The sequence below is a fragment of the Arachis hypogaea genome, chromosome 14 (assembly GCF_003086295.3).
Source record: "Arachis hypogaea cultivar Tifrunner chromosome 14, arahy.Tifrunner.gnm2.J5K5, whole genome shotgun sequence".
Classification (NCBI taxonomy): Eukaryota; Viridiplantae; Streptophyta; class Magnoliopsida; order Fabales; family Fabaceae; genus Arachis; species Arachis hypogaea.
This window is the reverse complement of record NC_092049.1, coordinates 114632799-114704887: the sequence shown is the minus strand read 5'-3', so window position 1 is coordinate 114704887 and position 72089 is coordinate 114632799. Positions and strand designations below refer to the sequence as shown.

The following is a 72089-nucleotide window of genomic DNA, read 5'->3' as shown; positions in this document are numbered from 1 at the left end:
CTGACGCTGGAAGCTGCAGGAACAGAAACAGAGGCTGCGACATTTGTCACGGAGGAGGAGAGGTGGCTCGCAACTGAAAAGATTGCTGCTAGAATTGTTAGAAAATCAAAAGATTAGTGGTGAGAGATAGAGGATGGGGTTAGTGGTGGTGGTGGTGGTGATAAAGTGATGAGCAGATAGGGATGATGGAGTGGTTAGTGGGGAGAAAAAAGATGATGCGGATGATAATAAGGATATTTTGGGGTTTCATGTGATTTTTTATTGTTTGAATAATTTTGTTGTATGGAACTCATATTTTGTGGGTACAAATGGTAATTTTTTTATGGATAGATCTGTCAGCGTTTTCAAGTTTCATGGGTAGAAATGGAAGTTTACTCTTTATTTTAATATAAAAATGGTTAAAATACACATAGTTAACACTAACTTATTTTTAATCAAAATTAATTTTATAAACTTTTATTAATTTTATATAAACTTATGTTTATAAATTTTAATCCAAACACACAATAAAAAACGAGAGTGATAGACGAGATGAGTATGGTTGAGTTTGGAATTCAAGTAAGATTCAACTTGTTCCTTTGTCACTCCCATATCAGACGCTCAACAATTTCCCTTCCCCATTTTCGGTTTTTTATATGCGGAGTATGCGTCAAATTCACGCATTTTCATTTTGCGTTATTCACATGTAGATAACATGACCAGTAAATGCCAAACTAGTCTCCAGACTTTGCTCAAGAGATGTACATAAAAATAGTAGACGGATCCAAGTTCAGATAAGTAAAAGTGTCAGTGAACCATCTATTTTTTTGCAGTCGACACGAGATGCCCTACACAATGCTCTGTACAAGTACGTCAGGCATGCCGATTCTCAACTAAATTGTATGATTTCAAGGAAGTTACGAAACAACGGCAGAAATTTCTAGTGCACCATTGTCCCATACTTGTCTTCAAACAAAATGGTCTCATATAATAACATTATGTGGCACTTTGCGTACCTCTGAATGTGAATATCATCACTTAAGACTATACGATCTTTCTGTCCCTGAAACCACGTCCACTTTATGAAGCTCCCTCTGCAATCTGTCTTCCTAGGTGTAATACCAAATTGGTGCAAGCATTCGACCTCTAAGGCCTCATAACTACTCAGATTTGGTTCTATAACTGGAAGACTATTTGTTGAAAGAACAAGAATTATCGGTATATCCTCCAATGTCACAACACACGCACCAACCGAAAAATAAAATGTGTGAGTCTTAGGATGCCAGCTCTCGACCAGAGCATTAACCATTGCCGACTGACATTGGATTACTCTAATCTGGGAAATGTGATAAAAACCAGTCCTCCGTAAATGTCCCTCCACAATTTGATTGTACGGATCCGGCGGCATTAAGTGGTTACATGTTAATATCCGTGAACCCTATAAAACATAGCCATATCTAATACTAAACTATTAATTGAAGATTTTCAGGTAGTAAAAATCTAACGTGTCTTGAAGGAGAGGGTTTTAGAGTTGGATTAATTATGGTATTCTCTCTGCAAATTATATCATCTGTGGTCTCTCATCCCTTCATTTTTTCTGCATCACTATTCTTTCATTCTCTCAGTTATTCAAGTTTTACTCTTTCTCTCATTCTCTCAATTAATTTTTTGTCTTTCTGTACCTGTTTTCTCATTCTCTCATTTACTTTTATTTCATTCTTTGCTTTAACATTTATTTTCTTCACATAACAAGTACTAAAAAGGTGAAATTTAAAATTTAAAATTTGAATCACAGAAAAATGGTATATTTTTCTCCTTTTCTTCATTTTCTCTCTCAATTCTCTAATTCTATTTTTCTCAATTTTTTTCGCTCATGTTCTGACTTGAAGGTGGAGATTATAGGGTATATTTTTTTTGCACCAAGAGGGTTGATGTCAATACCTGATGGCTCCAACCTTCAGGGGAGTCGTCGCGGTGGAAGGGACAACAGGAGTGGTGGATAAGGTGGCAACGACAATAATTATGGTGGTGGAGGAGTCTAAGGCAGCGGTGGTCCCAACGGGTGGTGGTTATGGTCGACATGTTGGTGATGGACAAAGTGGAGGATGTGATGTTGGTCGTGCATGCTAGAACTATGGGGATTTCTAGGCATTTTGCAACCGACTGACCAACAAGTTCTTTGAGAAAATGAAAATATGAGATAAGTATTATTGTTGATAGATGCGCAATTCGTTTTGTTGGATTTGGAATTTGAATATTAATCGAAATCTTTTTGTTTTGCAATTTGGGTGACTTATTGTTTCAACATTTTTGTTTTTTTTTTATTTTATTTTTTTATAGATTTACAGATTTACGGTTGAGATATTTTGTTGGCTATCTGCATTCTTAATGGTTTAACAAACTTCTTTCATTTGCTTCCTAACTTTTAATTTTTATCTCATTCATTATTGTTCTACTATTCCTTCTTTGTTGCGATCATCATTTCTTTGCAGATCTTTGCTTTAGTCTTCACGATTTTCTATTTTCTGCTATCTACTTAGTTCAATTCATCGAATTTTTTTCTCTTGGATTTTGTATTTTTATCGCTTTTTCCTGGTTATTGTCTTTCAGCTGCTGAAATAGCATTTTGTTTTCAACTCTTTTTCTTGATGCATATGCATGATTGGTTGATACTGCAAAACAATTTTCATTACATGTAATAGTGAATTGAATCATTTGTGCACTTTCAATTGTGGTAGAAGCTTGAGTTTACATAAATTAATGGGAAAGCCATCTTTGATGAATCAGTATCCTTTGGTATTTGATTGTCTTCAAATTTATTTATCTTTGTTTAATTTTATTGTATTTTTTGTTATTTAATTTTGTATGGTTTAACGCTATAACAAGGGGCTTCATATTTTTATATTTCCCTAATAAATATAATTTAGAGATGTGAATAAGTAGTTTAACAATTAGTACAAGAAAATCATTGGAGGAGATTTTTTATCAAAGGAGGTGCAATTTGAAGATAGACTTTTCACTTTACAGGTTTGTGATTAGTAATTAGTTGTGCTTTTTTATTTCTTTTTCCTTTTTTGGTGCTTCTGTGTGTGCTTGAGCATATCCATATGCATAAGCTGGATAATTAAGGAATGTTGTGAATTTTGGGGATTTAGTTGATCAATTAATAGAAAAATATTATGTGTTGGATTATTATCTATCTTATATAACTCTGATTTTTCTGTATTTTATATGTTATGTTACATAATTACACACTGATATTAGGTAAAGAACCTAGGCTGCCATCTCTTAGGCAATGTTTGGTTTATGTATTTCTTGAGACAGAGACACAGAGAGATAGACACTAAAGATATGGACACAAATTATTAGTTTCTATGTACTATATTTGGTAAACATTGACACAAGACACAATAAAATTAGAAAAAGTCCATATTATCCTTATAAAACAAAAAAAAAATCAGCCACCATTGCTACCACTATCATTCACCATCTCCACCACTATAGATTCATCATCACACACGATTCACCACAAATCAATCAACAAAAATTTTACAAGAATCAACGAGAATTTTTATTTTTCAAAAGAAAAACAAAAAGGGAGGATATGGTAATTGAAGAGCAAACTGTGAAAGGAGAAGAACCAAGGTAGAGGAAGAGGCGGCAATGGCAAACTCGAAGAGAAAGATGGAGAGGCGGCCGTGGGAGTCGCGAAGAGGGAGGAGAGGTGACGCCGCAAATCTGGATGAAGGAGGAGACGTAGTGATGGTCGGATAAATGCCGGTTAAGAATTTCTGAAATGTATTTTCTAAACAGCGTTACAAGTACAGCCTTAATCGACGAAATTTCTACTATCAATTTTAAATGTGTCATAATTAATAATAAATAACTGGGAGTAAAATCCCGGGTCATTTTCCTAAGAGTTGACACAAGATACAAATTATTGGTTAGGATTTTTCTGAATAATTTTTTTGAAATTGAGAATGGAAAAATAAATAGCTAGAAATTAAAACAATGGATAACTAGCAAGAGTTGATAACTAATCAAAATAAAAGGCCTTGGTTAGGGGAGAGAATTAGAATTTCTATCCTTGTTGTCTTTCCCAAGTGTAATGATAAAGGTTCATTGCTCCCACTTAATTATCCTCTAGCAATTGAAGAAAAATCAAGTGTGTGTCACTAACTCTATCACATAAGTCCTAGTCACTTCATGGGGAAGGACTAGAGTTGGTGAGATTTGAGCAATTTCCAATTACAGATTAATACTTGAGTATAACAACTCAAGGGATTCCAATTACTCAACCCCCACCTAAGTTGGGAAATTTACTCCATTAACATGAATGTCATTTTCACAAACACATGGTAGGTGTAAATAAAAGACATGATAATTATAAAAAATTAATTAAATCAAAATTAGCACTAACAATAATTAAAAATGATCAAACAAGCAATAAAAATAAACATAAAAATAATTCAATGCATTAATGAAATTCAAGAGTAACAAGATCCAAACATGAATTCAATAACCAAATGAAAAGAGTATTAAGAAAATTAAAGAAAAAACTAGAAATAAAATGATGAGGAATGAAAGTAGCAGCAGCTCTCTCAAGATCCAATTTAAAAATCAAAATAAGAATGCCAAAACCCTAGAGAGAAGTAGTAGTTTCTCTCACTAGAATTCAAAATTAATCATGTAAGACCCAGGCATTTTAAAAAATAAAAAATTATTTACGATTTATTATATTTAATTAAGATTATATTTTTAAGAGATTTTATATATAAATTAAGCAGCTTCTTATTTATGATTTAAAACTTTAGTAATTGAATGATAATAAGGATTTTATATACTTTATCTTGAATAATTAGATTTTTAGTTCTATTTTATAACTTAAAGGAAATTAATTTGATTATTTCTAAATTATTGAATTAGAATATTGAGTTAAAAATAATTTGTAAATTGATAATTAAATAATAATTTTATGGATATTATTGTTGGATTTAAAATTAGTTTTCAATTACTCTATTACCCCTTAATTTTATTAAAATTACTAAACTACCCAAAATCCTCAATTTCACACACAAAACCCTAATTTCCAAATTAAAACCCTAATTGACCTAGTCCTAACCTAACACTCACCCTCACTCCTTTATTGCATCAACATCGCCTCAGTCGCCACCTTCCCACCCCTTTTCCCTTCTCAGCTGCAATGCATATACCCAAACAAAAGAAAAAGAGAGTGAGATCTGAGAGGCATCAGAGGAGAAGATTGAGATCTGAGAAAGAGAGGGAGCACGAAGAAGAAGACGTGCCAGAGCTGTTTGGCCGCGCCGCCGCTGTCACCGCGCCTTACCCCTCCATCATCGCTGTTCTATTGAGCCACCGCCATCCCCGAGCCTGCCACCGTTGCCTTTGTTGCCAAGCAAGGGGGAAGAAGCCACGTGGCAGAGGAGAGGAGGAGGGAAGCTCACCGTGTCGCCGTCGCCCTCACCGCGTCGCACCACCGCAAAACTGTCAGTGTCATCGAGTCCGAGACGGAGAAGGGAGCGCACTCGATGAGTGAGAAGGGATGGAGGCTAGGTTTTGTTGCTGTATTACTCCATTGCTACCTCTGTCGTGCCCTGTTGAAGCTTCTGGAGCCGCTGCCGTCATTGCTGGAGCGGGCTGGAGCTCATCGCGGAAAGAGAGAGACTAGTGCTAGCACCGTTTTGCCTGGTAAGAACCCATAACTGCTGCTGCTCTTGCTCTGTGCTGTTTTGTTCTGCCCTCTGTTTAAGGGCTATTCTAGGTGCCTTTCTGTCCGCCGGAGCTGTTGTCGTCGAAGTCTGAGCTAACCTCTCCCTGCCCGCAATCCGTTCTGCCTAACACCCACTGCCACTGTTTTACTTTATTGTTGAGTCCAATTTCTACTAATTATATCAAAAATAAGGTAAGAAATTTATTTTAAAAATTGCAGTTTCTAATATATAAATGTTTGAAAAGTGCATATGAGTTAGTTGTGGCTGAGGTTTTGCGGCAATATTTGACATAGAGTTGAGTATCGGTGCTTGTATGTCGTGCTTGAGGTCACTGTTGTTGCCTCGGAAGTGGTCCGAAGCTGTGGTTGTGGCAGGCCGCAAGGAAAAAAGGGCTTTGATGCGTTTGGTTATGGTTCGACTAACTAAGGTAGGGGTTTTCTTAAAATTTATTTTATCTTATAGAGTTGTTATAAATAGATATTAATGAGAGAAACATATGTCTATGATTATGATTGTCTTATGAATGTGGTTGTTTGCTGGACTGAATGACTGATTGCTTGATTGCTTAAGTCGTGTGTGATTGTTGAAAAGAAATTAGTTTGAAAAGTTATTTAGTTGATTATTATGAAAAGTGATTTTTCTTGGTTTTGAAGTTAATTTGATAAAGTAAATGAATCGGCTTTGAAAATAATTTGAGATATGAAAAGGAATTAATTTTGGAAGCGGTTTAATTTTGAATTAGTTTGATTTTATAAATGATTTAATATTTGAGCTGGTTTAATTTTGAAAAAGATTTATTGTTGGAAATGGTTGGATTTGAAAATAATTTGATATTAGAACTGGTTGAATTTTGGAAAATGATTGAGATTTGGAAATGGTTGAGGAAGGGGTTGAGGAATATTTGGATGGGACCCGAAAAGGGTGGCAAAGTCCGAGTTTTAGAGGAGATGCTGCCGAAATTTTGAAAAATTGGAAGTTTCGTTTGAAGTAATTATTTAAAAAGATTTGGTTTTAAATATTATATATTTTAAAATTGATTTATTTAGAAAAGAAATAATTATGTTTTGGATTCGGATTGTTAATGAACGGAATGGAAAAAAGGATGATGAGAATTGACTTTGAAATATGATTTTTGAACGAATTTGAAAATGAGATATGGATTGACGAATGATGATCATATTGAGAATAACTTAGAAATTGATGAATGTTGAATGAATTATTCATATGGCTTATGAATTTGAATTATCTGAGACACGAGTTTCCCTGGGTAGACGCAGTGGCTTGCCACTACTTGCTCCAGGTTGAGACTCGAAACTCTGTTGTCGCTATGACGTAAAGGTGACCGGACACTTATAAATTCCCGAAAATGGTACCCCATTGAGAGATTTGATATATATATATATGAGAAAAAATTATGCATAGACTCATGGGATGCGCGTCGGGGGACAGTCCAATGGTTTAGCAAACCGGTCTTGTCGGGTTGGCTGTATAACCGACAGATGAGCTCATTAGCCATAGGATAGGCATGCATCATATGCATTTGTTTGCTTTGCTTGGGTTTTGAATTTATTTTGGTTTGCCTAATTGTTAAACTGTTATTAACTGCTACCTGAGCTATTTGCTGTAACTGTTACCTAAACCTGTGCTTTCCTTGTCTGTTTGCTTGTGTCTGTCTTGGTGTGCTACTTTAGAGAATGAGCTTTGGTACTGAATTGATGATTGTGTTGATTGATTTTGTGGTTGATTTCTGATTAAGATTTTCTTATAAGAAAAGAAAGGTTTTGGAGTTCTGGATATTTAAATATTGATTTTCAAAAAGGGTTTTTGGATGACTAGTTATTGGTTTTTAAAAGATTCAAAGGACGAACAATAATCACTGAGCTTAAAATAGATTCTCTTTAAATATCTTATTATGACAATTCTGAAATTCTGTGGTGAGATCATGTGGTTAGGTTCTCACCCCCTACAGCTTTACCTTTTCAGGATACGAGCGACGAAACTTCAGAAGAGTTATATTCGTTTTCTATTTATTCGACACTAATTTGTATTACCTCAATTTTTTTTTATTTTTCCCTCGCCTTTATTTCTAGCAATTTTTGTATGTGGGATAGGAGTTGTATGATTTGTATGTATATAATATGTATTAGTTACTTGAGTAAAAAGTTTTATATATGTATATGCTTGTTTGTTTTATTTAAAAAGTATTCTTTTTCCAGTTTTCAAAAAGAACAGTGATACGATTTCGAGTCAAAGGCTCCTATTTTATTATTAAGTATATAGAGTCGTCGTAAAACTTCTTCCTATCAGAGTAGCGCAGCTGGAAGCGTGACATTCTGATAGTGAGGGTGTTACAAATCACAAACTAAAGTGAAAAGTGAAGTGTCTTCAGTCTCAGCTCCATTCCAGCCTCTACTCTGCGTTTTCGGGCTTGAAACTAGGTCCAAATTAGACCAGAAATCACACCCAACGAGTTCTATTGAGTGCAGCGCATGACGCTCGTCACGCGTACGTGTCAGCCATGCGTATGCGTCGCTGAACCTTGCACGTGGCCACGCGCACGCGTCATCCATGATGTGTGGAAAACGATCCAACACAAAACTCACCGGCAAGTGTACCGGGTCGCATCAAGTAATAATAACTCACATGAGTGAGGTCGATCCCACAGGGATTGAAGGATTGAGCAATTTTAGTTTAGTGGTTGATTTAGTCAAGCGAATCAAGTATTGGTTGAGTGGTTTGTATTTGACCGAAACTAAATTGCTTGAAATGTAAAGGGAGAGGGATAAATTGCAGGAAATTAAAGAGCAAAGAAAGTAAATAAGCTGAATCTTAAAGAACAAGTAATGTAAATTGCAGAAACTTAGATTGCAAGAAATGTAAATGGCTGAATCTTAAAGTGCAAGAAATGTAAATGACTTGAATTATAAAAGGAATTGGGAGTTGGGATTGCAGAATTTAAACAAGAGGAAGTAAATTGCAGCAAAACAGAAGAGTAGAATGTGGATTGAAGTAAAGTAGATCTAAACAGAAAAGTAGAAATACTTGAAAAATTAAAACAAAAAATGACTTGTGCTTAAATTGCAGCAAATTAAAAGAAGTTGAAGATCTCAGGAGTGGAAGAGACTAGAAAACAAGTCTAGATCTCAAATCCTTCCTTGATCCAACAAGAGCAATTGCAAAAAAATGAAGAAAAGTAAATTGCAGAATTAAATTGCAGAGAGTAGAAGAAGATGCAGTAGACAGAAATTGAAATTCAATTATGCAGAAGAATTAAACAAGAGATCTCAAGGTGAGATTGAAACAGAAGTTCTTCAATTCTTCACCCAAGATCAAAAGCAAGAAAATAAAAGAGTGCTCAAGCAAGAACAAGGAAGAAGAGAGATCAATTCTCCTTCCAAATTCTCTAAGATCTAAATTCCAAAGTAAAAGCTCCAAATGAAAAAATGAAAGTTCAAAAGAAAAATTTAAAGTAAAGTCTAGAGGTGTCAAAAAAGGTAAAAAAAAAAAGGTTCCTAATTACATCAAACTAGCTCCTATTTATACACTTCCTAATTTGGATCTAAGAATTTGGATGGGCTCTAAAATTTGGTGAAGAAATGAATTAATTTGGATTTTAGATGAATTTTTGGCCCATGGTGCACCTCCCAGGGAAGAGTTTGGCTTTTGGCAAGAGCTTTGGCCAAGAGCTTTGGTCCCCTTTCCTTCCAATGTGTTGCGCACGGTCCAAGAGAACAAAGCTCTTTGCAAGAGCTTGAGAGCTCTTGGCAAGAGCTTTACTTGTCCTTGAGGTCCTTGGTTCAAGTCTTGGGTGGAGCACTTGTGGAGCTAATTTCCTTGGCACTAGAGAAGCCCCCAAAGTCTTGCTTCCTTGAGGTGCCCGGTTCAATCCTTGGTGAAGGAAAACAAGCCAATTTTCCTTGGCACATGAGTGGCGCATAAGACCTTGCTTCCTTGAGGGACTTAGTTCGAACCTTGGTGAGTGAAAACAAGCCAATTTTGGCTTGTTTTTTCTTGTGAAGTAGCGCTGGCCCCCCTCCTCTTGGTCATGGGTTCAAGTCTTGGTGAGTGCATTAGTGAGCTTTTCCTTCTTGATTTTCTCCAAGGCATGCACGAAAAAGCTCTTTGGCAAGAGCTTCAAAACTCTTTGCCAAGAGCTTGGCTCTTGGTTCCTTCTTCATGTGTTCTTGATAAAGTTCTTTGGCAAGAGCTTCAAAGCTCTTTGCCAAGAGCTTGGCTCTTGATTCTTTGAAGGAAAGCTCTCCACAAGAGCTTTAAAGCTCTTGGCAAGAACTTTGTGCCCTTGTTTCTTGACTTCACTCACGCTTTTCCTTCCTTAAGCCACGCTTCCTTTTCTTGTGCCACACTTTCTTTCTTTGCTTAGATAATGTTCCTTAGGCTACGCTTTTCTTATTTTTTTCGTTTCTTCACCTACAAGTAATCGAAACAACCAATCAAAGTATCACCAAATTCACAAGGTTTATAAATCATTAAAAATCAATTAAATTTAGCTCAAACCTCATGATTTAGCATCAATTAAATGGTGGTTGATTGATTCAAAGAAACCATGCAATTTCATTCTAAATTACTTACTTACAACACAAGAAAGTGCATAAAACTAAATAAAAACAAGGAAAAAGGCTAGTAAAACTAGGCTAAGATGACTTGTCATCACAACACCAAACTTAAAACTTGCTTGTCCCCAAGCAAGCACTTAAACATAAGATAAGATAGAATGAAATAGATAAGTATGCATGTCCTTATTAGGCAAAGAGTTGAATTTGGTTTATGGGGTTTTATGCAGATCAAGAATAGCTCATTTATTACTTGCTGTCAAAACAAACAATGTTCCCTCAAGGGTTCACCAAGGTTGCTGCTACAATGCCTTACTTTTTAATCATTTCCCTTGTTAGCTTTTCTTCTTTCTTTTGCATAAAGAGCTTATTACTTATTAAAGGCTTGGTGGCAAATGTTGCAGTGGCCTTTGGCTTATTTTCACTCAACATTTTTTTTACCACAGACACATGGCTCACTTTTTTTTTCTTCCTAGGATCATTGATGCCCAGCATCTCTTTGGATCACTAAATGTTTTGTAGCTAGGTTACTCTTTATTGTGGACTTTCAGTTGGCAATCCCAAATCAGTTGATCTAAGTTGCCAAGTTTTAAAATATTCCTTAGAACCTACTTGTCCAAGCATATCCTAGTACATAAACACCACAGGCATATGTCCTAGGGTCCAAGCTATTGGTGTCTAGCCTTGTTGTTTGTTTCTTTGCCAACTTTTGGCTTTTCTTCTTTCTTTTTCTTTCTGTTTTGGTTTATTTTCAAGGGGATTTCATTAATTAAAGGATCATAGCAGCAAACTGGCTTAAGCTTCAAGTAACAAGTCATTCTTCAGCATTTATTCTATGAGCTATCAATTGAATCAAACACACACCATCACTAACTTTCATTCTAACTTTTGCAACATTGAACAATTACTTTTCTAGATCAAGCATCTCTCTTTTATTCAGACAGCATGGGGAACAAAACAAAGCATTCAAGCTGATGAGTGATGACAATCATTATGCAGATAACTTTCAAGCAAAAATTATGCAGATAGCTTTCTTCAACATGTACTTCCACTTGCAACTAAATAATCATTCCAACCAGACATAAAGGACTTCTCTGAATTAGATCATTACATAACAACAAAGATCAAGAATAGATACAACCTGTTGAGTTGCAGTTTTCCATTCTTCCTTCTATTTGCTCCTTTTGAGTTGTAATTCAGGTGTTCTTTTAATTTGTTGGCTATTTTTCTGCCTGCTCCTCAAATGTTGCTTGCTGTTCAACCCTTTTAGGTATTGGCAAATCTGCAAAGCTTGTGTGTGGGCTCTTGAACTTACTTTGGTGTGTGAACACCAAACTTAGTTCCTTGCCAATATTTCTCATGCAACAGTTTATATGTGAATTCTTTTTCTTTTTTTTCTTTTTCTAAAAAGAAATAAACTAATGACTTGGAAACAGCAAAATAGTTAATTAGTTTATCTAAATGCTCAAAGCTAGCATTATGCAGGAGGTGAGAATATGTTTTATGATGAGATTTTGGTGGAACACCAAATTTAGAATCCTTCATTCTCCCTCGTATTGTTTTGGTGTGCAACACCAGACTTAGCTTTTTGCAATATAGATAAGGCTAATTGACCTTTTTATTGAAATAACTATGAAAAGAAACTACCTCAGGTTGGGTTGCCTCCCAACAAGCGCTCTTTTATTGTCACTAGCTTGACATCCTCTGTGTTTGTTCAGTTCAGATACTGAACTTCCTTTTCCTTGTCCCATTGTCCTCCTAGATAAGGCTTTGCTCTATGTCCATTTGCTGTGAAGTGGTTCTGTGTAGCTTCATCTAGCAGCTCAAGACTTCCATAAGGAAAAACTTTTGTTACTAGATATGGACCTGTCCATTTGGACTTGAGCTTGCCAGGGAAGATCTTGAGCCTTGAGTTATACAGGAGCACTTGCTGTCCTGGCTTGAACTCTTTCTTTGAGATCTTCTTGTCATGCCACCTCTTAGCTCTCTCCTTGTATATCTTAGCATTCTCATAAGCTTCTAGTCTAAACTCATCCAACTCATTTAGTTGTAGCAACCTCTTTTCTCCTGCTTCCTGAGAATCAAGGTTGAGGAGTTTAGTGGCCCAAAAAGCTTTATGTTCAAGCTCCACAGGGAGGTGACAAGATTTTCCATATAATAGCTGAAATGGGGACTTTCCAATGGGAGTTTTGAAAGCTGTCCTGTATGCCCAGAGTGCATCTTCTAACTTCCTGGCCCAATCTTTCCTTGTGCTTCCCACTGTTTTTTCTAAAATTTTCTTCAACTCTCTGTTTGCTAATTCAGCTTGACCATTAGTTTGAGGATGGTATGGTGTGGCTACTTTATGGATTACTCTATATTTGTGGAGGAGTTTCTCCATTTGTTTGTTGCAGAAGTGACCACCACCATCACTGACAAGACCCTTGGGCACTCCATATCTAGTGAAGATATGCTTCTTAAGAAATTGAAGGACAATTTGTGCATCACAAGTGGTTGTGGCTATGGCTTCCACCCATTTTGAGACATACTCTACTGCTACCAATATGTATCTGAAAGAATAAGAAGGGGGAAAAGGTCCCATGAAATCAATGCCCCATATGTCAAATAGCTCAACTTCCAAGATGAAATTCTGAGGCATTTCATTCTTTTTTGTCAATCCTCCAGCTCTTTGGCATTCATTGCACTGGTGAACAAACTCTCTGGCATCCTTGAAGATAGTTGGCCAATAGAAACCGCTTTGTAATACCTTTGCAGCTGTTCTCTCTGGTCCAAAGTGTCCACCGTATACTGAGCCATGACAATGCCACAGTATGTCCCTCATTTCATTTTCATAGACACATCTCCTAATCATTCCATCAGAGCACTTCTTGAATAAAAATGGTTCATCCCACAAGAACTTCCTTGCTTCATTGAGCAGCTTCTTCACTTGTTGCTTAGAACATTCTTGAGGTATCTTCCTTCCCACTTTGTAATTTGCTATGTCAGCAAACCAGGGTGTTTGTTGAACTTGGAACAGGTGCTCATCAGGGAAGTTCTCATTTACTTGTTGTGGTTTATCTTGACAGGCTTCTTGTGGTACTCTTGATAAATGATCCGCCACTTGATTTTCACTTCCCTTCCTATCTCTTACTTCAATATCAAACTCTTGGAGTAGCAGCACCCACCTAATAAGCCTTGGCTTTGAATCCTGTTTAGACATTAAATACTTGAGAGCAGCATGGTCAGTGTACACTATAACTTTGGAGCCAATCAAGTATTGTCTAAACTTATCAAATGCATAAACAATCGCCAAAAGTTCTTTCTCAGTGGTTGTATAGTTTTTCTGTGTTTCATTTAACACTTTGCTGGCATAATATATGACATGGTGCAACTTGTCTTTCTTTTGTCCCAGCACAGCACCAATGGCAAGGTCACTCGCATCACACATAAGTTCAAAAGGTAAGTTCCAATCAGGGGGTGTGATGATTGGTGCTATGATGAGTTTTCTCTTTAAGGTTTCAAAGGCATGCTTACAGTTGTCATCAAAGATGAAAGGGTTGTCAATCACTAGCAAATTGCTCAATGGCTTTGCTATTTTTGAAAAATCTTTGATGAACCTTCTGTAGAAACCAGCATGCCCAAGAAAACTCCTTACTGCTTTCACATTAACGGGTATAGGAAGTTTCTCAATAATTTCTATTTTAGCTTTATCAACTTCTATACCCTTGCATGACACTTTATGCCCAATAACTATCCCTTCAGGAACCATGAAATGGCATTTTTCCCAGTTCAAGACCAAGTTGGTTTCTTGGCATCTTTTCAAAACAAGAGTTAAATGATGCAGACAAGTATTGAATGAATTTCCAAAGACAAAAAAATCATCCATGAAGACTTCCAAAAATTTTTCAACCATATCTGAGAAAATGGAAAGCATACACCTTTGAAACGTGGCTGGGGCGTTGCACAGCCCAAAGGGCATCCTCCTGTATGCAAAAACTCCAAATGGACATGTGAAGGCAGTTTTCTCTTGATCTTTAGGGTCCACCACGATTTGATTGTAACCAGAATACCCATCTAAGAAGCAATAATAGGCGTGGCCGGCTAATCTTTCCAGCATCTGATCAATGAATGGGGAGGAAAATGGTCTTTCCTTGTGGCATCATTCAGTCTTCTATAGTCTATGCACATCCTCTACCCTGTCACTGTCCTAGTAGGGATCAACTCATTCTTCTCATTGGTGATGACCGTCATTCCTCCCTTTTTTGGTACAACTTGAACCGGGCTCACCCATGAGCTGTCAGAGATTGGGAAAATTATTCCAGCATTCCATAACTTCATGACTTCTTTTTGAACTACCTCCTTCATGGCTGGGTTGAGCCTTCTTTGGGGTTGAACCACATGCTTTGATTCTTCTTCCAGCAAAATTTTATGCATACAAATGGCTGGGCTAATATCTTTGATATCGTCAATTGTCCAACCCAAAGCTGCTTTGTGAGCTTTCAACACTTCAATCAGCTTTGTTTCTTCTTCCATATTCAAGGAGGAGTTAATGATCACTGGTAGGGTCTCTTCTTCTCCCAGGAACACATATTTGAGGTGAGGAGGAAGAGGCTTCAACTCCTGTTTTGGCTTCTCTTTCTCCTTGTCTTCACTGGAGATTTCTACCACTTCTTCTTCCTGTTGCTCATGACAAGTGGCTTCTAACATTTCCTCCACCAGACTTTCTATCATGTCCATTTTCATGTAATTTTCTTGTTCAGGAGGGTGTTGCATTGATTTGAAGACATTGATGACCATTTGCTCATTATGCACTCTAAAAATCATCTCTCCCTTCTCTACATCAATAATGGCTTTGGCTGTGGCTAAGAATGGCCTTCTCAAGATGATTGAGTTGTTTCCTTCTTCCTCTGTATCCAGAATTATGAAGTCTGCTAGGAAGATAAACTCCCCAACCTTCACTAACAGGTTTTTCACAATGCCATTGGGTGTCTTGATTGATCTGTCAGCCATAACCAAAGACATCCTGGTAGGTTTGAGTTCCTCTATGGCAAGCTTTCTCATCATTGATAACGGCATCAGATTGATGCTAGCACTAAGGTCACAGAGAGCTTTGTCTAGGGTCATTTTGCCTATGGTACATGAGACTACAAAGCTCCATGGATCTTTGAGCTTTGGTGGGATAACTCCTTGAATCACAGCACTACATTCTTCAGTGAGAAGTATAGTTTCCTTCTCTTGCCAACTCCTCTTCTTGTTGATAAGTTCTTTCAAGAACTTAGCATACAGGGGCATTTGCTCAAGTGCTTCAGCTAAGGGGATATTGATCTCCAACTTCTTGAAGATTTCAAGAAATTTTGAGAAGTGTTGGTCCTTAGTCTCCTTGTTGAACCTTTGAGGATATGGCAAAGGTGGCGTGAAGTTCATTCCCTGCCTTTGTTCCTTGGTTGGCACTTCAATTACTTCCTTCCCTTTCCTTGATTTCTGTGGTTGATCTTCCCTTTCTTTGAGCTCCTCTGAGGTCTGCTTGCTTGCTATTACATCTTCACCATTGGCTTTCTCTTCTTCAGCTTGTTTCTTGTCATTTTCCTTTGGCTTCTTGGTCACTTCTTCATTTTTCACCAGAATTTTTCCACTCCTCAGTTGTATTGCCTTGCACTCCTCTTTTGGATTAGGAATGGTGTCACTTGGTAGTGAGCTTGATGGCCTTTCGATGGCAATCTGCTTGGAGAGTTGTCCAATTTATCTTTCCATATTTTTCATAGAGGCTTCCTGGTTCCTCAATGTCATCTCTTGATTTTTCATCATCTTTTCCATTAAGAGCTCCAAGTTGTTAATCCTTTGAGATTCTTGTGAGATTGGTTGATTGTGGGGTGTTAAGGGTTGAGGGTAAGTGTTTTGATTTGAGGTTTGATTATTGGATGGGTAATGGTTGGAGTTGGGGTAGTTATTTTGGGGTTTTCTGTAAGGGTTTTGGTTAGTTTGCTACTAGTTGTGGTTTTGGTTGTTTCTTGAAGTGTTTTGATTTGAGTTTCTCTGCCATGGTTGTTGATTCTGGTTGTGATTGTCTCCCCACCTAAGGTTTGGGTGGTTCTTTCAAGAAGGGTTGTAAGTATCACCATAGACTTCATTTGGCCCAGAATTTTGGTTGTGCATGTACTGGACTTGTTCTTGCTGCTGCTCTTCTTGAGTTTCTTCATTTTGCCCCCATGTGGATGATGGTTGGCTTGTGTTAACTGCTGCAACTTGGAGGCTATCAATCCTCTTGGCCATTTGCTCAAATTGTTGTTGAATTTGCTGCTGCATCATTTTGTTTTGAGCCAAGATTGAGTCCACTCCTTCTAACTCCATCACTCCTTTCCTTTGTGAGGGTTGGCGTTGCCTTTGGTGAGCAAACAAATACTGGTTGTTGGCCACCATATCAATGAGATTTTGGGCTTCCTCTACAGTTTTCATTAGTTGCAAAGAGCCTCCTGCTGAATAATCCAAAGCCTCTTGAGATTTCAGTGTCAAGCCTTCATAGAAATTTTGCAATCTGTCCCACTCACTGAACATTCCTGGTGGACACTTCCTGATTAGAGCTTTGTATCGTTCCCATGCCTCATACAAGGGTTCAGCATCCATTTGTGTGAATGTTCGCACTTCAGTCTTCAATCTAATAACTCTTTGAGGTGGGTAAAACTTGGCAAGGAACTTGGTTACTAGATCATCCCAATTGTTGATGCTGTCTCTTGGGAAGGATTCCAACCATTGAGTGGCTTTGTCTCTGAGAGAAAATGGAAATAGCAGTAGCTTGTAGTTGTCAGGGTGCACACCATTGGTTTTGATAGTGTCACAGATCCTCAAGAAGGTGGACAAGTGTTGGTTAGGGTCTTCAAGTGGTCCTCCTCCATAAGAACAATTATTTTGAACCAAGGTGATGAGTTGTGGCTTTAGTTCAAAGTTATTTGCATTGACATTTGGGGTAAGAATGCTACTCCCACAATGTCTAGGATCTGCACATGTGTAGGAGGCCAAAACTCTTCTCTGTGGTAGGTTATTGTTGTTATTGGCTGCTCCTTCTGCTCCATTTGGTGGATTTGTTAAGTGTTCCTCCATATCTTGGAACTCTTCTTCTGAATCCTCTTCTCCAACAATGTTTTTTCCTCTTTCAGCTCTTCTTAATCTTCTGAGGGTTCTTTCGTCTTGTTCACAAAAAGTGGGTATAATTCTCCTTGTACCTGACATACAACCAAAGCATAAGAATCACACAACACCAGAAAGACAATAACACTTCAATCCATTGCTGAAGTGAAATGTTAGTTGGCTTAAGCAAAAGTTCAAACAGTTAGTGTGTTAGTTAAAAATTAAAGAAACAAAAAATAAAAAGTGCTTGATCTAGATCTCCACTTCACTTAATCATTGTCAATCTATTTCAATCCCCGGCAACGGCGCCAAAAACTTGATGTGTGGAAAACGATCCAATACAAAACTCACCGGCAAGTGTACCGGGTCGCATCAAGTAATAATAACTCACATGAGTGAGGTCGATCCCACAGGAATTGAAGGATTGAGCAATTTTAGTTTAGTGGTTGATTTAGTCAAGCGAATCAAGTATTGGTTGAGTGGTTTGTATTTGACAGAAACTAAATTGCTTGAAATGTAAAGGGAGAGGGATAAATTGCAGGAAATTAAAGAGCAAAGAAAGTAAATAAGCTGAATCTTAAAGAACAAGTAATGTAAATTACAGAAACTTAGATTGCAAGAAATGTAAATGGCTGAATCTTAAAGTGCAAGAAATGTAAATGACTTGAATTATAAAAGGAATTGAGAGTTGGGATTGCAGAATTTAAACAAGAGGAAGTAAATTGCAGCAAAACAGAAGAGTAGAATGTGGATTGAAGTAAAGTAGATCTAAACAGAAAAGTAGAAATACTTGAAAAATTAAAACAAAAAATGACTTGTGCTTAAATTGCAGCAAATTAAAAGAAGTTGAAGATCTCAGGAGTGGAAGAGACTAGAAAACAAGTCTAGATCTCAAATCCTTCCTTGATCCAACAAGAGCAATTGCAAAAGAAATGAAGAAAAGTAAATTGCAGAATTAAATTGCAGAGAGTAGAAGAAGATGCAGTAGACAGAAATTGAAATTCAATTATGCAGAAGAATTAAACAAGAGATCTCAAGGTGAGATTGAAACAGAAGTTCTTAAATTCTTCACCCAAGATCAAAAGCAAGAAAATAAAAGAGTGCTCAAGCAAGAACAAGGAAGAAGAGAGATCAATTCTCCTTCCAAATTCTCTAAGATCTAAATTCCAAAGTAAAAGCTCCAAATGAAAAAATGAAAGTTCAAAAGAAAAATTCAAAGTAAAGTCTAGAGGTGTCAAAAAAGGTAAAAAAAAGGTTCCTAATTACATCAAACTAGCTCCTATTTATACACTTCCTAATTTGGATCTAAGAATTTGGATGGGCTCTAAAATTTGGTGAAAAAATGAATTAATTTGGATTTTAGATGAATTTTTAGCCCATGGTGCACCTCCCAGGGAAGAGTTCGGCTCTTGGCAAGAGCTTTGGCCAAGAGCTTTGGTCCCCTTTCCTTCCAATGTGTTGCGCACGGTCCAAGAGAACAAAGCTCTTTGCAAGAGCTTGAGAGCTCTTGGCAAGAGCTTGAGAGCTCTTGCCAAGAGCTTTACTTGTCCTTGAGGTCCTTGGTTCAAGTCTTGGGTGGAGCACTTGTGGAGCTAATTTCCTTGGCACTAGAGAAGCCCCCAAAGTCTTGCTTCCTTGAGGTGCCCGATTCAATCCTTGGTGAAGGAAAACAAGCCAATTTTCCTTGGCACATGAGTGGCGCATAAGACCTTGCTTCCTTGAGGGACTTAGTTCGAACCTTGGTGAGTGAAAACAAGCCAATTTTGGCTTGTTTTTCCTTGTGAAGTAGCGCTGGCCCCCCTCCTCTTGGTCATGGGTTCAAGTCTTGGTGAGTGCATTAGTGAGCTTTTCCTTCTTGATTTTCTCCAAGGCATGCACGAAAAAGCTCTTTGGCAAGAGCTTCAAAGCTCTTTGGCAAGAGCTTCAAAGCTCTTTGCCAAGAGCTTGGCTCTTGGTTCCTTCTTCATGTGTTCTTGATAAAGCTCTTTGGCAAGAGCTTCAAAGCTCTTTGCCAAGAGCTTGGCTCTTGATTCTTTGAAGGAAAGCTCTCCACAAGAGCTTTAAAGCTCTTGGCAAGAACTTTGTGCCCTTGTTTCTTGACTTCACCCACGCTTTTCCTTCCTTAAGCCACGCTTCCTTTTCTTGTGCCACGCTTTCTTTCTTTGCTTAAATCATGTTCCTTAGGCTATGCTTTTCTTATTTTTTTTCTTTTCTTCACCTACAAGTAATCGAAACAACCAATCAAAGTATCACCAAATTCACAAGGTTTATAAATCATTAAAAATCAATTAAATTTAGCTCAAACCTCATGATTTAGCATCAATTAAATGGTGGTTGATTGATTCAAAGAAACCATGCAATTCCATTCCAAATTACTTACTTACAACACAAGAAAGTGCATAAAACCAAATAAAAACAAGGAAAAAGGCTAGTAAAACTAGGCTAAGATGACTTGTCATCACTCCACGCGTGCGCATCACTACCAGATTCTGAAATCCTTAATTCCTTGTGTTCCTTCAACTTTTGCATGCTTCTTTTCCATCCTCTAAGTCATTCCTGCCCTATAAAACCTGAAAACACTTAATACACATATCACGACATCGAATGATAATAAGAGAGGATTACAATTTGCAATTTTAAGGCCAAGGAAGCATGTTTTCAATTATAGCACAAAATTAGGAAGGAAACTTAAAAACATGCAATTTACATGAATAAGTGTGAGAATAGTTGACAAAACCCACTCAATTCAATCCAAAATATATCATAAAATAGAGATGTATCAAATCTTCACACACTTATACTTTAGCATGTCCTCATGCTAAGCTCAGGTGAGCCAAAAGAGTGAAGAGAAAATGGTGAGACTTATGCAATGCAATTTATCTATAAGAATGCAACTACATGCTAAATGCTTTTACCTACTTAGTTAAAAGTGAACAAATTCTTCAAGGATAAACATAAACTGGATTCCACTAATTCAAATCTCAAAATAAAGTACAATTAGACTTGCAAGAAGAAAGCTCATGAAAGCCGGGAACAAAGAATCGAGCATCGAACCCTCACTAGAAGTGTATACACTCTAATCACTCTAGTGTTTGAGGGTCGATTCTCTCGGTTCGCTACTAATCTTGCTTTCCAAGGCTTGCTCTTCTTCTACCAATCAACAAAAATTTAATGCACAAATACACATATCAAGAGGTCTTTTTAAGGGTTGTAATAGGGTTAGGGTCAAGGTAGGAATGTATTTGGTTAAGTGGACTAAAATCCGAATCCTTGATTAACCTAAACTTTCCACCTAACCTAAGACATTCCATGTCATCACAATGCAAAGCCTAACTACCCATTGACTATTTTTCCATAAATCCATGCACCTTGATATCTTTTGAGTACAAATCATATGCATTAGTTCACTTATTAGCATTGGGGCATTTTGTCCCCTTTTTATTGCTTTCTCTTTTTCTTTTCTTTTCCTTTCCTTATTATTTATTTTTTCTCTTTTTTTTTCTTTTTTTTTTCAGTGAGTTAATGCATATGATTAATGTGCTGGATGCATAAACAAGTGCCTAAACTATTTTCACATTTTCATGTAAGAATATAAAATACCCAATTCCCTAACTAAGTAATTCCCAACCCAAGTTCTCCATATGCACTCTCACTAGTCTAAGCTAACCAAGGATTCAAATTAGGAATATTTATTGTTTTCCGCTTAGAGTTAATGATGTGCTAAAATAAAGAATAAATGGGGTAAAATAGGCTCAACATTGGGTTACAAAGGGTAATGAAAGGGTAAGGCCATATGGGTATGTGAGCTATAGTGAAACAAGGCCTCAATTACGTAAGTGCATGCATACATCAAACAATGGAAATATAGAATCAAGCAAGACAAAGATCATAATTTTAGAGAGAACAACACACACCAAAATAAAACATTGGTTGATAAGATGCAACCAATCAAATAGGTTCAAAATCTCACTGGTTTTGTGTGTTCGAGCTCTAAAACCATGTTCCAAATATAAATTCTTTCAAGCAATGTTCAACAAAAAAGTTTTTCAAATTAGTGAAATACTTTAAAGCAGTGTCTTGTAAAAGAAATTATCACTTCAACCAAGTAGTACCTAAAGGCAAGCAACTAATTACTCATGCAAGTTATCCTATGTAACATAAGAAAATTAAAGTATTCGTGTTGAGAGAGGGTTGTTACCTTTGGGAGTCAATTACTAACCTCCCCACACTTAATGCTCAGCACGGTCCTCCGTGCCATCACTGATCTGCAAGGTCGGTCTGGGATCCCCAATTTCAATGGCTAAATGATGGGGGAATAGGGGCGCCTCCATGTCCATATCTTGATCGCTCGCCTCGCCATCAATGGAAGTAGAGTCTGAGGTGTCGGGTTCCTCCATAGGTGGGTTAGAACACCCAATGAGCTCCTTCAAGTAGTCATAGCGGCGCTTGTTGCGTCGCTCCATCTGCCAAATTCTCCGGCCTTGCCAGTCTACCTTCTCGATGAGCTCAAGTAACAAATGGTGGGTGGATAGTGGTGGTGCATGTGGTGTCGATGATGGTGGAGCAGAGGATGAAGAGGCGTCAAAGGATGGGTCTTCATTCCGTCTCACAGGTGGCACCAGAGGCCTGGTATATTTTCCATTCGGGACAAATTTGTCATCCCTAGGAATCATGGTCTTCACGTCCCCAGCCCGAGATGAAACTCCCGCTGCAGACACCAAGTTTGTAACCAATGCGAGAAAGGTTAAGTTGCCCACTATTTGCACTGAGCCTATAGTTTATCGGATGAGTCGTGGCAAGTTGAGAGATTTCTTTGTGAGAATGCACCCGATAAGAACGGCCATGTCGATAATAAAAGTGGACTCATGGGTGCTTGGAAATATGTAGTGGGACATGATTTGTGCCCACACTCAAGCCTCCATAATAAGTGCTTAGGTGGAGATGCTCTTGGGTCGAGTCTGGTATTGCCCATGGATCCACTCGCTTCCGGGTTGGGCGATGACTCTATGGACGAGGTTCCAGTCAAACTAGAATGTCTTGCGCTCAAGCTGTGCCTCTTGATAGGCATCCATCCCATCCGGATTAGGTAAAAGATCAAGTACTTCCTGAATAGAACCTTCTGAGATAGGGACTTGCTTTTGGTGAACAAAGACTGACTGAATGGTAGGCGAGTGATAGTTGACATAGAATTCAACTACCCAAGAGAGATTAGCTTCTCGCGGCCGCCTCTTTAAGAATCTCCACTGTCTTCTTTCAATGCGGAGCACCACAAATTCAGCGAAGTATTCTGGAAGAATGAGGAGGTGCTCATTATGGTAGTTTCTCTCTACTAAGACGGGGAACATCCGCTCACAATAGCGGTTAGTGAATCGTGCGGAGTCCCATGCGGGAAATTCTTTCTGCGCTTCATCAACTCAGATGGTTCTCTTCACCTGCTTAATAGGTGGCTTGACCCTTGAGGATGTTTGCACCTTAGCCGGTGCTCTTTTAGTTCCCTTCTTCGTCTAAGGCCCTACATCGGTTGGGGAGGGAAACGAAACATGCCTTATAAGGGTGTGGATACCTCTCCCTAGCATGACGTATTTTGACGAGTGAGTGTGGGGGGCTTCGGCTATCATCCCTATCGTCAAAGGCAAAACCGTGAGGCCTTGTGTGCCAAAGCGGACAATATCGTGCTAGCGGGTGGTCTGGGCTGTTACAGATGGTATCAGAGCCGGAGACCAGATTGATGTGCCAGCGAGGGTGCTAGGCTCCCTTAGGGGGGTGGATTGTAAGGTCTCACATCGGTTGGGGAGGGGAACAAAGCATTCCTTATAAGGGTGTGGATACCTCACCCTAACATGACGCGTTTTGACGAGTGAGTGTGGGGGGCTTCGGCTATCATCCCTATCGTCAAAGAAAAAACTGTGAGGCCTTGTGTGCCAAAGCAGATAATATCGTGCTAGCGGGTGGTCTGGACTATTATAGAGTCTTGTTAGAAGCCTTCTCTTTTTCTCTCTTGATGGCCATCCTGAAAAAAGAAGAAAAAGAAGGAATATTAAACTTAGAGAGCTAAACACCGGAAGTAAGAAAGCGCAAGTGATAATGAATGCCAAAGAAAAAGACAGTGTCTTAAATACATGGTAGCGACAACATGCAAGTAAGACATCAATTAAAATCATGAAGGCATGTCACTAACACTAGATGCAAAAGGGATAAAAGCATGCAAGTAACAAGCATGAGAAGAATAGCTCAAGCATCAATATCAACAATGATAATCACATGTAAAGCAAGCACAGAATAATGAGCATTTTTATGATGAAAATTAATGAATACCAAGCTCAATGCACATGTATTGCAAGTGTTGTGAGAAAGAAGCACTAAGTTGCAAGAATAAGATAGAAAATAAATCAAGATACCATTAGAGCTTTTGCACAAACACTTAGTGTGCATATTAAAAACAAGAAGTAAGATAATCAATCCAAGTGTATAGTAGACCAAAATCGAATGCCAATTGTCAAAGCACGCCTCATAACACAAAGAAGCTAAGAAATATCAAAATAATCCACCAAATGAAATTCCAACACCAAAACAAAAAATGCAAGAAGAGAAAAGAATTAAATAGAAATTACAAATAACAAAACTAATATGTAATTGAAAATAATTAAAATATTCGAATGCCAGAAATAAAAGAAGAATTAAAGAGTAGAAGAAAGTAAGAAAAGAAACCTTGAAAAGAAGATGAAAAGAGGGAGATAAATGGGAGTAAGAATGAGAGAAGAGGGTGGAAAGAGAAAAAGAAAAGAAAAGGAAAGTGGGACCGCCAGAGGTGGTGGTCACCGCTGGTGGTCCGACAGTGGTGGTGGAGGGGGGAAGAAAGAAGGAAGAAGTAAAAAGAAAGAAAGAAGAAGAATGAAGAAGAATTAGGGTTTGAAGGAGAGAAGAATTGGGTGTGCAGCTGGGGTAGCGCGTTGATTTAAGTGATTCGGCGCTTATAACGCATGCGCGTCATCCACGCATATGCGTGGGTAGCTAGAAAACTCAGTGACACGTAAGCATCGGTCACGCGTACGCATGACTGCTTGTCGTGCCAGACACACAATTCTAGCATAGTACCGGCACAACTCTCGGATTTTTGTACCAGAGTGCGCCTCATTGACGTACGACGCGTGCGCATTGCTCACGTACACGCGTGAAAGGATGAAATGGCTGGGTGACGCGTACGCGTCAGTGAGGCGTACGCGTGGGCTGGGGTGTGCGGCAGGCACCCCACCTGCACAGTTCCAGGGCAAATCTCCAGTTTTTTTTAATAACTCAGAACAAAAGGGAAACATGCTTATTGGAAAAGTAACAAAGACAACTAATGAAACAAATATAAGCAAATAAATAAAACAGAACTATAAAAAAGGAAGATCATACCATGGTGGGTTGCCTCCCACCTGGCACTTTTCTTTAACGTCCTTAAGTTGGACGGTCCATATTCTCAATCCTCTTCCTTTGCTGGATCCTTCAAAAGGAAGATCTCCAGCTCCTTGTTGTTCTTCACTTTCACACCATGATACAGCTTTAAACGGTGGTCATTGACTTTGAAGAAGGTAGGGCTTGAGGGGTGACTTAGGTGGACAACTCCATACGGTTCAACCTTCTCCACCATGCAGGGTCCATCCCATCTTGACCTCAGTTTGTCCGGCATTAATCTCAACCTTGAGTTATAGAGAAGGACTTGATCCCAAGCTCTAAACTCTCTTCTCTTGATGTTCTTGTCATATACCGCCTTCACCTTTTCTTTGTAGAGCCTTGAGTTTTCATACGCTTCTAGTCGAAGGCACTCCAATTCATCCAGTTGTAATTTTCTTTCAATTCAGGATCCTCCCAATCCTGAGTTGCATTCCTTCACAGCCCAGTAAGCTTTGTGTTCCACCTCTACCAGAAGGTGACAAACCTTTCCATAGACTAGGCGGAACAGACTCATGCCGATTGGTGTCTTGTAAGATGTTCGATAAGCCCATAGCGCATCTCCAAGCCTAGAGCTCCAGTCCCTTCTATGAGGTTTAACAATCTTCTCGAGTATGCGCTTGATCTCTCTATTAGACACCTTGGCTTGGCCATTTGTTTAGGGATGGTAAGCCGTCACCACCTTGTGAATGATGCCATGTTTCTTCATCAAACTTGTCATTCTTATATTACAAAAATAAGAGCCTTGATCACTCACGACTGCTAGTGGTGATCCAAAGCGACGAATAATATTATTCCTAACAAAAGAGACAACCACGTTAGCATCATCAGTATGGATAGAAATTACTTCCACCCACTTAGAAACATAATAAAAATCTAACAGAATATATAAGAAATCATTAGAGTTTGGAAATGGACCCATGAAGTCAATATCCCAAACATAAAAAATTTCACAAAATAACATGAGTTGTTGGGGCATCTCGTCTCTCTTAGATATGTTTTCAAACCTTTGGCATTGGTGGCAAGAGTCACAGAAAAGATTAGCATCCTTAAAAAGTGTGGGCCACCAAAATCCGCAGTCTAAAATTTTTCTTGCAGTTCTTTGAGGACCAAAGTGTCCACAACTCTCAAAAGAGTGGCATGCCTCTAAAATAGACTGGATTTCAGATTGTAGAACACACCTTATAATTATTTGGTCAACACTACATCTCCACAAATATGAGTCGTCCCATATGTAGTACTTGGACTCGCTCTTGAGCTTGTCCTTTTGATGTTTAGAAATATTTGGAGGAAATGTGTGACTAACCAAATAATTAGCTATGGATGCATACCAAGGAACCACCTCAGATATTGCTTGCAAGCTATCAAGTGAAAATGTATCATTGATAGGAGTGGAGTCACTTTTAATATGTTCTAGGCGACTCAAATGGTCCACCACCAAATTTTGGGAACCACTCCTATCTTTGATCTCTAAATCAAACTCTTGCAATAATAATATCCAATTGATTAACCTTGGTTTAGACTCTTTCTTAGCTAGCAAGCATTTCAAAGCCGCATGGTCTGAATATACTACCACTTTAGTTCCAAGTAAATAAGCCCAGAATTTATCCAAGGCAAAAATAATTGCTAAAAGTTTCTTTTTAGTGGTAGTATAATTAGACTGGGCACCATCTAAAGATTTAGAAGCATATGCTATACTATTGGGATCCTTACCTTCGCGCTGAGCCAGCGCCGCTCCTACCGCATAGTTAGATGCGTCACACATAATCTCGAACGGCCTACTCCAGTCAGGGCCTCTCACAATAGGAGCTTGGGTTAAGGCAATCTTCAGCTTGTCAAATACTTCCAAGCAGTCTTCACTCAAGTCAAACTCTATGTCTTTCTGCAGTAGACGAGATAGAGGTAGTGCAACCTTATTGAAGTCCTTGATAAAATGCCGGTAGAAACCTGCATGACCAAGAAAATAACGGACTTCCCTCACAGAACAGGGGTAAGATAAACTAGAAATAACATCAACCTTTGTAGGATCAACAGATATACCAGTATTAGAAACAACATGACCTAGTACAATACCTTGCTTTACCATAAAATGACATTTTTCAAAATTAAGTACAAGGTTTGAACTAGCACATCTTTCTAATACTCTAGTAAGATTATCCAAACAAAGGTCAAAGAAATCACCATAGACACTAAAGTCATCCATAAATATTTCCATACAATGCTCAAGAAGATCCGAAAATATACTCATCATGCACCTTTGAAACATAACTGGTGCATTACATAAACCAAAAGGCATTCTTTTATATGTATACGTTCCAAAGGGGCATGTGAAAGTTATTTTCTCCTGATCTTCTGGAACAATATGGATCTGAAAATAACCAGTATAACCATCTAAAAAGCAATAGTGTGATTTACCTGACAGGCGATCAAGCATTTGATCGATGAAAGGTAGTGGATAGTGATCCTTGCGAGTGGCCAAGTTCAAGCGCCTGTAGTCAATGCACACTCTCCAGGAATTCTGCACCCTTGTAGCCATGAGTTACCCATTCTCATTCTTCACTATTATGATGCCGGACTTCTTCAGAACCACTTGTACTAGACTAACCCACTCTCTATCCGAGATTGGATAGATAATGGCGGCTTCAAGCAGTCGAGTCACTTCCTTCTTCACAACTTCCAGAATTGTAGGGTTCAACCACCTTTGAGGTTGATGGATAGGCTTGGCTCCCTTCTCTAGAAAAATGCGGTGCTCACAAACTTGAGGGCTTATACCAACCACATCCGCCAAACTCCACCCAATAGCTTTCTTGTTTCTTCTCAGTACATTAAGCAATTGTTCCTCTTGTTGGGAAGTAAGTTCCTTTGTAATGATCACTGGGAGCTTTTGATTGTCTTCAAGATAAGCATACTTGAGGTGAGGTGGAAGGGGCTTTAACTCCATAGTCAGCTCATGACTTGGCACCTGATCATCTGGAACCACTGGAGGTGACAAAGTGTCTTCATCACATTCAGGGGGTTTCCCTGTAACACCCTACCATACAGAGTCTTATGCTTAAGTCATAATTCAGAGATGGCAAGGTATTACGACCTCTAAAACAAAAATTTAGTACGTATAGTAGTATGAATAATTGATTATAACTAGGAGCCTTTATAGAAAAGGGGGTAAACAAAAACCGTAACTCGAAAACGCAACACTCTGATCGATAACGCAACGAGCAAAGGATAAGCGAACGCGAGATAACATATATACAAAGGAGTGTCAAAAACAGGAATATCAAGACTCAAAATCCGGCCGCGAAGATAACCGGTCCGAGCATAGTAATATATATAAATAATAAAATAAGGAAAACCCCAAAGGAAACCCAAAGGGACACAAATACAGAAAACCTATTCTCCAAAATCCCCTCTAGAAGGAGTCATCACAGTTTGTATTATTAAATGGAGATAAAAGTATCTAAACAAGATATATAAACCAAAACAGAGTCCCAAGAACAAAGGATCTTCGCTAATCCAGAAGTCTCCAGCATGCCTCAGCGAGAAACCTCACGTCCTGCATCTGAAAACCACAAAATCCGCATGGGTGAGAACCAAAGGTCCCCAGCACGGTAACAGCTTCCACATATATAATACATAATAATAGAGGAAAGCCGAAGGCAATCCTAGAACTTCCTCCAGATAATATCAAAGCTTATAAACAAACTAAACCGTAAGTGGCAACTGACTAAAGATCCTTCAGTCTAACTAATACTTCCCTTTCCAATTCCTTCAGACCTCCCGACCACCAGCAGGAGTATAATATAGCAAACACAGTTATATCAGACAAGAGATTTACAAATAGAAACAGATAAGGCATTTAGTCAATTAGCAAGTAATATGCAGTCAAATAGGCAATCTCAAACAATTCATGTAGTATGCTTATGATGCATGCCTGTCCCTAGTGGCTGATGATATCATCTGTCGGTTATAGAGCCAACCCGACAAGTCCTAGTAGCTAACCATTGGACTGTCCCTCTGTCGTGCATCCCCAACTCGAGTTATACTCATCATAAACTTGATCATAATCATGATCCATATCCATCACCCTCACTGGTGAATATTTATCCATCACCATCACTGGTGAATATTTATGGGGGCGAGCTCATCCGGGCCTTTCACAGTGCCCGGCCACACTTACGACATTGGGTTAACAGAGCTTCGAGTCTCAATCTGGAGCACATGGTGGCTAGCCATTGCTACTACCCAGGGAAACCCTCATCTCCAATGGTGGAAGTGCAAACAATCACAATTCATTCGATAGCATATATGCATTTATACTTAGCCATAAACATGGCTCCGCCATCACACGGTATAATCCAGCCATCCGGCTCACGGTTAAATCCATAACCAGCCAATTCATTAACAATTATGGCCCTTCGGCCCATGGCATAACAAGCACTTCCACCGCCATTCTCTGCATCTCACATAATCATCTTTGATCATCAATGATCATTCATTTTTTCCCTTGCTTCACTCGCAAGTTACCACATTCACTAGCCCTTTTTCTCATGCTAGGCATATCATAATGATTTAAGACATAAGTGGTGAGATCGGAGGCTTAGAAGTATGAAATTTGGCTTTTAAAACTCAAAAATCAACTTTGGGATGAAAATAGGGCCACGCGTACGCGCACTCCACGCGCACGCGTGGATGGCCTTAAAACTCATCGACGCGCAAGCGTCATACACGCGAACGCGTGGGTTGAAAATTAGCCAAACGACGCGCACACGTCAGCCACGCATACGCGCGAATACATTATGCCCCAGGCACAAAACTGGCACAACTCTCTGGAAAATGGCTGGGCATTCGATGCAGCGCATCGACGCGCTCGCGCACACCACGTGCACGTGTGGATGATGCTTTCTCGAAGAACGGCGCGTACGCGCCAAGTGCGCCTACGCGCGAGGGGTCATTCTGCTAAAAATTTTCTAAGTTAAAAGCTGCAGAATTCACAGATTCAACCCCCAATCTTCCGACGGTCATAACTCTCTCATTTTAAATCATTTTTCACCCGTTCTTCGAATGGCATGGACATCCCGGATCCAATTTCATTTCTAAACAGATTTGACACAAATCAGAGATTCGTAGTCCAAGTTATGTCCCATCAAAGTATGCCCAAAAACCATGTTTTCATACAAAACCACAAAGTGCCATTTTCAAAACAAGCCACTTTCAACTCTTTTCAAAATCAATCAAAACATGCCAATTTCATCCCTTTTCTTGAAATCAATCAAAATGTACCAAAATCAATATCAAGCCATCCTCAACTCACACATTGACATTTTACCAAAATTCCCAAACCACATCCAACCATCTTAACCCTTCTCAATCAAATGGCTAAAGGACAAACACAATATCATGTCATACATCCTTCTCATCCCAATTTCTAACAATATCAATTTCCAATCAACCATCATTATACATAATCATCATACTCACCAACAATATGACACCACCCATCAATTCAACCTCAATCATTCATCAAGCATATATCACAACATGCATTTTCTCACATATCACACAATCAAGGCATCAATATTCATAATCACATATATGATCACATCATATATCTCAACCATTCCACAACATCATCAATTCAATGCCTATCTTAGGGCCTCTAGCCTAAGTATTTCCTACCACATTACATATTAGATACGGAAAACCGAAACCATACCTTAGCCGATTTCCCAAGCTCAACCGGAGCACTTCCAAACCACTTGTCCTCAAGCTCTCAAGGTCTCAACACCTCCAAGAACAGATTTTGTCACATAAAACCCTCTCCCAAGCTTTCCAAAATCACCAATCAAGCTCCAATATTCACATATACACAACCTAAGCCACAATCATCATATCCATACACAACATCTCAATACCCAAACATCATAGAACAACAATTTACACTAGGGTTGAGAATCTTACCACACCCAAGGTCCAAGGAGACAAGATTAACCTTCTCCTTCAAGAGAGTTGGGTCCTATAACATCAAAGAACCCAAAATCTCAACATTTTTGCTCATGAAACTCGAAATCAAGGGCTGGAATTTCGAACAGTAAAACGTGGCTTACCTCAAGATTAATTGTATGGGTTTTGTAGAGCTCTCCACGGTGAACGCGTGGCCGCAAACGGAGCGGCAATCGGAGCTCTAGATCAAAAGTTATGGTGGTTTGAAGATCAACCAAGGGAGAGAACTTGAGAGAGTGTTCTTCCCCCCTCCATATTAGTTTTCAGCGTGTTTGAGTGTGTTGTGAGGAGAGAGAGTGCTGAAAACTAAGGTTTTGGTTTAGTTATGTTGGGCCAAAGGCCCACTTTGGGTCCGGTTGGTCCGGTTTGGCCCGTTCGGTCCAATCTTGGTCCGATTTCTATAAAATTGGTACCGAAATTCTCGTCTTAATCTCCTCTATCACATTTAGCCATAAAAATAACATTTTTGGCTTTCTAGAATAAATTCTCATCTTATGGGTTAGTTAGCCGTTAATTGACCGGGTCTTACATTCCACACACTTGCACCTTGAACCATTTTCTTTTCATCAACTGTCTCCTGGTGGACTTCGGCCACAATTTCATCAATCATATCACACCGAAAAAGAGAGTGGTCTTCCGATGGATGCTTCATAGCTTCATCAAGGTTGAAACTCACTGCTCTTCTATCAATCTCAAAGGAGTAGGTACCCGAGAAGGCATCCAATTTAAACCGAGAGGTTTTCAAGAACGGCCTTCCAAGCAAGATAGATGATGGTCTTCCTGAATCATTAGGGGACATCTCAAGAATGTAAAAATCAATAGGAAAAATCAACCCCTTAATGTTCACTAAGATGTCTTCCGCTATGCCAACCACTGAGATTATGCTTTTATCTACCAACACAAAACGGGCTGCCGACCTTCTCAATGGTGGAAGCTTCAAAGTATCATAAACAGATAATGGCATAATGCTAACACAGGCACCTAAGTCACACATGCAATCAACAAACTGTACACCACCTATAGTGCAAGTAACTATACAAGGACTGGGATCACCACATTTCTCCGGTATAGCACCCATCAGAGCAGAAATCGAGCTACCCAAAGGAATAGTTTCTAAATCATGGATCTTTTCCTTATTCATGCACAAATCCTTTAGAAACTTAGCATACTTAGGAACTTGGCGAATAGCATCAAAAAGGGGAATAGTTACCTCAACCTTTTTGAATATATCCACCATCTTGGGATCTAGCTCTAATTGCTTTTTAGTACTCCTAGCTAGGTGTGGAAAAGGAATGGGAATGGCCTCTTTCAAAACATTGTCTTCCTTAGATACTCCATCCTTCGGTTGGGCAACTTCTTCTTCAACCGCCTCTTGTACCTTATCCTCGTCTGCCACATCTTCTACCTCAACAACATCTTCATCCTGAGTGGCTTGTCTTGAGCTTGGCTCCTCGGGACTCCTCTCTTGTAATGTAGTGCCGGACCTCAAAGTGATGGCATTTATTCCACCCTTGGGATTGGGTAAAGGTTGAGAGGAAAGTGCACTAGAGCTTGAAGGTTGAGTATTGGAGGTAGAGGGTGGTTCCATAAGGGATATAAGAGCTTGGAGAGTGGAGGTAAGACTGGTGAGGCTAGAGGTAAGTGAAGTTTGAAGATCTTTTTGTCTTTGAAGAATAGAACGGAGTGTTTCATCTTGGTTGGAGGAAAAAGGATGGTAGGTAATTTGGGGACTTGTGGTTGCTTAAGTTGAGGTGTTTGAGCTTGCCTTTGGTGAGGTGGTTGGTATCTTTGGCCTTGGTTTTGTTGTTGGTACGGAGGGTTTTGTTGGTAGTTATTATTCCACCTTTGATTTCCACCATTGTCTCTGCCTCCTTGGTTGTAGTTGTCTCTCCATCCTTGGTTGGGATTGTCTTGCCAACATTGATTATAGTTACCACCTTGATTATAGTTACCGCCTTGTTGATAGTACCCTTGATTCGGACGGTTGTAATAAGCATTGGTAGTCGCCAAGGTGTTGTCCTCTTGGAGTTGTGGACATTCATCAGTATAGTGAGAATAGCAAGCGTGAATTCCACATACTCTCTGAGGGACTAACTATTGACATTGTTGTTGTGGAGGGGGTGGAGATTATTGTTGATTGAGTTGGAGTTGCTTGAGTATATTGGTCATCTCTCCCAAAGTCTTGGTGAGAGTGACGGTCTAGTTACTAGAAGAAACTTCCGCAATAGCATTGGGATGATTATTCCTTTGCCTTGCATGTTGGGTAGACTCGGCTAAATCGGTGATAAGTTGCCACGCTTCCGTCACCGTCTTGTACTTTGTCAAAGAGCCATTACTCACAGCATCTAAGAGGGTTTTATCTTGAGGTTTCATGCCTTGGCAGAAGTAACTAATTAACACCAACTAGTCAATCATGTGATGGGGGCACGAATCAAGGAGATTCCTAAAGCATTCACAATACTCATAGAGAGTCTCTGATTCACCTTGAATGACACAAGAAATTTCCTTCCTCCATCTATCTGTGACCTCCGGTGGAAAGAACTTGTCCAAGAATTCCCTTCTAAGCAAATCTCAACTAGTAACAACAGCTTCGGGTTGAGTGTAGAACCACTCCTTTGCCTTTTCCTCAAGAGAAAATGGGAAGGCATATAACCAAACGGCAACCTTATCCGCACCATGCTACCTAGTAGTTGAACAAGCTATTTGAAAGTCTCTAAGGTGCTTGATGGGCTCTTAAGCGGGTAAACCATGGAATTTAGGAAGTAGATTGATCAATACGGTCTTCAGTTCAAAATCGGCAGTCAAATTCGGATGACGTGCTTGAAATGGTTGAAGAGTAAAATTCGGAGCTCCCGCTTCCTTGAGAGTGATCCTTCTAGAAGCGGCCATAGTATCTGCACCTAAATCAATAGAAGAGATGTCAATGGAGGAGTTAGTTTCTTTCTCAAATGACATTTCAGAATCAACCTTGGGTAAGATTGGTGAATTGGGCAAAACCCCTCCACCACCCTCGGAGGCTAACCGACGCCAAGTTTGCCTAATAAGTGAAACGGTTCTTTCAATTTCAGGATCAAATGCGGCTAGGCTCGGATCCGATAATGAACGCGTCATTCAATAAAAGAAACATAGAGCTTAAGGCAACAAAATATACCAAGAAAAATAAATAATAAATACTACTAATAAACAAAAAGCACACATATAAAAGATGCAATTATGTGTATATATATATATATATATATATACAACTTTTCCGCAATAACTTAGCACACATATGCAACTTTTCCGCAACGGCGCCAAAAATTGATGGTCGGATAAATGCCGATTAAGAATTTCTGAAAAGTATTTTCTAAACAGCATTGCAAGTACAGCCTTAACCGATGAAATTTCCACTATCAATTTCAAATGTGTCACAATTAATAATAAATAACCGGGAGTATAATCCCGGTCGTTTCCCTAAGAGTTGACACAAGATGCAAATTATTGGTTAAGATTTTCCTGAATATTTTTTTTTAAATTGAGAACGGAAAAATAAATAGTTAGAAATTAAAACAATGGATAACTAGCAAGAGTTGATAATTAATCATAATAAAAGGCCTTAGTTAGGGGAGAGAATTGGAATTTGTATCCTTGTTGTCTTTTTCAAGTGTAATGATAAAGGTTCATTGCTCCCACTTAGTTATCCTCTAGGAATTGAAGGAAAGTCAAGTGGGCGTTACTAACTCTAGCTCACAAGTCCTAGTCACTTCATGGGGAAGGACTAGAGTTGGTGAGATTCGAGCTAGCCATCAATTTCTAATTACAGATTAATACATGGGTATAACAACTCAAGGGGTTCCAATTACTCAAGCCCCACCCAAGTTGGGAAATTTACTCCATTAACATGAATGCCATTTTCACAAACACATGGTAGGTGTAAATAAAAGACATGATAATTATGAGAAATTAATTAAATCAAAATTAGCACTAACAATAATTAACAATGATCAAACAAGCAATAAAATAAACATAAAAATAATTTAATGCATTAATAAAATTCAAGAGTAACAAGATCCAGACATGAATTCAATAACCAAATGGAAAAGAGTATTAAGGGAATTAAAGAAGAAACTAAAAATAAAATGATGAGGAATGAAGGTAGTAGCAGCTCTATCAAGATCCAATTTGAAAATCAAAATAAGAATGCCAAAATCCTAGAGAGAAGTAGTAGTTTCTCTCACTAGAATTTAAAACTAATCACAAACTAAAGTGAAAAGTGGAGTGTCTTCAGTTTTAGCTCCATCCCAGCCTCTAGTCTGCATTTTCGGGCTAGAAACTGGGTCCAAATCAGCCCAAAAATTACCCCCAGCGAGTTCTGTTAAGTGAATAACGTGACGCTCGTCACGCGTACGCGTCAGCCACGCGTACGCGTCGCTAAACCTTGCACCTGGCCACGCGTACGCGTCATTCATGCGTGTGCGTCCCTACTAGATTCTGAAATCCTTAATTCCTTGTGTTCCTTCCACTTTTTCATGCTTCTTTTCCATCCTCTAAGCCATTCCTGCCCTATAAAACCTGAAAACACTTAACACACATATCACGGCATCGAATGGTAATAAGAGAGGATTACACTTTGCAATTTTAAGGCCAAGGAAGCATGTTTTCAATTATAGTACAAAATTAGGAAGGAAACTTAAAAACATGCAATTTACATGAATACGTGTGAGAATATTTGACAAAACTCACTCAATTCAGTCCAAAATATATCATAAAATAGTAGTGTATCACGTAGCGGTGGCGGTGGATCTATACAAAGGAGGAGACGCAGCGACGGCGCTCGAATCTGGACAAAAGGGGAAATGCAACGGTGGCGGCTGATGAGTCCATATTTGCTAAGATATTTTGACTTGATTTGGATGGATTTCATCACATAAACCTACTTAAGCACCAAAATAGCATACTTTTGTGATTTCTCCCTAATTTGGACTTAAATGTGAAAACATGTGATTTTGTGCTTAATTTAGTGATTTAATTCCACTTTTATGCCATTCGATGCTGTGATATGTTTTGTGAGTGATTTCAGGTCTTTTAGGCAAGAATGGGTTGACGGAAATTGGAAGGAAGCATGTACAAGGGAGAACACTTGAAGAAAACAAAGGAGAAGCACTCACTGACGTGTGCGTGCGCACAACTACCTGTGCCTATGCACAGGAACCAAGTTCAGCAAAGTGTGCGTACGCACACATCTGTGTGTACACACAGGACCCTGCACATGGTTTCATTAAAGAAACACGTGATCCGTGATTTTGGGGGTCTTTGGCCCAATTTCGGAAGGCTTGAAGGCTGAATTGAAGTGCTATATGAAGGGGATATCAACACTTATGAAGGCATGATGACTTAGAACTTTATTTTTACATTTTTTCATATAGTAGGAGTAGGAGTAGTGTAGATTAGGGAGAGATCTCTTAGGGTTTTAATTAGGGTTCATTGTAGCATTTTATAGCAAGCTTTGATTTTGGATTTTCGCTCCTCATTTGTAAGTACTCTTAAATTTCCTCTTTAATTTCACTACTTTTGCCTTTATTTTCTTATGGTTCAAGTACTTTGTTAATATATGCAATTTTGAGTTCTTGAAGTTTTGATTGATGAATTTTATGTTTTATGCTTTATATATGCTTGATTGCTTATTTATAGTTGGTTTTGTGAATATTTTGGTTATAGCTTTTATTTGTCTTTGCAGTTTTCCATGTTTTACTTTTATGCCCACAAGGTATTTGGAAAAATGCCAATTATGAGCTTTGAGTAGATTTTCACACCTTGACTTGGGGTTTGAGTTCCTAGGATACTAAAGTCATAATGTCCGATATTTAGTGGTAATTTTTGGGTAGTTAGTTGACTCTTGTTTCCATTGACGCTAGCTTTTTATCAACTTGTTTGATAAGTTAGCTAGGACTTATGGATTAAGGTCAATTATGCTTGCTTGACTTACTCCTCGATGTTAAGGGTTGACGAAGAGAGATTGACTCATCATAGTTGCCATAGTTGTGGTTATGACGATGATAGGATTCCTTGGATCCTCATTCCCAAGTCAAGGCTCTTTTATGCATATCTTAGCATTTTCACTAGTTTTGATCTTGTTTTCCTTTTTTTGCATTAATCTCAATTTTGATCATTTCTTTGTTCTTTCATTTGTTAAGTTCTTTTAATCTTTCGTTCTTTGATTTCAAAACCTTTTTCTCCCCACAACCGAAAGTGTGACACTTCAATTGCATCCTAGGGAGAACGACGTGAGGTTGAACTACTCTCGATCTCGGTTATTTTAATTTGAAATTAAGCTTTGATTCAGAATTATTTGTTGGTCTAGGCTATACTTGCAACGAACCTATATTTTGTGAAATTCTAGATCGACAATAGTTCTCACATCAAGTTTATGGCGCCGTTGCCGGGGACGCAATTGGTGTTATATCTTAGGTTGTTGTAAATATGTTGATAGTGTAAATAGCTTACTTTTTGGTTATTTGGTTGATTTTGTTAATATTTAGGTGTTTGCTTTTCTTGTTTATTTATGTCTTCTGCTTTTCTCTGTGAGATATCACCCTTGTTGCTTGGAGCTTCGTTGTGAGTATTTTGTAGGGTATGATGAATTCAAGTTGGGATTGTATCAAGGAGCAGGAGAATCGATGGAGGGAGGAGCAATCTTCCCCATACTACAACGAGCCAAACCCTCCCCCAAACTCTCCCCTATGTGAATATCAACCCCAAGGATATGAAAGATACCTCATACACAACCCTCAACCACCAAACCTTCAAGCACCACACCATACACCTCCATGGAATCAAAATGTCTATACACCTTGTTACCAACCATATGAACCATCACCCCTTTATACACCACCTTAATATCCCCGCCCACATGACACACCTTCTAACTACACAACCTTTCTCCCAACCTTTGAACCTTCTCTTTCACCTAAATGTGAACTTTTCCAACCCTTGCCCCAAGAACAATAAGACCTTCAAGTATTCTTCCAAGAGCAAGAAGGATTCCGAAGGAATCAAGGGGAGTTCATGGCTACCATAGCCGAAGCGGTGAACCGCTTAGCCTCACTACGCTCAAGCAATCAAGACATTCTCTTTGAGGAACGTGGAGGAGCAACGAAGGAGTGTAGTAAGGAGGAGAACATGGAGCCTCAAAGGAAAGAAGAAGAACTAGGACAAGAATTGCAAAAAGATGAGGAAGGTAAAGTTAGTGAACCTCAAGAGGTGAATGGAGAATTGAGGGAGTTTGATCAAGAAGTGGATTCCATCATCAATGATTTTTTGTCCACCTTGGTCAACCCCCTCAATAATCTTGATGAAGCTTTCCCCCTTTGAGTTTGAGAAAGATGGGAAAGAGCTAGAAAAGAGTGGTGAGGAAGAGGTAGACCCCCAAGAAGAGAAAGCAATTGTGCAAGAGCTTAATAGGATAACTCCACCCCAAGGACAAATTGAGTAGGTAGCAATATCTTCAATGAGCTTCATAGGCCCATACCAATTTGATCTCTTGGAAACGGATTATCAACTTAGGGTGCTTCTTGAAGTGTGGGATGGCCAAGGACTGGATGTTGGTTGCCAAATAGATTCAAGGTATAAATCGTGCAAGGCTCAAGTAGGAGGATTCCAAGGTTTATTTGGGTACTTCAAAGGTGATTCAAGAGGTTGTTTAGCCAAGGACACAAGTGAAAATCAACAAGAGGATGATAAGGAAACCAAAGTGTGGGATCCGGGCATACATGTCTACAACCAACAATTTTGGCTCCCAATTGCTTGCTTAAGGATGTTTGAGAGCTTAATGTACTTCGTTTAGGATCCCGGAGGATTTTGGGAGAGCAAGCATGGTTAGCAACTCAAGGATGGATGGAAGCACAAGGCTCCTTGATGTGAGCTCCAACTAAATGTCCAACTTGAGGATTTTAAACCAAAGTGCTAGGTGGGAGACACCCCACCATGGTAATTGTAACACCCTCACTACCAGAATGTCACGCTTCCGGCTGCGCCACTCTGATAGCAAGAAGTATTACGACTACTTTATATACTTAATATTAAAATAGGAGCCTATGACCCGACACCGTATCGCTGATTTTTTGAAAACCGGAAATAAATATTTTACCTTAAAAAAATAAACAGGCATAGATTCATATACAATACTTCTTACATATTAGCTTATAATGTAATTTACATATAAAACATACAACTCCTATCCCTCTTATAAAATTGTAATAACAAAGACGAGGGAAGAAAAATTATCTAATTAATACAATATCATATAAACCAAAACGCAATATAACTCTTCATAATACTTCTTCATCCGGTTCCTGAAAAGGTAAAGCTGTAGGGGGGTGAGAACCTAACCACACGGTCTCACCACGGAGTTTCAGAATTGTCATAAGAAGATACTTAATAAGAAAACTATTTTCAAGCTCAGTGATTATCATTGCCTTATGAATCCCTTAAAAAACCAATAACTAATCGTTCAAAACCTTTTCAATGAAACAATGTTTAACCTTTCAGAAATCCAAAACCTTTCTTTTCTTATAAGAAAATCTCAATCAGAAACCAACCACGCGATCAATCAACACAATCATCAATTCAGCACCAAAGTTCATTATCAAATGTAGCACACCAGGACAAACACAGGCAAGACAGATAAGGAAAGCACAAGTTTAGGTAGCAGTTACAGCAAATAGTTCCGGTAGCAGTTAAGAAAAGTTTAACAATTAGTCAAACCAAAACAGAATTCAAACCCAAGCAAAGCATACAAATGTATATGATGCATGCCTGTCCTATGGCTAATGAGCTCATCTATCGGTTACCCAGCCAACCCGACAAGTCCGAAAACCTTAGACTGTCCCCCATCGCGCATCCCCATGAGTCTATGCATAGCTTTTTCTCATATTCAAATATCAATTGCTCAATGGGGGTACCATTCCTGGGAATTTATACGTGCCCGGTCATCCTCACGGCATAGGGTCAACAAAGTATCGAATCTCAACCTGGAGCAAGTGGTGGCAAGCCACTGCATCTACCCAGGGAAACTCGTGTCTCAGATAAATCAAATTCATAAGCCACATGAATAATTCAAAGATCATATCTCAACATTCTCAATCTATATCTCAATATTCTCAACATCATCATCATTCATCAATCCATATCTCGTTTCCAAATTCATTCAAAAACCATACTTCAAAGAAAACCTCATTATCTTTCTTTCCATTCCGTTCATTATAAATCAATCTCAAAACATATAATGTTTAAAAACAAATCTTTTTAAATAATTACTTCGAATGAAACTTCTATTTTTATAAAATTTCAGCAGTATTTCCTCTAAAACTCGAACTCTGCCACCCTTTTCGGGTCCCTTCCAAACATTTCTCAAACCCTTCTCAACCATTTTCAAGTCTCAATCATTTTCTAAATTTCAATTAGTTCCAATATCAAATTATTTTCAAATTGAACCAATTCCAATAATAAAACTCTTTTTAAAATTAAACCAGCTCAAATACTAAATCATTTGTAAAATCATACTAACTCAAAATCAAACCGCTTCCAGAATTAATTTATTTTCATATCTCAAATTATTTTCAAAATCGATTCATTTACATTACCAAATAAACTCCAAAACCAAGAAAATTCACTTTTCATAATAATCAAGTAAATAATATTTCAAACCGATTTCTTATCAACAACCATACACCACTCACGCAATCAAGCAACCAATAATTCAGTCTAACAAACAATCACATCCACAAGACAAATATAATCACAGAAGTATATCTTTTTGCATTAATATCTATTTATAACAACTCTGTAATATAAAATAGATTTTAAGAAAAACCCTACCTCAATTAGTCGAAACCCACAAAGCCAAAAGCGACTAAAAATCCTTTTCTCTTGGCCCAAATTCAATGACATCGAATCCAACCATTTTCCGTAGCAGTGACAGCCATAGAAGCACCGTACACAATAGTCAACCCTAAAACATTAACGTCGCAAAATCCTCAATAAATTATAACAAATCACTAACAGCGAGAGTTCTGAAACAAGAAAAACTCACCGAATTAAGAAGGAAACAAAGGTTGGAGCTGTTGCAAATCCAACGGCCATTACCGGCAAGAAGGAACCTGACAAAAATAATGGAAAGTGAAGGTGATGCAGAATAGCTATGATGGTTGATCCGATTAGCACCGAGAGCGGCGTCAGTAATCCCGACAACACTGACCATGGTTACAGTAAAATGGAGAATTCAAACCCAATGGAATTGAAAACATAATTGAATTCAATGGAACTAAAAACAGAGACCGCTTACGATAAAAGAACGAAGCAACAGCAATAGGAGAGGCTGCCCCCTTCTCTCCAGTCCGTGATTCCAGCGACCAGAGGCACGACGGTTGTTCCCCAGTGACAATCGATGGCGGCGGCTGAAGCTTCATCGACGGTGACTTGGCAGTGGCTTGAACGGCGACGGCGAGGCACGAATGGCAGCGACTGGGCAACACTGGCTCTGACGGCGCACGGGTCTCCTTCCTACTCCTCTCTTTAATCGCGTCACTCCCTCTTTCCACGGCAGTGGCACAGCAGTAGTGACGAGCTTCAGCGGCGGCGAATCACTGGCGACGGAGGTTTGGCAATGGTGAACGACTTCTCCTCCTCTGTGCGTGCTCTGCTCCTCCCTTCCACCAATCAGCGACGGCAACGCGGATAGGGTGCGGCGATGCAGATGGCAGCAGCTCCCTCCCTCCCTCCCTCTCTCTCTCTCTCTCTCTCTCTCTCTCTCTCTCTCTCAAATGCGTCGCTCTCTCTCCCCTTGGTTCTCTCCTGCGATGGTGGTGCGGCGCGATGGCAACAGAGCGGCGGTGCAGCAGTGATGACTGCACGCGGTCCCCTCCTTCTCGGTCTCCCTTTTACTCCCAGATCTCTTTCTCTCTGCCCTCACCATTTCTTTCTTTCTTCTTTTTTTTCTTGCTTTCTACTGTTGCTGCCGTGTGTTTTATTAGAAAGGGGAAACAAGGGTGGCTAGGATTAGCTTAGAAGGAATTAGGGATTATTATTTCAATTAGTGTTTTATTTGGAAATTTAGAGTTAGGATAAAATTCATATGAGTAATATAACAATTTTATAAAATTAAGAGTAATAGGATAATTGAAAACCTGTTTTATCCTAACACTAGTATTTATTAAAAAAATACTATTTAATTTTCAACTCACAAATTATTTTCAAATAAATATTCTAATTTGATAATTAGAGATAATATAATTAATTTCCTTTATTCATTAAAATTAAAGTATTAAGGTTTCAAATCACAATTATTTAAATCAAACCATGTAAATTCTTATTATTCTACAATTCCTAAATTTTATAATTTAAATATGGAAATTATCCAATAATTATAAAATTAGATAAATTTTCTAATTTAATTATCAAAACTTGATTTAGTTAGCTTTAATAAAATAATTTCTAAAATTAAAATCTTTAATAAATAAATAAACTGAAATTGACTCATAACAAGATCTTTCAAAAATTTTGGGCTTACATCCTACGACCCACCTTATAAAAATTTTCGTCCTCAAAAATTAAAGTAATATACAAGATACTACATATTTTTAATGGTTTGCTTTTGAATATTTTAGAAAAGCAAAAAGTCTTGATATATATATAAATTTTCAAATACCGGTTAAGCCATAAGACTTATATATAAGAAAAGAGTGTGGTGTAAAGCAAAAATTACAAGATAGGCTCAAAACAAGGAGGTTACATGGTAACAACATTAAGGGCTTAACATAGGTCACCATCGCGACTCCCAACTGTACTTTATCACACAATTCATCTGAGAGTTCTCAACTTCAATTATTTCTCAAACCCACACTCGGTCACAAGCATAACATCGAAAAAACTCTTTCGCGTAGAACATAGTTCCATAACATTTTGTGGCATCTCACATTTACAAGTTTCACCGTTCGCATTCACTAACCGTGTCCTAAGAATTAACGTATTACTTGCCGTATCTAAGATCGCACATGACATTGAGACAAATTTCGAGTTTACTCATAAGGATACAAGACCTCAGAAAAGAAGGATAAATGACAATGACAGCATTCACAAGGATTTGAAAAACTGCTGAGATCACAAGTACACAAGGATATACAAGCAATAAAGAATGTTGGAACGAAAATCAAATCACAAGTTTAAGAAAGGATCTCAAATCAAAGAAACTCAATAGACACATTAAGAAGAAAATAGTGCAGCAGTTTGAAACAAAATTAAACCGAGTCAAAGAAGTATGAGATCGTAGGAGAAAAATAACTAAATCCAATGATAATGCTCACAAAATTTTAAAAGTATGATTAGAAACGTCTTCGAATACATTGTTCATAAAGAATGAAAAACTTAAGGAAAAATCATTTCATGTTCTGAAAGAGAAAATGAGTAATAAATATCCTTCAAAAGATTAATAAAAACGTAAATATGGCATTATTTCAATATAAATTCAAGTGAAAATAGATTACACAAAGTTTGTAAATGGAAGGATTAATTTGGCTAAAAGCAAAATTGTATTTTCTCTTCTTTTTCAAGCATGCATGAGAACTATGATCTTGTTGGAAGGAAACCTGAGATAAAGTTTTGCTTATAAGAGGAAAAGAAGATGCATTACAATGAAACAGATTTAAATCACATACAAAAATTTTCAAAGTAAGGGAGTGTAAACTAAGTTAAAAGCAATTTTATTAAAACTTCAAGAGATGGTTGTGTCACTCCAAAACAAATTCAAATTACAGCAAAGAGAGGCACTGCCCAAGTAAAGGAATGCAAAGTCAAGAACAACCTTGCATAAAAATAAATCAAACCTTGTTTAAAAAGGTTTAAAAAAAGTTTAAAACAATCCAAGAATATACTAGAAATCACACCTTATAAGGATATTCAATAATATTAAGATGCATTAAGTATGTTCAAAGAGATATAAATCGCAAGAAGAGAAGAATAAGCGACAAGGATAAGATTCATATGAATTCGGAAGGAGGTGTAGGATTACAACTAACCAACAATGTATAGACATAAGAAAACGTTCCAGAAAGAGTTATTTCGCATCTTAACAGGAAATATTGAATCTAGGAACTCCAAAGAAAACAAGAGAAGGGTAGTGGTAAATTAGATCAAAACAAACTGAAACCAAATTAGGGAAGCACAAAGTTCACATAAATATGAAGGAATGGTTCTAGTCACCAACAAACTAGAATGGTCAAAAGTCGTGAAGTATGTCAGAAGAAAGAATCGAAATGCACATAGAAAAGAATTTTGACTTCAAAGAACTTCAATAGAAATCCTAAAAGAGAACATGGCGATTATTTATAAAATTCAAGAGAATTAGTAAAAACATAAATATTGCGTCATATTAAAACAATTTCAAACCGAACTAGATTATGCAAGATTTGTGAAATAGAAATTAGCTAGGCTAAGGATAAAATATTTCCTCGAAAACCTTGAAAGACACTTTACATAATCAAATAAGAATTTGCATAAAAATAAATGCGAGGTTGGTAGGAAATCAAGTTGTAATCCTAAGACGAAATTTGAATCTAAAAACTTCGAAAGGAACAATCAAGAGGAAGAACGGTGCATTCATTTAAACCGGATTTGACCTGAGTTGTAAAATGAAATTTAATTGGGCTATGAATAAAAATATTCTCTCAAGAGTCTTGAAAAATACTTAGATGCAAAATCACATAAGAATACGTTTAAAAATTGTGATAAGGTTGAAAGTAAATCAAGTTGTAGTCAATGAAAGAAATCCAAAGTAGAAATTATTTTCACATGTCTATAGAAAAATAGGTGAAGTATTGCAGATAAATAGATTTAAACCATATAAAGAAATTCTTTAATCCATATAAGAAAGTATATGCTAAATTAAAAATGATCTTATCAAAAATTCGAAGGGTGGTTGTGAAACAAAATTTGGTAGGGAAAGAGTCAATTCAAAACTTTTTCAATTTAAAATAAAAACCCTAGAAATAGTCTGTAAGAGATGATGCATCTCACCAACAAAAGCTCAGTTTACGTCAAGGAGATACACAGATCACAAAGAAGTCAAGGTTAGAAACTATGATGTTGAAAATTTAAGAGATAATCAAGAATATGATCAAATCAAAGTATACATTAATAAGTATAATGCAAAAGAATCAAGTTACATAATTAGCTTAGTTCGAACCATAACTTTCAAGGTTCAAATCGCTCAAGACTTAAGAATCATACATCACACCAAAACAGGTTTAAGATCAAATTAATGAGAACAAGATTTCATGAAGAAGAACATAGTCAATAATAAAGATAGATATGTTTTAAAAGTCTCAGGTAGATCCTCAAGAATACAACTAAACAAGGTTATGGACGAATAATAAAATATGGTTAGAGAATGGTCAAATCATGGTTCAAAGAAGAAACCCGAGTCAAGGAACTTCCATGAGAATAGTAAAGAAGAAACAATATGCCAACCTAAGCAACATGAACAAGAATCATAAGTTGAAACCAAGCACGAAAAGTGAATTCTAGTAACCCCGAACCACGTGACTCGTATTACCTATTACTTATCAATTCCAATTCGCCTATAATTACCTATTAACTTTCCCGTTCACATAAATTATTAACATTAAGTTGGCCAGACTTAACATCAACAGATATGCAACGGTAAGCTAACAGTGTTAATTGATAGGCAATTATGTGCATAGAGCTCTAACTCTTGTTACTTGGATAAGACCTACAACATGACAGATACTCAGAGAATGCAGTGAAGCATAATCAGTCCATTCCCAAGGCTCTAATCAGGATGAACTGCTCTGATACCATAATGTAACACCCTCACTACCAGAATGTCACGCTTCCAGCTGCGCCACTCTGATAGCAAGAAGTATTACGACACACTTAATATTAAGATAGGAGCCAATGACCCGCACCGTATCGCTGATTTTTTGAAAACCAGAAATAAATATTTTACCTTAAAAAAAAACAAACATGCATAGATTTATATACAAGACTTCTTACATATTAGCTTATAATGTAATTTACATATAAAACATACAACTCATATCCCTCTTATAAAATTGTAATAACAAAGACGAGGGAAGAAAAATTATCTTATTAATACAATATCATATAAACCAAAACGCAATATAACTCTTCATAATACTTCTTCATCCAGTTCCTGAAAAGCTAAAGCTGTAGGGGGTGAGAACCTAACCACACGGTCTCACCACGGAGATTCAAAATTTTCATAAGAAGATACTTAATAAGAAAACTATTTTCAAGCTCAGTGATTATCATTGGCTTATGAATCCCTTTAAAAACTAATAACTAATCGTTCAAAACATTTTCAATGAAACAATGTTTAACCTTTCAGAAATCCAAAACCTTTCTTTTCTTATAAGAAAATCACAATCAGAAACCAACCACGCGATCAACTAACACAGTCATCAATTCAGCACCAAAGTTCATTCTCAAATGTAGCACACAGAACAAACACAGGCAAGACAGACAAGAAAAGCACAAGTTTAGGTAGCAGTTACAGCAAATAGTTTAGGTAGCAGTTAAGAATAGTTTAACAATTAGGCAAACCAAAACAGAATTCAAACCCAAGCAAAGCATACAAATGTATATGATGCATGCCTGTCCTATGGCTAATGAGCTCATCTGTCGGTTATCCAGCCAACCCGCAAGTCCGAAAAGCTTAGACTGTCCCCGTCGCGCATCGCCAAGATTCTATGCATAGCTTTTCCTCATATTCAAATATCAATTGCTCAATGGGGGTACCATTCCCAGGAATTTATACATGCCCTGTCACCCTTACGACGTAGGGTCAACAGAGTATCGAATCTCAACCTGGAGAAAGTGGTGGCAAGCCACTGCATCTACCCCGGGAAAATCGTGTCTCAGATAAATCAAATTCATAAGCCACATGGATAATTCAAAGATCATATCTCAACATTCTCAATCCATATCTCAATATTCTCAACATTCTCAACATCATCATTATTCATCAGTCCATATCTCATTTCCAAATTCATTCAAAAACCATATTTCAAAGAAAAACCTCATTATCCTTCTTTCCATTCCGTTCATTATAAATCAATCTTAAAACATATAATGTTTAAAAACAAATATTTTTAAATAATTACTTCAAATGAAACTTCTATTTTTATAAAATTTCGGCAGCATTTCCTCTAAAACTCGAACTCTACCATCCTTTTCGAGTCCCATCCAAACATTTCTCAAACCCTTCTCAACCATTTCCAAGTCTCAATCATTTCCAAATTTCAACTAGTTCCAATATCAAATTATTTTCAAATCGAACCAATTCCAATAATTAAACACTTTTTAAAATTAAACCAGCTCAAATACTAAATCATTTGTAAAATCAGACTAACTCAAAATCGAACCGCTTCCAGAATCAATTTATTTTCATATCTCAAATTATTTTCAAAATCGATTCATTTATATTACCAAATAAACTCCAAAACCAAGAAAATTCACTTTTCATAATAATCAAGTAAATAACATTTCAAACCGATTTCTTATCAACAACCATACACCACTCACGCAATCAAGCAACCAATAATTCAGTCTAACAAACCATCACATTCATAAGACAAATATAATCACAGAACTATATCTTTTTGCATCAATATCTATTTATAACAACTCTGTAATATAAAATAGATTTTAAGAAAAACCCTACCTCAATTAGTCGAAACCCACAAAGCCAAAAGCAACTAAAAATCCTTTTCTCTTGGCCCAAATTCAACGACATCGAATCCGACCATTTTCTGTAGCAGTGACAGCCATAGAAGCGCTGTACACAATAGTAACTCAACCCTAAAACATTAACGTCACAAAATCCTCAATAAATTATAACAAATCGCTAACAGCGAGAGTTCTGAAACAAGAAAAACTCACCAAATTAAGAGGGAAACAAAAGTTGGAGCTGTTGCAAATCCAACGGCCATTACCGGCAAGAAGGAACCTGACAGAAATGATGGAAAGTGAAGGTGATTCAGAATAGCTATGGTGGTTAATCCTATCAGTACCGAGAGCGGCGTCAGTAATCCCGACAACAGTGACCATGGTTACAGTAAAATGGAGAATTCAAACTCAATGAAATCAAAAATAGAATTGAATTCAATAGAACTGAAAACAGAGACCGTTTACGATAAAAGAACGAAGCAGCAGCAATAGGAGAGGCAGCCCCCTTCTCTCCAGTCCGTGATTCCGACAACCAGAGGCACGACGGTTGTTCCCCAGTGAAAATCGATGGCGGCGGCTGAAGCTTCATCGACGGTGACTCGGCAGTGGCTTGAATGGCGACGGCGAGGCACGAACGGTGGCGACTGGGCGACACTGGCTCCGACGGCGCACGGGTCTCCTTCCTCCTCCTCTCTTTAATCGCGTCACTCCCTCTCTCCGCGGTGGTGGCACAGCAGCAGTGACGAGCTTTAGTGGCAGCGAGTTGCTGCGATGGAGGTTTGGCAGTGGTGAACGACTTCTCCTCCTCTGTGCGCACTCTGCTCCTCCCTTCCACCAATCGGCGACAGCAACGCGAATAGGGTCCGGCGGTGCAGACGGCAGTAGCTCCCTCTCTAGAAATGCGTCGCTCTCTCTCCCCTCGGTTCTCTCCTGCGATGGTGGTGCGGCGCGAAGGCAACGGAGCGGCGGCGCGGCAGTGACGACTGCTCCCAGTCCCCTCCTTCCCGGTCTCCCGTCCCTCCTCCCCCCAGATCTCTTCCTCTCTGGCCTCACCATTTCTTTCTTTCTTCTTTTTCTTTCTTGCTTTCTATTGTTGCTGCCGTATGTTTTATTAGAAAGGGGAAACAAGGGCAGCTAGGATTAGCTTAGAAGGAATTAGGGATTATTGTTTCAATTAGGGTTTTATTTGGAAATTTAGAGTTAAGGTAAAATTCATATGAGTAATATAACAATTTTATAAAATTAAGAGTAATAGAATAATTGAAAACCTATTTTAACCCAACACTAGTATTTATTAAAAAAATACTATTTAATTTTCAACTTACAAATTATTTTCAAATAAATATTCTAATTCGATAATTAGAGATAATATAATTAATTTTCTTTATTCATAAAAATTAAAGTATTAAGTTTTCAAATCACAATTATTTAAATCAAACCATGTAAATTCTTATTATTCTACAATTCCTAAATTTTATAATTTAAATATGGAAATTATCCAATAATTATAAAATTAGATAAAATTTCTAATTTAATTATCAAAACTTGATTTAGTTAGCTTTAATAAAATAATTTCTAAAATTAAAATCTTTAATAAATAAATAAACTGAAGTTGACTCATAACAAGATCTTTCAAAAGTTTTGGGTCTTACAGTAATATCCTTCTAACTTTCTCTCTTTTAGTTTTTATCCATTGAATAATTGGTTATTTTGCTTGGTTGGTTAGTTTCATTTTGATGTTTGTTAGGTAATTTTTGTGGAATAATATGTTTTTGAAGTTTTTTAATGTTTTGGGACTTGAAAACTTGTTTTGGATGTCATCATTGGTGCCTTAGAGGCATAATTTTTGTTGCAGGAACAGAGTCCTGTGCGTACGCACAGCATCGTGCGTGCGCACACGCCCCTTATTTTTTGTTCCTTATGCGTACGCAGAGCCTTGTGCGTATGCACACCCCCTTAACATCCACTATGTCCACAGCACTCGCACGGCTTGTGCGTGTGTACACCACCCTCTTTTCTCCCTGTGCATCCGCACATCATGCATACGTACGCACATTTCACCCTATTCTTCTTTTAAAAAAAAAAGTAAAGTCCCTATGCGTGTGTACAGCCTCGTGCGCACGCACCTCATTTAGCAACACTTCTGTTCATGGCGCCCGCACAACTTGTGTGTGGGAACAATCTCTCTTTTCCCTTCTGTGCACACGCACACTTTTCTGTGCGCACGCACAGGTCCTACTACTCATTCTGTTCGCAGCGCCCGCACGCGACTGTGCGCGCTCATACCTCGTCCTTTTTCCCTTGTGTGCGTCGGCACATAGCCTTGTGGCACTTTTTGAATGATAATTCGAAAAAGAGACCCCTCTCGCGCTTCACTTTCTTCCAAACCCTTTCTTCTTCCTCTTCTCTGCAGCAACACCACCACTCAACCCAAACCACCACTACAGCCACCACCTGCGTCCGACCGCCACGCCACCACCGGCGACCACCGTCGCGCCCTCTCTCTATCTCCCTTCTTCTCTTTTTTCTCCATTTTCCCATCTCCTTCCCCTCTGTACGCGACAGCAACCCCAGTCTCCGCACCAGCCGGCCCTAATCTGCGTTCTTCAGCGCCGGCGAGCAACCACCCGCAGCGGCAGATTTCTGTGTCGCTGCGACTCCGCCTCGCTCCTCTTCCTTCCTCCTCCCTTCTTCTACATCGCAGGTTCCATTCCCTTCCCCCCTACATGTCCTGCTTCTTTCTTTTCTTTATTTTCACTGCTTTTAAATTCTGTTTTAATGATTAGGAGGCCCTAGGTTAGATGATTTCTATGTTTTGGATTGAACATTGTTGTTGGCTGATTGTTTTAAATTTTTTCTGGGTTGCTTCAAGCTTGAAAATGAACTGTGAATGCTGCCTGAAATTCCTGCACACAACCTGCATGATTTATTGCCTGAATGAGTGTTTTTTATTTGATTCCCTTGTCTGATCAACATAGGCTTTGAATTTTGTTTACATTTGGCATTTTAATTCATACTTGTACAATTTTCGGTAATTTTGGATGATGGATAAGATGAATTTTGATTATGCATTTCATGCTATTTTTTCTTGAACACCAAACTGAACTTGAAATTGCAGCTGTGATCATTTTGTTTGGTGCATTATAAGTGCATATCATGTTGTGTTAGTGGATTGACTGAACATCCTATTCATGTGATTTTGAACATAAATGATCACATATATAGCCAATTGTTCCTTTGGAGTTTTTGAGCAATTCAAATTGAACTTTTTCAACTTATTGCTTTGTGAACAAGTGCTGTATGTGTTTGATTATTTTCCACTTTTAACATGAATAAGTGAGCTTATCATTGACAGGTTGATTATTCTCTTGGTGCTGAATTTTGATTGAATCTTACACTGTAAATGCACAATTAGGCAATAATCAATCTCTCTTGATTCAATTCACTTGCATTGATTATACCTAAGTTGTTTTTGCTTTGATTTTCAATTATTCCTTTATATGTTACTTAGGTTGCTTGATGTGGAAAACTTCATTTCTTTTTGAGCATTTAACTATTTCTGATTATGTTTTCCTCAATTAAGTGTCTACTTATCTTATTGGCTCTAATTTGAATTGTTTGATTATACCCTCTTTGTTTTGTGATTTTTATATGTTTCTCCTAAGTTGTATTCTGTTTTTGTCTTTTGCAGGATGCGTCGCAAGGGTAAGGAGAAAGCCAACCCCTTGGCTCCTTTCCCTGCACGTCCGAGCACTCAGCCGGATACTTTCATCAATGAAACGGCCCAAGAACAATACAGAAAATTAGAAAAGAAAGCCTTCCACTATGAAAGGAAGCTCAATGTACCGAATAAATATGCGGAACTCATTCATAACCGACTTGATTTCTACTAGTGGAAGTTCGTAGAATTTGACCCGGTGGAAATTAATGAACACCAGGTCAAAGAATTCTATGGAAATCTGCTGAAGAGGGAGGCCACCACTGTTTTTCTGAGAGGTGTCACCCTAGACACCTCTGATCATGCTTTAGAGGCCCTCTTACAGATTCTGCATATTTCTTTGGCCAATGATGCTTACCCTAAAATAGTGATGGACTTGACATCGGGCAAGCTTTTATTGGACGTGGTTCTGAAGAAGATTGGCCTACCTGAGGCCCGCTGGGAATACAACAGAGGAGAGAACGCAATCCTGCAAAGCATAGCGTGCTCTGACTTACATCCTGAGGCAAGGATCTGGCAGTAGATCATTGTCGATTACATCCTACCGAGCATGCATGCCACTCATATTCGCGTCCATGTGGCCGTTCTTCTTTGGGCTATTCTGGAGGGGAAGAGGATTTCTGTTCTTCCCCTTATCAGAGATTCGATGTGGAAGATGACCCAGATGCAGAAGTATAACATTCCCTTCCCTTCGATGATCAGCAGATTGGCTACTTTATCTGGGATGGAGAGACGCCCGATAGACCGGACGTCTGTCTTCCTGAGCAACCAGCCATACCTGCCATACGGGGAGTATGATGGACCGCCACCACAGAAGAAGAGGAAGACCACTGAGCCACCATCATCAGCAGAGTCTTCAGCACCTCCTGCACCTTCCGAACCCACACCCCTACTTCAGACACCTTATGAGCTGGGTCGGGAGATTCTTCAGGCCATCCACCGCTTCGAGCGCCGCAACGCTCGCCGCTTTCAGTGGATTGTGGCAAAGTTTGAGGGTAGAGACCCTGGGCTACCTCCTCCGGATACACCAGAGCCCGAGCCTGAGACTGAGCCTGCAGCTGCGAAGCCGGCAGTCGAGCCAGCAGCTGAAGCTGGCCAGGCAGTTGAGCCCACTGAGCAGAGAGCCGAGGATAGGGCTGAGGAGGCAATAATTCAGAGAGTTGAGGAGCCGATAGCTGGAGTTGAGCCGATAGTAGAGGTAGCAGCAGAGCCAACTAACCATGCCGCTCAGGAGCTGGCAGCTGAGACCACCACAGAGCCGACCCGTGCTATCATTGTTTATCAGCGTCATCAGCACCTACCACCATCAGCTGGTGGAGATTCTCTGAGTTAACCACCCCCGGTCCAATTTTTTGGCACGGAGGACCATGCATCATTTAAGTGTGGGGGAGGATCTACGATTTTTTGGGTGTAAATATTCTCTCCTCAACACTTGTTATTTAGTTTATTTTGAATTTTATTATGCTTTTGGTGAATATTTCTGGTACTTTGACTTATGCACTACATTTTAGTACTTTTTGTATATATATTAGTCGTTTCTAGTTATCTTTAGTATTGCACTTCTATTTTGGTATATATAGAGATATTGCACTCTATTTTGTTTGGTATATAGTATAGATATTGGTTGCGATTGGATGATGTATGTGAATAGCATATGCTTAGTTCATTTTGATCCTAATTGTTCATGTTAATTTTTTTGTTGTTGAAAATTAGGAGAAGAACTAGGAAATGTTGAAAAAAATTTGCATCCATCACAACATGCATACATATAGGAAATAATTTTGGTGAAAAACAATAAAGATTTTTCCAAGAACTTTTGTTATAGGGCATTCTATTGAATTGATTTGGAAAATTGTTTTTTAAACCTGCTTGAATGATTTTTTTTATGGAAGATAGAAAAGGAAAGAACAAATACCTTGTGAGCTTTGAGCTATATTGAGTGGTTACACATTTTAACCACTAAATTTGTTCATTGTGTGTTATACCTCTTCTATGATTGTGATCTTGGTTTTGCTTGATTCTTTATTTCCAATAATTGATGTTTTAAATGCATTAAGCATGATTGATGCCATCTTTGATAAAAGCTTACTTTACCCATATGGCCTACCCTTTTACATTTACCATTGTTAACCCCTTTGAGCTTTATTTACCCCATTGTTCTTGATATTAGCACATTACAACCTTAAGCAGAAAATCATGATTTACCTTGATTTGTATCCTTGATTAGCTTAGGTTAAGAAGTGTGTTATATTTAAGTGTGGAAAAATTTTGGAAAACATTGGTAGTGAATGAAAATGTTTAATTAGGGTGCTTCCTTGAAAATTTTGAAAAATGGGAACACTCATGTATGAACTATATAACCATATGCATTTACTTTTACTTTCAAAAAAAAAATCATCAACAAAGGGGACAAAAGTTGCCCCAAAAAAAAAAGAGAATGAATAAGGAATGCATATGTGGTGTGAATGAAAAAGCATACATAAGTGTTTGTGGAAAAGTATGATGGAAGGTTAGGATTGCATATTTTTGTTATTGGATTGATAAAGGTTGAGTTGGATACTTAAACTAATCAAGGATTCAAATCAATTTAGTCCACTTAGCCATATCTATCTTACCTTAGCCCTAACCTCATTACAACTCATGATAATTGCATTCGGGCATTACTTGTTTGTTAATTGTTAGATGAAGAGCGAAACCTTAAGAGCATGATTAGGAGGAGACTTGAGTGATTAAACCCTTAGACACCGAGTGATTAGAGTATATACACACCTAGTGAGGGTTCAATTACTCAACTCTATGTTCCCATCTCTTTTGTCATGAATTCTTGCAAGTTGCTTCATTTTGATGAGTTGAATCAATTCTCTAGATTTTGGTTGCATTGGATTATTTCTTTGCTTAGCCCTATTGGTCTATACTCTTGCTTGGGAATATAATTGTTTGTTTTCACCAATTTCATAGGAAACTATAGTATAGATAAGTATAGATAGTATATATTATACTTGCATGCATATAGATAGTTGCATTTAATAAGTTGATTACCCCTTTTTATCATTCTCCTTGTTAGTTTAGCATGAGGACATGCTATTGTTTAAGTGTGGGGGAATTGATGAGTCCATATTTGCTGAGATATTTTGACTTGATTTGGATGGATTTCATCACATAAACCTACACTTAAGCACCAAAATAGCATACTTTTGTGATTTCTCCCTAATTTGGACTTAAATGTGAAAACATGTGATTTTGTGCTTAAATTAGTGATTTAATTCCACTTTTATGTCATTCGATGCCGTGATATGTTTTGTGAGTGATTTCAGGTCTTTTAGGCAAGAATGGGTTGATGGAAAGTGGAAGGAAGCATGTACAAGAGAGAACACTTGAAGAAAACAAAGGAGAAGCACTCACTGACGTGTGCGTGCGCACAACTACCTGTGCCTACGCACAGGAACCAAATTCAGCAGAGTGTGCGTACGCACAGGACCCTGCACATGGTTTCATTAATGAAACACGTGATCCGCGATTTTGGGGGCCTTTGGCCCAATTTCGGAAGGCTTGAAGGCTGAATTGAAGTGCTATATGAAGGGGATATCAACACTTATGAAGACATGAGGACTTAGAACTTTATTTTTACATTTTTTCATATAGTAGGAGTAGGAGTAGTGTAGATTAGGGAGAGCTCTCTTAGGTTTTTAATTAGGGTTTATTGTAGCATTTTATAGCAAGCTTTGATTCTGGATTTTTGCTCCTCATTTGTAAGTACTCTTAAATTTCCTCTTTAATTTCACTACTTTTGCCTTTATTTTCTTATGGTTCAAGTACTTTGTTAATATATGCATTTTTGAGTTCTTGAAATTTTGATTGATGAATTTCATGTTTTATGCTTTATATATGCTTGATTGCTTGTTTATAGTTGGTTTTGTGAATATTTTGGTTATAGCTTTTATTTGTCTTTGCAATTTTTCATGTTTTACTTTTATGCTCATAAGGTGTAACAGCTCAGACCACCTGCTAGCACGATATTGTCCGCTTTGGTATACAAGGCATCACGGTTTTGCCTTTGACGATAAGGATGATAGCCGAAGCCCCCACACTCACTCGTCAAAACGCGTCATGCAAGGGAGAGGTATTCACACCCTTATAAGGCATGCTTCGTTCCCCTCCCCAACCGATGTGGGACCTTACAATCCACCCCCCTAAGGGAGTCCAGCGCCCTCGTTAGCACATCGATCCGGGCTCCAGCTCTGATACCATTTATAACAGCCCAGACCACCCGCTAGTACGATATTGTCCGCTTTGGCACACAAGGCCTCACAGTTTTGCCTTTGACGATAGGGATGATAGCTGAAACCCCCCACACTCACTTGTCAAAATGCGTCAAGCTAGGGAGAGGTATCCACACCCTTATAAGGCATGCTTCGTTCCCCTCCCCAACCGATGTGGGACCTTACAATCGGTTTTGCCTTTGACGATAGGGATGATAGCCGAAATCCCCCACACTCACTCGTCAAAACGCGTCATACTAGGGAGAGGTATCTACACCCTTATAAGGCATGTTTCGTTCTCCTCCCCAACCAATGTGGGACCTTACACAAGGTGTTTGGGAAAATGCCAATTATGAGTTTTGAGTAGATTTTTCACACCTTGGCTTGGGGTTTGAGTTCCTAGGATACTAGAGTCATAATGTCCGACATTTAGTGGTAATTCTTGGGTAGTTAGTTGACTCTTGTTTTCATTAACGCTAGCTTTTTATCAACTTGTTTGATAAATTAGCTAGGACTTATGGATTAAGATCAATTATGCTTGCTTGACTTACTCCTCGATGTTAGGGGTTGACGAAGTGAGATTGACTCATCATAGTTGCCATAGTTGTGGTTATAAAGATGATAGGATTCCTTAGATCCTCATTCCCAAGTCAAGGCTCTTTTATGCATATCTTAGCATTTTCACTAGTTTTGATCTTGTTTCCCTTTTTTCTTGCATTAATCTCAATTTTGATCATTTCTTTGTTCTTTCATTTGTTAAGTTCTTTTAATCTTTCGTTCTTTGATTTCAAAACCCCTTTTTTCCCACAACCGAAAGTGTGACACTTCAATTGCATCCTAGGGAGAACGACCCGAGGTTGAAATACTCTCGATCTCAGTTATTTTAATTTGAAATTAAGCTTTGATTGAGAATTGTTTGTTGCTCTAGGCTATACTTGCAACGAACCTATATTTTGTGAAATTCTAGATCGACAATAGTTCTCACATCAGCGGTGCGCGGATCTGGACGAGGAGGAAATGCAGCGGCAGCGGATTTGGACAAGAAGATGTAGCTGGCAGCGAATCTGGACGACGAGATGCGGCAGAAGGAGGGAGGAGGGAGGAAGGAGAATGGTCAATCATCAGTGGGTAGAAAAGGAGAGGGAGAGAAAATGAATTAGAGTTAAGGATAAATATGTTATTTTTCAAATTAATAAGGGGTAAAAAAGTAAAAAATTATGTCTAATTGATTGTATCTCTGTGTCTCAATATTTTGGAAGTATACTAAATACATGTATTTTGTGTATATTTGTGTACTAACGTGTCCATCAAAGATTTGTGTCTCAACAAACAAACACAGGACATGTTCTAGTGTATCCATGTCTCTATGTCTGTGTCTTTGAAACCAAATGATGCCTTAGTGATTTAGTCCTCTTTATTCAACTTTGTGCATTGTCCATCCAGTTTTTTTTAAAAAATAGCCATTTATGTTTCTAAAATGATTTAGGACTAAGAAGTTCTTGAAAGACTTGCTTATTATGTGATTGATACATCTGATATGATAGAGTCCTTGAGCAATTAAATGGGTAAGAAGATTCTATATACCTGTCTTTCTTTCTTATTTGTTTATGAAAGAATTGTATGCTAATTTTTTTTGTCTATATATTGTGTTTCAATTTTTTTCATTTGAGGGATATAATTTTGGCTTTAAAGATTTTGGATTATCATATTATTTAATTGATTTCAATGCTTATTACAAAGAAATTTACATCATAATCTTTCATGATTTTGGATTTAAAAAAAATGCCTAAGCTATCTCTCCCATATCCTTTTTTCACTTGCTCACTTATTGATTTATTTTACAGTTTAAATTATAGTTGTTAATTTCTAATAACTTATGATAGTTGTATGCACTCTTTTCTCATAGCCATGCTAATTGACATAGAAATATATAATATGCAACAGATTTTGTAATTGACACTCTTCAAATTAAAATGAAAGTTGTAAATAGTTATCCTTTATTCGGTTTCTTTTTGCTTATATGCATTGTATTTTATGTGTGGTGGCTACTTTTTATCAGTGCTATTATATTAACAAGTTATACAATAGCATAATAATTGCTTATAGTTGTAATAATGTAACATGATCTTGGCTAATGAAAATTTGTTGAAGTAAATAAGTTACTTGTAATTATTATTCATTACTTACAAATATCGTAAATAGGAACAAACAGGGTTTGCTTCTTAAGTCTTTCAATACAGCCACTACTTCTGCTCGTGGCATTCTTCTTTAGATTTTGAGTTCTAATTTTATTCTCCTATTTTTATTTTGTTATCTTTTATTTTATCCTGATTTGAATGATGTTTTAATTTGATTATAAAATTTGTCTTCTTTTTGTCAGATAATTGAAAGTAAGAGCTGAGGTGGTCTCTATAATGCCCTTAAGCCTTCTATACTTGGAACGGCTGCTTTACAGGTTATCAATTTTAATATAATCCTGTGATATGATGATTGTATATTTATATTATTATTGTGTATACTATATTTGTAGCTGCTAGGAAACTTAAATTTTGGGGTTGGAATGCATATATGGTGTTTGTCGATTTGCTAAACTGATAATGCCTTTAGCACATGTATCTTTAGCACATTAATCTATGTTATTTATCATCTTAGTTCCACCTTTTTTTTTCTATTTCTCTCTTGGATTTTTGTTTGCTTTGGAATTTATAATTTCTCTTCGTGTTATTGTTGGTGTGTTTACTATTTAAATATCTTTTTTTTAGTAGTTTAGTTGAACCATACATATCATGATATATTTTGCTAAGAGACATTTTGTCTATAACAATCTATAAAAATTAAAATTCTGCACTATCTGTTTCTTTGGATAATAGGTTTGGATTGGTAGCATTTGCCTTTTTCAGACTTGGATGCAGGAAAGTAGTAATCTTCAATTCTTTTGAACGATTTGTTATACAAGTGATATAACTGGAATTCCAAAAGAGTACTTTGAGAGACTTCTCAACTTCAATCCATTAGGAAGTAGTCTATATATACAGATTAAATTTGTTATATCGTTCATTTTCATTATAAATCTAATGAGAGATCAATGTTATTTCTAAAGTTTATAGAATATATAAGTACATTCTTGCCATATTAAATAATTGTTGACACGAGTATTGATGGTTTAGTTTGAATATAACCATTAATAAAATGGAATACCATGCTTTTATGTTTACTTTTAGTATGGCCAGTAACATTTTGATCAAGTTTCATTTTATTTAAATCTACTTATAGTCTATATAAGCTATAATCATGTGCTATGTAGCTATGCAATAAATTCCACTACTTTGTTTCTGTGCGTGTGTGCACTAAGTAATAAGACTTATATCTTATAGATGATTATATTAAGAAAATTATATTTTTTTTAATTTAATTGCCAAGTAGTTTTTTTATTATTTAACTCTCTTCTTGATTGACAATATGAATATTTAAAAATTTTAATTTATTTTAAAAAATTAAAAGTTTAATTCATCCTCCTAATTATTTTTAGCATAATCACCTCATCAAGTTTTCAAAACAAAATCTTCAATTACTTTTAGATGTTTTTTCTTTTCACAAGTTAAAAATTGTGGGGTGCCACCAAAATATGATTTTTCGTTTTTAATATGAGGTCATATATATTTTTGCAAAGTATTCTCAATAAACATTGCCAATTTTCTCATTTTAATTATTTATTTATTGCTGAAAACTAATGGCTAAAAAATCTTCTATTTCTATAATTCTCATAAACGGTGAAACTTTATGAAAGATATCTGATTGTGTGTGCCAACTATCCTGAGTACTAGAAACATTATGTGGAGTTCATAAAAACTAAGGGAGAAGAGAAATTGCAAACTATTCTCTAGATCAAGCAAGAGAAATTTATTTGAAGGTATTCTTCTTAAAATACATTTATTTGATTGAATTTCGTATTAATACTCAATTTATCATGTGATTTTACTCTTTTTTTACATGAGCTTCTCTAAAGTGATTTGACAAATAATTATAAATGATAAGGCTTTTTAAAGAATGAAAATATGAAGTATAAGAATTAATATCAAATAGCAATATAACACGTCCAAGATGTAGAGACTATATTTTTAATAAAAATTTTTAAGTTAAATTACAAAAGTGAAATCTATGACTTTAGAAGTTGAGGTCAACATGTATTGTAAGTCATCTTTAATGAATTAGAAGAGAAAAGATGAATAATAAGCTGGATAAGTTTGGTTTTTAATTGTCTTTCAAATATTCTGAATATCTATTTTTTGCCTCCATCTTTGTAGTTCCTAAACTATAATAAAACTGAAATTCTATCAAGTAAATGCATAATTTGTGTTTGCACTAATATTTTTTCGTTTTACTATTTTCATGCTTTTGTATTTCCCCTAATTTGGTATTACTCAGGAAAAGTCAGGGATAACTTTGTAAATAATAGTGTACCAAATTTCTGGTGATAATATATTGCAAAACTTATCAAATATATTTTTGTTTTTTTTATTTTCTCTTCATTATTTTTTTTACTCAATTTATTCATTATTATTATTATTTGTTTATTTATTTTTCAGTTCTAACTATTGTATGACTTAATGATCTCTCTTTCTTTTTTCTTTCTTTATAACATATTTTATTCTATATTTTAATTTTTATTCTAACCTTATCATGTTACAAAGATAACATTAAAATGTTCATGTAAATCTTGGATCAAATTACATATATCAATTCTTATTGTGTTTATATGGATTTTAGGTGATTCGAAGGGTATGGTTGAATTTTAAATTTTTGTGTAAATGTGTTGAAAAAATTTGATAATATCAGTGTATTATGGGTACAAAGAAGTTCAAAAAAGAAGTTCAAAAAAGTGTAATACGACATTAATTTTGGTGATGTTAGCATATTTATTGATTATTGAAGGTGAAATTTTAGTGTTGTGTGAGTCATTATGTTAGTAATCGAGATTATTGATAGGTTAAGATTCTGCAACTTTTTCCTTTTAAATTTTTTTTATTGTGCATTATTTTCTTTTTTTTTTTTTTAGATTCAGCCTATTACTTGTAAGCATAAACATATAGACTATGGATGATATTTATAATTGGATATAAGTGAGAGGAATACAGATCAATTTAGTTGAGGCTTAGAGAAGAGATTAAATTTAATTTTACTTTTTCTGGTGTTGCTTTTTGTAACACCCTACTACACAAAGTTTTACGCTTATATCGTAGAACAGAGGTAGTGTGGTGTTACGGACCTCTAAAGAGCAAAATAAATACATAATAGAGAAGAAGATAATATACTAGGAGCCTTGAAACAAAACGGGTAAGCAAAAATCGCAAAATGAAAAGTGCAACGCTCAAAAGAAAGGATTACTTGCGTGCTAAGCAACCTAATAGGAACATGATAAAAATAAACAAAAGGATAAAGGAAAGCCAAGGAAACAGCATAACTAGCCCCTGACTCAGCTTACGAAGCTAAGACTGGCCGGAGGATACATATATACATATAAACATACATAAGTGTCCCAAAATACACTAAAATACCAAAGTAACTCCTATCTCTCCCTCAACCTATAAGAAGAGCAACGTACATAAGTTACTTGGAGAGTAAGCTAAACATATATATACATATATACAAACAGAAACCAAAATACACCCAAGGACTACTTCGCTTCCCAGGATCCAGACGCCTAGCGAGGAGCCTCTCGACCTGCATCTGAAAAGCAACAATACAATATGGAATGAGAACCGGAGGTTCTCAGCATGGTAAAAATGCCACGCGTATAATAGATAAGGTCCTGAGAATGCCATGGGCAATCCTAGAACTCCGTTATTCAGTTATCCAACTAAAGTACTAAACAGAAGCCATAAACAGGGGTAGGTGTTCTAAATCTACCTAACTTACTCAAGTTCAATCTTAACCTAACACCAAATCATTTCCCCGCTTCCTCCATTCCTCCATCATTCATAATGCAACAGAAATAAGCAACCAAACAAGTTCACACACAAGTAATGAGCAGATAGTACAAATAGCAAGTATAATAGATAGCAGATGATATATCAATTAGGCAAACCCAGGAAATGCACAGCAATCAAAACAAACAAATGCATATGATGCATGCTTGCCCTATGGCTGATGGGGCCCATCTGTCGGTTATCCAACCAACCCGACAAGTCCGAAAAACCTTAGACTGTCCCCCGTCGCGCATCCCCAAGAGTCTATGCATAGAGTTCTTATTCATTCATCGTATAATCACTCAATGGGGGCTATCCATACCCGGAAATTTATGCGTGCCCGGTCACCCTTACGACGTAGGGTCAACAGAGTGTCGAGATTCAACCTGGAACACATGGTGGCAAGCCACGGTTTTTACCCAGGGAAACTCGTATCTCAAATATCATTATTCATAAGCCATGGCAATGATCATCAATATATAATCAAATATCAAGCCTTAACTTTAAACTTTATTAACATTCTTATTTTCTTCATAAAAGCCACCATTTACAACTTTCTTCACCCTCAAGTTATCTTGTTTTCCTAGATTCTTTTATCTACTGGACCTAGAACCATACTTTAAGCCTTAAAGGAAAGAAAATGGAGGTTTATAAGTGGAAAATTGGTTTAAAAATAGCCAAAACCGGTTTTTGCAGCGGGCAGCATCCACGCGTACACGTAGGTCACGCGCACGCGTGGGGCGTACATCAAGTCACGCGTACGTGTGAGTCATGCATATGCGTGAATATGCACACACGCGTACGCATGCCTCTCGCGCATGCGTCGCCAAAATTTCACGCCACGCGTATGCGTGAGCTACGCATACGCATGGGTGGGCGTTTTTCAAAAATGGGCAGAATGCCCAGAAAGCTTGCAGCAAACCTATTTGGCCATCCTGAACTCAGATTTAAACACCAAACTTGCAACATCCATAACTTTCTCCACAAAATTCCAGTTTCCACAAAGTTGATATCAATCAAAAGCTCTTAAAACCATCTTTTATTTGCAACAAACCACAATTCAATCCAAAATTTGAGGAGCTCGCTGAAAAGCACCCCAGAACCGTGATGTAAAGCTAGGATCTCTATCCGACACAATGGTGAAAGGTACACCATGTAATCTCACAATCTCCTTTATGTATAAGCGCGGCAACTCCTCCATAGTACAACTTATCCGAATAGGCAGAAAATGAGCTGACTTGGTCAGTCGGTCTATAACCACCCAAATAGCATCACAACCTGTCCGAGTCCTTTGTAATCCCAGTATAAAATCTATAGCAATACTCTCCCATTTCCACTGTGGAATTTCCAAAGGTTGAAGGGTTCCTGCTGACTTTTGGTGTTCAATCTTGACTTTTTGACAAGTTAGGCATTTAGAAACATGTAACACCACATCATTTTTCATTTCTGACCACCAAAACATCGTCTTTAAGTCTTGGTACATCTTAGTGCTTCCAGGATGAATGGAGAACCCGCTCTTATGAGCTTCCTCCAATATGCTCTGCGCAAATTCCCGACATCTGGCACAATTATCCGGCCCTTGAACCTCCACAACCCATCTTTATCTTCTGACACTCTCCATTGCTTGCCTTTCTCAATCGCCGGCAAAATCTTATACAATTCTTGGTTATTCTGATGAGCCTTTATCAGCTCAGCCTTGAAGTCGCTTGAGATCTGTAACTGGCTTAGGCATAAGGTCCCGAACTCCTCTCTGATTCCCAATTTCAATCCTTGGAAGGCTCTCAACAACTCTTCCTCTCTTAGCATCAATGGCATAGAAGCTCACAAGAATAGAGGAGAAGCTCGCATCAATGGAGGAGAAGAAGCCACGGGAGGAGAAGCTCATTGCTCAAAGCCATCAGAAAAGCTATGCTGACCAAAGACGGAAGCCCTTAGAATTTGAGGAAGGAGAATACGTCTTCCTGAAGGTTACTCCGACCACTAGAAAAGGGGGGTCCATCAAAACCAAGAAGTTAAATCCCCGTTACATTGGGCCGTTTGAAATCCTGAAGAGAATTGGACCAGTGGCGTATAGGATCGCGTTACCACCACATCTTTCAAACCTGCATGACGTGTTCCACGTATCGCAGCTTCGTAAATATACTTTTGACCCTAGTCATGTCCTTGAACCAGAATCAGTCCAAGTAAGAGAAGATCTGACGCTTCCAATAACTCCAGTTAGGATTCATGATACCAGCATTAAGCGTTTACACGGAAAGGAGGTTTCCTTAGGGAAAGTAGCTTGGAGTCGGGTTGGTATTGAAGAACATACCTAGGAGCTTGAATCAGAGATACGGAAGGACTACCCACACCTTTTTTCAGGTAATTCCCTCTGAATTTTGAGGACAAAATTCCTAATTAGGTGGGTATGATGTAAATTCCTGCAAAAATTCGGTAAATTATTAGTTAATAAATTGAATTTTAATTAGAAAAGCTAAAAATTCAAAACTAATATCAAAATAGGATAGAGCTCATCGAAACGAGAATTTTGATACCAATTTCGAAAATTTAGCCCAAGATCGGACCGGAAGGGTTGAACCGGTTGAACCGAAGCCCAAATCGGGCCCGTGGGTCCAACCGGACCCAAACACTTAAATGAAACAGCAGCTTTCTTCTTCCTCATCAGCTGTTGGATGCCATAACAGGAAGGGAGAGGAGGAGAGCACCCTAACCCTAACCAAATACTCCAACCACCATATCTTCCTCATTTGAGCTCCGATCGCTGTACCGTTCGCGGCCACGCACTCAGCACGTCGAGCTCTATCTTTCTATTTGAACAACTTCACCGGTAAGCCTCATATTTGGTTCAGAATCTCTATCCCTCTTTCTTTGATAAACTTGAAAACCTATGGTGAATCTTGTCCAATTTTTGTGTTCTAGGTTCAAGTTAGCTTTCGGGACTTGTGGGCTCAAGCTATTGAGCATATGGATATGGTAAAAACACCCTAACCCTAGCTCAATCTTGTATTTATGATGGGAAAACTGAAATTGGAACATGTATATGTATTAGGTGTAGATTAAGTGGGTATATAAGCATTGGAATTGACTTAGGAGTAATTGGAGGCTTGTTGGTGATCAAGCTTGGTTTGGGGGCTGTTTTAATTGAGATTGGAGGGGCTGTAATTTTGAGTTGTGAGGCTGCCTTGGGTGAACTAAGTGATCGGCCAAGGTATGGTTTAAGTTTCGCACGTTTAATATTTACGGTGTTGTGAAAACATAGGTTAGAAGAACCATAGGATAAGTTGAATTTGTTAATGGCATTTAATGAGTAGCTTAGTATTGTTGTTGGTATAATTGTTGATGAACATATATGGGAATTATGAGACATTGAGATTATTAATTTTATGCTATTGGACTTGCTTATAAAGGTTTGTGTTGATGTTGATGTATTGATGGATTGTGGTTGGTGTTTGTTACTAAAATGTGTTATGTGAAGTTGATGGATTAATGTGTATGAAGGGTTGATTTATGTTAATGGCATTTAATTTGTATATGTTGATGGAAGGTTGACAAATATATGATGAAAGTTGGTATAGGTGTAGAATTGATATGAATAAATGAAGGGTTAATGATGTATGAGGTAAATGTGGATAATTGTTGATGATCAAGGTTGGTTAAGTTGATTATAGGTTATATTGGCAATGGTTGTTGATGAATTGGGTTGATATGGTATTGTAAGGCAAGTTTTAATGGTGAGAAACTTAAATTGGTGAAAGTGAGGTTTTGTTGGAAATTGGTTAAACCATCTTTTATTTGCAACAAATCACAATTCAATCTAAAATTTGAGGAGAATATTATGGACGTCCAAAGTTCATCAAAATTTGGTTTTAACCAATTTCCAACAAAACCTCACTTTCACCAATTTAAGTTTCTTACCATTAAAACTTTTCCTTACAATACCATATCAACCCAATTCATCAACAACCATTGCCAATATAACCTATAATCAACTTAACCAACCTTGATCATCAACAATTATCCACATTTACCTCATACATCATTAACCCTTCATTTATTCATATCAATTCTACACCTATACCAACTTTCATCATATATTTGTCAACCTTCCATTAACATATACCAATTAAATGCCATTAACATAAATCAACCCTTCATACACATTAATCGATCAACTTCACATAACACATTTTAGTAACAAATGTAAGACCCAAGACTTTTGAAAAGTCCTATTTTAAACTAATCTCAAACCATACGTTATTTACAGTTTTATTTTCAAGAAATTGTTTTATTAAAAATAATTAAAGGCAGTTTTGATTAATTGGATTTGAGATAAATTAAGATTTTTATCCCAACTCTATAATTATGGATTATTTTACTATTTACAATTTAAAGTTTTAGAAATTCGAAAATAATGAGGTTTGGCTATTTAAATCAGAATTTCATCTAATTTATGATTATTGAATTATTTTCTATATTTAAAATTATAGAGTTGGTAGTTGTGAAATAATAAAAATTTTTATATGATTTGGACTAAATAATTAATATTTTAAAATATTAATACTACTATTTTGGAAAATAAAGAAATTAACTATATTATTTCTAATTTTTGGATTTGAACATTTTATTGAAAATAATTTGTAAAATTGATGATCGAATAGTATTTCTATATATTATTATTATTGGATTAGAATTTATTTCCAATTACCATATTATCCCTATTTTTATTTGAAATTACAGAACTACCCCTAACCCTAAATCTAACCTAACACCCCCACACCCTCACTCTCATCAAACAGCATAGTTTTCCTATGAAAGAAAGGAAGGAAGAAAGAAAGGGGACAGAGGGGAAGGAAGCCGTAGGAAAGGGGAAGGGAGAAGAAGAGGAAGGTGGCGCGGTGGGTGTCACTGCCACCGCCGCCGCCGCTGTTGGCAAGGAATGGAGGAGATCCGAGAGGGAAGGAGAGCGCCGGTGAAGAGAGGAGCCCGCGCCATCCTCGCGAAACGCCATTGCCGCCGCACCATCGAGAGTCGCGAGGAGAGGAAGGCGTCGCCGTTCCGTGTAGCCGCGCCAACATTGCCGTCAGGGTCTTCTTCGCCGTCGTCCTTGCTCGTCGTTTCCCTTGGAGTCATTGCCGTTGATCCTTGCCCCCGTCGCCACTGCGAGTCGCTAACAAGGATCGGAGCTGAGGGAGAGGACAGTGTAAGGAGGGGGAGTTGTTGCTGCCGAAGACGCGAGCTGAAGGAGCTGCCTTCAGCCGCCGCCGTTGCGCCAGTCGCCGCCGTGTGCTATCACTGCTGCGTGTGCCACCGCCGCCACCTCTGGTCTGTCACCGTTGAGCAGATCCGCGAAGAGAGAGAGAGAACCTGGGAAGAGGCCACTGCCGGAGGAGAAACCAATCTCGCCGCCGTGCCTGGCCGCCGGAAAACCTCGCCGCCGTCGCCGAAAAATTTTGCCGGTAAGGATTTAAGTTGGTCTTCGTTTCCTTTGGATTTCCGGAAGCTTCATTGTCGTTGTATGATTGGTTTCAGTTACCGTCGTCGGAGATCTGGTCGCCGCCGCCACTTGAGGTGGTTGCCGGGGATGCCGGCAAACCAGTTCAGCTATCACCGCTGTTTCGTTTTCTTAGTTTGGTAAGTAATTGTGTTTCGAAAATCCCCGCTTTAGTGTTTGGTTATGTTTGGTTAAAGACCTTGAGGTTTGGTAACGTACGTTGAGTCCTGATGATTGCGTGTCGCATAAGTGTTGCTGTGACTGCTGTGCCGTTCCTTTTCTTTCTGTAAGTGTCTCTATCTCGAACCTTCACCTTTAGTTTTCAGTTATGAGTTTTGAGATTTTTCGCGATATTGATGTGTTAGGAATTAGTATCTGAGCTTATATACGTGGCGTTGAGGCTGTTTCTGCTATTGAGAAAAATAAGCGGAGCTGGAATGTTGGTTGTTGGTTTCGGGCCGAGACGAAAGGCTTTCCTGTGACGCATTTGGTTCATGTATTCGACGAGCCAAGGTAGGGGATTTTTATACAAACTGATTCATTTTAAAGTGGAAGTTGTTATAAATAGATATGCTGTACAAAATGTATTTCTGGTGGTTATGTGAGTCTTATGAATTGTCTGGTTTTATCTTGAATGAATATGGGTGCTTGTTTGATTGTAACAATGTCTGATTTTGATAAATTAGAGATTTCTGGATTGGTTGATTTGAATGATTTTTGATAATTTTAAAGTTGAGTTTTGTTTTATTGGAAACTGATTTAGTCTTGAACTTGTCAGAAAGGATTGATGATTGGTTTTGTTGGGACCCGAAAAGGGTGACAAAGTCCAAGTTTTAGGGGAGATGCTGCCGAAATTTCTACAAAATCTGAGATTTTGATTGGAATTGTTATTTTGGAAAAGAATGAATTATGATTTGACTTAAATATTTGAGAAATAAATTATGTTTGAACTTGCCTTAGTAGGAAAATCTCTATATCTTGGATGTAATTATTAAGAAAGGAATTATGCCTTAAAAATCAATTTAAATATGAAATTTTTATGTTTTTAAAATTGATTTACGTAAACAGATTTTGGAAGGGATTTTAATGGGTTTAAAATAAACGTGGTTTTCAATTAATCTATTTCACTTTACGACATTTAGGAAGAGCTTGAAGTATTTTCTGGAACTTTGATTTATTAAAATTGAAACACTTCCCGAGCCCTTGGAAACAGATTTAAGAATGAAACTGAAATTAGTTTTCGGTTTAAAAATAATTTGGTTTTGGCTTAAGTTTGGTTGGTTTTGAAATTGGTTCGGAATAATTGGAAACACGATTTGGTTTTGGGTTTAAACCCTATTCTATTTATTCAACTCAAGAAGTTAAAGTTTCGGAAGTTTTCAAGGAATTTAAGAAATGAGTTAGGTTATTCTCCCCTGAAGTCTTGAGACTCCGCTGAGGAATCTTACGACCAAATCTTGATTTAGAAATGAATGATTTTGAGTCTTTCAAAGAGATTTTGAACTTGGCATGGTTTTGAGATCTTTGGAAGTGTTGGAAAGATGTGAAAAGTGGCTCCATTTTGAAAAGTGATTCTTGGCTAGTTGTGATTTGACTACGTTTGTTACTTAAAAGTAAATGGGCCAAGAATGATTTTGAATTAAGATTTTGAGCCTGATTGATTGTAGATATCATCAAGATTGATGAGTTATTGTTTGGTAGGCGTAAGGGCCGGGTTCGTCCCGCTTATGCTGAGAGATTTGATAATTGACGAGATTGTTGATAAGTCGTTTGCGCCTGGCAAGGACGGTGGTTAATCCCGCTTGTCGAGGTTGCGGCGCCCGCGTAAGGACGGTGGTTAATCCCGCTTACGTGTAGATGTGAGGTCGGAGGCAAAGTATCCCGCTCACATCCTTTCGGATCACAGGAGTGTGCAGGCACTGACATCCTGGACCGTGTGGCGAGCACGTTATCCCAGAGGGTTCCCATTTATACGTGACCGAAAGGCAACATTCCCATGGGAATGTGTCGGGTTGGCAATTGAACCGACAATGTGATATCACAGCCAGTAGGACAGGCATTCATCATTTGCATCTATGTGATATTGTTTGGGTGTGCATATTGTATTTGGTTTGCCTATGTGAATACTTATGTTAACTGCTAACTGTTATACTTGTTGTAATTGCTCTTGATTGTGCTTGAACCACATTAATTGTGATTGTATTTGAATTGATTGGTTTGTGATGAGTTGGTTGCTGATTGAGCTGTTTGGGCCGGGGGCCGTGTTGGATTGGATGGGCTTGAGGCCGTGATTGGTATATCGAGTCCTAGTTCTGTATAAAGTATCTGATCGGTTCAGCATAGACTTAATGAACCTATGCTTGGGACGGGATGATCATTTATACCGCGTAGGTAACTGCTTTCATGATTGCGGTCTAGGAAAAACTTTTCAGACATTTTTTTTAAGGAAAAAGGTTTTGTTTTAGAATATTTGAGAAATTTAGCAAGTCTTCAAAAAGGAATTTTCTGGATTTCGAATGTGAACCTATGGTTTTTGGAAAGACTCATAAGATGAGCAATGATCACTAAACTCTAAGAATGATCTTATCTTTACGTATCTTGTTATAGCAAATTCTGTAATTCTATAGTGAGAACAAGCGAGGACGACGTTCTCACTCCCCTACAGGTTATTCCTTTTCAGGATATGGAAGACGAAGCTTCAGGAGAGTTATGTTTATTTTCTGTTTATTCGGTCTTTTTGTATCACCGTAGCTATTATTTTTCCCTCACCTTTATCTTTATGAAGCTTGTAAGAGGGATAGGAAATTATGATATGTATAATTGTAAACTAGTGTTATGTATATGTATATATATATCTTTAGGTTATATCTGAATTTTATGTACATGTATGTTTAGGTTTTCACGAAAAAGAGTTATCGAAGTGTTATGCGGTTTTAAGTTTTAAACAGGCTCATATTTTAGTCTTAAATATTATAAAACGTGGTAATACTCGAGCTATCAAAGTGGCGCAGCCGGAAGCGTGACATTTTGATAGTTAGGGTGTTACATTTGTGGTATCAGAGCGGTCTTTCCTGTAGAACCTGAGGAATGGACCGACTATGCTTCAATTGCATACTCTGAGCGTTTGTCATGTAATAGGTATTGTTGAATGACGAGAATTAGAGCTTTATGCACATGACTATCTATTGATTAATGCCATTAGTCTTGCGTTGCATAATTCCTGATATTAAGTTTGGCCAGCTTAATATTAGTGAATTATGTATATGAAAGCACTGATGGGTTATCATAGATGATATACGAGTTTTGAGTAAAGTAAATCGCGGGTTTTGGAAACGTTAGAAACTATTTCTCGAGGTTACTCAGTTATGTGCTTTGGATTCTGTTGGATGTCATGTGACTTATTGTTTCTTAGCCTATTTTGATGTTCTTGTCAATTCTTTTGGGAAGCAGTTTGATGTTTTCAATCCTATTTTTTTTGTTCATATGCATTCTTCTTGATTCTAAATTGCATATGCCGGTTTGAATTTCTTGGTGTATCCGTCTTTCTCTGTTTGAGCTCTTTTCTTGATTCATGTAATTTTTCGACATGATTTTGAACTTGTCTTGATGCAACGTGTCTTTTTATGTCTTTACTTCTAGTCTTTAAAAAAAATGGTGATTCAGTTTTTCTCTTAGTTGACTATATTTATAACCAATTTTCAAACTTTTATAAAATCGCTTTTGATTTGATATACACCTATCTATATAAAACTTTGAAAATTCCTTATGCAATTTAAAAACTATTTATTTCTAATACCTCGCATGTTCTTTTACTGGTTTACGGAACTACACTTACTTTAAATACAATTTGACTTTTCAAAATAATTTTATTACGGTCCCTATACGTAACTCTATTTGATTACGTACTTAGGTATTTTTTTAAATTCTTAAAGGAAAGGCTTTTCACTTTATTTCCAGTTAGTTTTTGTTTGACAAATTGACTTTAATTTAGTATGATACATTATTTACGTAATTGTTGTTCTTTTGAAAATATTAGGTTCATACCTTTCCTCTCAAATATGGGCTAATTCTTTAAGCTTGTGTTTCTATGGTCATGATACTTGATTTTGTTTTTAACTACTCTTTTTCTTTTCTGAACACCACTAGTAGTCGCAGTTTTTCTTCTCTTGTAAATTTCATGCTCCTCTAAGTCAACTTAAATTGTTTCTATCTAGTGTGTTGTTTGTCCTCCCATTTGTCCTTCTTTAGTCAAAGGTTCTTTCTTGAAAATTCACTGTTGATTGAGTTGTTCTTTTTTCCTGACGAGTTTTGCATTCTTTTGGACCAATGGAAAGCTTGTTTAGTATCCCATGCTTCGTGGATCTTATTTGAACTCCCTTGATTTAAAATCTTTTCTTGTTTGGTCTGATTTCTTTTAAGTATATCATAAATATTCTTGAATTTTCTTATGTGATGGCAATTTCAAGTGTATTCTTAGAGTTTTGATGTGAGCTTTTAAAACAAATTTTGGATTCTCTTAAGAAGTCTAAATCAATTCTTCTTGCTTAAATTGCATCCATAGTTATTCTTTAAATTGACAAAGTTGTTTTGAAGTTGGCATGCACTAGTTTAAATGAAGTTTTGAAACCGACTGATAATCAAACTTTTATCTCAGAGTTTTCTTTTCTAAATAGAGTTTAACTTGTTCCATATTTGCTATAAAATTTTATGCATGCTTGTTTGAATTTAAACTTTGAGAGTTCTTGGACAAACGTTTGATTTTCTTACAACCTTGCCACAACTTCAGTGTATACCTTTATTTGATTGAGTACCTAAATGTTCTTCAGGATTTTCAAAATTGTTTGGCCTTAACTCAATTGACTTTCATTTTTCAAACCTCACCTATTCCGTCTTTTACTTGGAAGCTATTTAGAGAAAATGCAATTTAATTTTCTTTTAACCACATTGCAGTTTTGATATGTGTTTCTGTCACCCTTTTTGTGAAATGCGAGTTATATACCTTTCTTTTAGCACGAGGTGATCTTCTTTCAGTTTTTCATTCCTTATATTCAAATGTATTATGTGTACTAAAACAAAAAATTTAAATCTTGAGAGTGTCATC

General features: G+C 37.6%; 1 protein-coding gene and 1 long non-coding RNA gene across 3 annotated transcripts; one reads left to right on the top strand and one right to left on the bottom strand.

Moving 5' to 3' along the window:
* Window positions 1-34816: 34816 nt before the first annotated feature.
* On the bottom strand, window positions 34817-48675 carry LOC112742959 (uncharacterized). Of its 2 annotated transcripts, none has more exons than XR_011871099.1 (5): window positions 47768-48675; window positions 47550-47686; window positions 40884-40950; window positions 40670-40802; window positions 34817-35365 (listed from the first exon to the last, which is right to left on the bottom strand). It is a non-coding gene; the product is annotated as an uncharacterized lncRNA (long non-coding RNA). The 2 variants fall into 2 exon arrangements; XR_011871098.1 differs by lacking the exon at window positions 34817-35365 and adding an exon at window positions 35372-39158 and having other exon boundaries at window positions 47768-48674.
* Window positions 48676-49733: 1058 nt separating this feature from the next.
* On the top strand, window positions 49734-55068 carry LOC112743752 (uncharacterized). The gene is made up of 2 exons (XM_025793087.3): window positions 49734-50258; window positions 51246-55068. The coding sequence occupies exon 2, from the start codon at window positions 51823-51825 to the stop codon at window positions 52603-52605; it is 783 nt and encodes a 260-aa protein (XP_025648872.1). The 5' UTR covers window positions 49734-50258; window positions 51246-51822; the 3' UTR covers window positions 52606-55068.
* Window positions 55069-72089: the final 17021 nt, after the last annotated feature.

Excerpts from the sequence above, each read along its gene's own strand:
- LOC112743752 (XM_025793087.3), top strand. The coding sequence starts at position 51,823 with ATGCATGCCACTCATATTCGCGTCCATGTGGCCGTTCTTCTTTGGGCT.